The sequence below is a fragment of the Mustela erminea genome, chromosome 20, assembly GCF_009829155.1.
Source record: "Mustela erminea isolate mMusErm1 chromosome 20, mMusErm1.Pri, whole genome shotgun sequence".
Classification (NCBI taxonomy): Eukaryota; Metazoa; Chordata; class Mammalia; order Carnivora; family Mustelidae; genus Mustela; species Mustela erminea.
Window position 1 is genome coordinate 35,944,232 of NC_045633.1, and position 72,089 is coordinate 36,016,320.

A 72,089-nucleotide genomic window follows, 5' to 3' on the forward strand; every position below is an offset into this window, starting at 1 on the left:
TGGATGGGTCCTCATCCAGTGACTGCTGTCCTAGCAAGAAGGGAAATGGGGCTACACAGACACACCCCGAGGAAAGATGGTCCTGTGAAGCCAGAAAGAGAACCCTGGGATGACGGAGGCAGAGACAGGAGTGACGGCTGTAAGCCCAGGAGACACCAAAGCCTGATGGCCACCCCTGGAAGCTGGACAGAGGCAAGGGGGGATTCTGTCCCGCAGGTTTCAGAGCGGGCATGGCCCTGCCAACAGCTCGATCTTGGACTTCCAGAGACAAGACATTTCTGTTGTCGAAGCCCCCCAGTTTGTAGGGCTTTGCTCCGGCCGCCCCGAGAGGCTAACACCGGTAAAGAAGAGAAGACAAGAAACAGTCGCCCGGACGGGCACGTGGCTGTTGAACCCGGGGAGCGGCTAGCCTGCGAGGGATCCCTTGCTGGTGGGAAGGGCCCAGGAACTTCTAAGGAGCGTGTTTCTAATGCCCCCTTTGACAGGGTTGGCTGTGACTCCCCTGTTCACACAAATACCCCGGATTTACCCCTGGGGAAACAGGGCACGCGTTCCCCCGTTGGCTACTTAGGGCAGAGAGAAGGGAAGAGCCACTGCAGAGAGGTGAGCAGGGACCTGAAATCAGAAGTAGGGGGACGCCCTCAGGATCCCAGGGAAATTGCAGGAGGGGCGTTTTGCATTTTCCCTGCATCAGGGCGGGAAGACCTGGGGACCTTGCCAGGTGACTACAGCATGAGCTACATTCTTACCAATGCAAACCACAGGGTCCATGCAGGACGATGGTTGGTTCGCGTGGAGACGTCACCTGATTTCTTCTGGCGGCGCTGCCCCTAGCTCTAGCCCAGGGGGGGCCACGCACACCCCCATCCCATCTCCACAGGCCACCAACCCATCCTCCCCCTGGAGACCGCCGCGGCTCACGGGTGGCGCCTGCCTCCGGGGGCCTCCTCCGACTTCATCTTCCCCCTCTGCTCCAGCGCCCCTGCCTGACCTTGGCCTTGCGCGGAGAACCCGAGATCAAAGGCATCACAGCGCTCCCTTCTGCACTTCAATCAGGGAGAGGAGCAATTAAAATACGAATTAATCTAAGTGAGATGAAAATGCCGTTGTCTGAACGAGAGCATCTCTATCACCTTGAACCTGCACTGCGCACGGTTTAGCTCCTGTGATTAAAGACATTTTCATGCCATTAAAACCCTTCTCCTTTAATGCGGCAAACGCGATGTCAGTCAAACCTCCCCACGGCCTCGGCGGGGATGGCCTTCTCCTCGTTTCTGTCCCTTGATCTTTGCAGAGTGCTGGGAGCCTGGTGGGGGCTCGAGGAGGGGACATGAAGGGGGCTTGGGCGATGACACGGAAAGAGCCCTCGCCTGCGTCCCTTCCCAGATCGATCTCTGCTACTTCTGTGACTCTTGTGCGGCCTGAGTCCTGGCTGCCTGGTGACGCTGGGAGGGCAGAGCTGGGAGACAGCATTCTTGGTTCTCCCTGATCTCTTTGGCCCTTCTGGTTTCCCGGCTGTTTCTTTGAAACGAGCGGTAACTGTAGTATTTACTTCCAGAATTCCCCTTCTGCTTCTCTATTGTCTTCAGGATCCTCTGTTAACTCTCTGCCTGGAGGAGGAAGGCTGTGACCCCAAGAAGGAGGAATATTCGTACGGGGATGACATGACCCATTGAATCATTGGATTCATCCACTGAATCCAGAACATTCATCCTCGGGCCTTGGATTTGCTTCCTTCTGTTCATACCCTGCACCTGGTTTGGGCTTTCTTTCCTGTTCCCCGCCATATACTCTCTTCTTGCTTTTGTCCATAGTATTTGCCAGTCTTAGGGTCCGAAGCACGTCCCTTGAACGAACTCATCCTGAACCTCCCTCTGTTACTTTCCAAAGAAAACTGCCCTGCTCCATCCGGGCCCTGGGGACTGCTGACCCATCTTCATCTGGATCTGAGAAGGTTTCTCTCTCTTCCTTTCTCTGACCCTCCTTAAGGCCCTACCAGTCGAATGGGCCCCAGGGGAAATTAGAACGAGGAACAATGCCTGCTCTAAGAATAAGTCGGGGAAGGCCACCCATGGAGCTCGTGTGGTGCACTCTAGGTGGGATCGTGGCCCTCTGGAAACCGATGGCTAATCCAGCCTCTTCTCTTGCGCTGGGAGACCCCGCTTAGGCCATGCAAGACACAGGTTGCGAGGATCCTTATGGTTTAGCCAACAAGTTCTCTCTTACTCCAGGGCCTCTCAAGAGATGACCAGAAGCTTAATAGTCATACACACTTAAAATACAAAGGGCAGCACTAATGTCTACGAGACCCGTTTTTGCAAACAGTGTAAGGAGCCCCACTATTTTGTCACGTCTGACCCGGACGATGTAAGGCAGACCCTCACCCATGTTTGATCTTGGCCTCCCAAACACGCCAAGAAGCAGGAAGTGCGTTAACACGCCACAGTGGCACAGGTGGGGCTGCCTCTCGACGGCTGTTCTTCTCCCCAGGCTGTCACCCAAACCCATTCTCCTTCTATCCACGTGTGTCCTCTCACCGTAGACAATGTTGCAGGAATCTGGAAGGTTCTCTTTCCTTCTCTGCTTCTGCCCCAGACCCACCGTGCCTGGCCCCTGAGGTCTCCTTGGGGAGACTAGACTTTTAGGTAGAAGGCAGTGCCAGCCACCAGAAGTGGTCAACAAAGGAGCTTCCTCCTTAACCTGGAGACTTCAATAGAGCTTCCAAAATTCCTGAAGCGGAGGGCGACTGGGTGTCTCCGTCCGTTGAGCGTCTGCTACCTTCGGCTCAGGTCATGATCCCAGTGTCCTGGGATCGAGCCCATTGTTGGGCTCCTTGCTCAGTGGGGAGCCTGCTTCTCCCTCTCCTCCTGCCTGCCGCTTCCCCTGCGTGTGCTCTCTCTCTCCCCCTACCCTCTCTCACAAATAAATACAATCTTTTTAAAAAAATTCTTGACGTTGTTCTGACTTGAGAAAGGAGGGGAGTGTGGGGCTCTCCGGCGTCCTTTCTAACCTTGTGTCCCCTTGTCCCCTCTTGCCCCCTCAGGGCTACAGGACCTTATCAGGTGCAGGGGGCAGAGGGGCCTTCCTTGGTGCTCTGCTCCCAGCCACGGGGTTACAAACCCTCATTCTCCCAACCTCCAATATCACCTTCCACTTAATGCCTTTGAAGGCCACCACGTATAATCATGATTAATGAGCTTCGCTGTGATCCCGGCTTCGTTAGCTGCCGTAGCTACGTGTGCTCAGCTGGAGGATAATAATTGCGCCTACCTTCTATCTCGAAGGATTTTTTTTGGGTGCAAATTAAATGAGACACCACAGGCAATATACAGATGTAGATTACGTAATATACATAAATGTGCGTTACGGTTGCTAGGATTGTGTTATTAATAGTCACCCTCACTCCTACCCTCCTGGGAACTAATTTCTTTTATCAGTGTAGGTCCCTTTTGGCTTGGGTTCCGGTGCAGAGCGTCCCCTACCCCTTCACCTCTGCAAACAGCCCCTCCTGACCCTACCAGGTCTGTCTGCATGTCGCTACGAGTCTCCCTGTCCGGGGCCTGCTCACTGCTGCTCACAGACGCTGTGGCACCTACGTAGCAATCTTGCCAGTTTCCTGTCTGTTCACCGTGTGCTTTGGTCTTCTCAGCTGTCTGTCATGACTAGGCAGCCGCCGCACTCGGCCTTGGGAACTCAGTGCACGAGGAGCCCACCATTCTTTCCCACACTGAGCTTTGGGCGAGTGGGTGACATGCCTTTGACATGGAGACCTTTGACATCCGCGTTCACCCCCGCATGTTGGGCTGCCTTCTACCCAGGTCGCCGGAGGGCAGCAGACACAGAGGCACCTGGAATGGGAGAGCCAGCCAGGAAGAGCAGGCTGCACCCTGACTGGTGCCTGGAAGGATCTGGCCTTCTAGAAAGAGCGAGCGAAATGAGTCAAAATCACTGCGCTCGATAACTTGCTTGTCGCTCATCAAGAAACCATACCTGATCTACGCGGAAGCCCTGGAACACGAGAGTCCAGACACCGCACCCCAACTGTGCGAGCGCGAGTGTGCGTACGTGTGCACATGTACACGAGCATACGTGCTGTCCAAAAAGGAGGGCGCTCCCGTCATTGGTGAGAAGGATGGGGGGCCATAATTGCTTTCCCATAGACGACTGCTCTCCATTTTGGGAAACCCTTTGCAGCATCTTAGTCAAAGTAACCTGAGCCCTCTCAAGTCAGATTTATAGTCCATAGGATTCCACTTAACTGAGACAAGCAATCCAATTTAAGGGCAATTTAAAGGGGATTTCATTTGGAGACAGAACCAATCCTTGTCAAGGCCCCGGAGGTAACAAGAAATCTTCCTCCTCTCCTTTGCTGAGAAGCAGGTGCCGTCCAGTCCGTGGGGGCCGAGCAGCCCCTAGAGCATGGTGAGTGGCTCAGTGTAGTCGATTTGATGCCTGGGGTTCATCAAAGGGTCAAAAAGAGGAGAAAAAGAGGAGACAGAAGGAAGGCAGGGCCTATCCATGGCATTCAGAGTCCCCTAAGACAGGAAGGGATGTCCAGTCCAAGTGTGCAACTCATGCGAGGCACTTTTCCATCCCCAGCTGCAGCCCCTGTCAGAGCACAAGTCTCAGGACCTGAGCACTGGCTGGACTGCCAACCCTATTTGCTCCCTGGAATGGCACCCTTGAGCATGGCACAACCTATACAACTGTACATGGCGGCCCTGGGAGCATGACACAACCTGCACAACTGTACATGGCGGCCCTGGGAGCATGACATCAGGAAACTTACACACACGTGTTATGTTCCTGAATGCTCACTATGCTGTGAGGTTTTCATCACTGTCCCCATTTTACAAATAGAGCTGGCTGGGAGATAGTCAACACTATGTTCATATAAATGCCGATTCCACTGATTCTAATCCAGGACTCTGTGATTTCAAATTCCATCCTCTCTCCTAATTCGCCATGGAATGTGAGTTCAACCGAAGGGCTTGGTGATCGTTTTGCAGGGAAAAAGGAAGGACTGGCAGATCTGAGCTCTAAGCCTTTGAAGGTGCCTCTGCAAAGGGGGAGCAGATAATCTCAAGTGGCCGTCGGGCTTCAGCTACGAGGCATCGACAGTCACAGGAGCTCAGCTTTGTCTACAAAGGGCTGCCTCACATTGAGCTGAAACCACCGTCCCGATGACCCGGATGGAGGACAGGTTTAGCGCTGAAGGATCGCAGGTCCGGTTCCCAAGACCCATGCAAAGCTGGAGAGAGAGAACCAGCTGGAAGCAGCCACTGTCCCCCAGTCTCGGTTCTGCTCTGGAAAAATGCAGCTAAAGCCCCTTCCTGCCCATCTTGCAGGGTCGTGACAGCAGAGATAAAGCAAGTGCATGACCACACTTAGGAGTAGAATGAGGAAATAAAGAAAATACATTAAATGTTTACATTAAATGTTACACATTGTCATATATATAGCAGTGTATTGTTATATTTTTTATTAAAAACTCAACGGGCTCGAAGTTGCATATAAATATGTAACAGTATATGTTGGCTAACTGAACCTAATATTGTTACATATTTATATGCAACTTTGAGCACATTTTCATATGTTAGCTTTTAAGCCAAATGTATCCGATTTCAAGAACTTTGATGCTGAGATTAAAACCCTTTTACTATTTTTATATGTGCATTATTTATTTATTTTTAAGGAATTTATTTATTTGAGAGAGAGAGAATGAGAAGGGAGAGGGGCAGAGGGAGAAGGAGAAGTGGGCTCCCCACTGAGTGTGGAGCCCAGTGGGGTCTCAACCCCGGAACGCTGAGATCATGACCTGAGCCGAAGGCAGATGCCCAACCGACTGTGCCTCCCAGCCTCCCCATACTGTTTTGCTTTAAAATTACCTTAGGGGCACCTGGGTGGCTCAGTGGGTTGAGACTTTGACTTCGGCTCAGGTCATGATCCCAGGGTCCTGGGATCGAGTCCCGCATCGGGCTCTCTGCTCAGAGGGGAGCCTGCTTCCCCTCCCCACCCCCGCCTGCCTCTCTGCCTACTTGTGATCTCTGTCAAATAAATAAATAAAATCTTTAAAATAAAATAAAATAAAATTACCTTAATTGATAGTAATCGATAGCTGTTCATGTGCTTTTCTCCTAACTTTTTTGTGTTTTGTGAACCCTACACTTGGAAAAAAGTTAAAGTTTGCCGAGTTTGGTCAGTATCAGAAACACACGTGTGTGTGTGTGTGTGTGTGTGTGTGTGTGCACGCATGTATGTGTGTTTTATGCTGATGACCCATGATGCTAACATGATAGGAAGCATCGTCTTAGATATAGAGAATTAACATTCCCTGACGGCTGGCCCTGTTATTTACTGTATCACTGAATTCTACTCCAGAAACCAATATTGCACTGTGTTCATGAACTAAAATTTAAATTAAAAAGAGAAAATTAAAAAATGGGCACAACAGCCCTGTGAGATTAGCATCTCTGATTCCAGATAATGCCGTTTCTCAGAGAATTTGTGCCCCTTATCTAATCTCTCATGGCTATGGAGCGGAAGAGTCAGGGCGGGTTCCTCAAATCCCCAAATGCCAGCGTCTGTTTCTCGTCTGTTTGTTTTGTCATCGTTTTTCGCTGGACCACATGTCTCATACCTCCCTTTGTTCCTGTGGTTCCACAGTGGGGTGCTCAGAGGAAATTTGCTGGTGTCGAATATAATCAGTAAATTTCCATTAATCCTTTCCCTGGGTGTCCACTGTATTAAATATACAGGGCTGTGGAGAGCGGATCTGACCCAGTCAGACAGGTGTTTGGAGTCTATAATTCAATGCAACCCAAAAAAGGACTATTGGCAAATTAAAATCCCATTTCAGAGTCTTCTTGGTTAGCTTAGATCCATGATCCTTTCTTTTTTTTTTTAAGATTTTATTTATTTATTTATTTGACAACGACACAGCGAGAGAAGGAACACTGGCCAGGGGCAGAGGAAGAAGGAGAAGTAGGCTTCCCGCCAAGCAAGGAGCCTGATGGGTGGCTTAATCCCAGGACCCTGGGATCACGACCCAAGCTGAAGGCAGATGCTTAATGACTGAGCCACCCAGGCAGGCACCCCTAGATCAGTGATTCTTAAAAATGAGCAGGTCCGCTGGAAATTAGACTCCACAAGGCAGGCATTTTGTCCTGTTTTCTTTGCTGCTATACTCTCTACACCAAGACCATAATAAACACTCAAAAAGTAGTTGTTGAAGGAATGAATGAAAATACTCATTGGAGTATCCGATAAAAGCTATGGACAATCTTCCCAGAAAAATGTACAGAGCTCATGAGAAGCACCATGTACTTTCAGGTTCATTAAACCCCCCAAAGCCTTTCCACGAAACACAAAATCTTAAGACTATTTTCTCATGAAGAAATAGCCCTTGACACTTTCCGTGATGGAGAAGAGGGTGGCCCTTGGGCTCTGCACTTTTTCTTCCATGAGGAAGGGCACCTGGGGAGTGGGAGGCCACCCACGCTTTAGATCACTCTCTGCCTGACCTATTTGATCTGAACACCCAGGGCCCTTCTGAACCCAAGGGAGAGAGAGGGGGAGTAACAGCCACACTCATGAGGTTCTGTAATTTGCCAGATACTACGAGGTACATTTTACATACACTTGATCTAATAATCCTCATGTCAAGCTTACCATGTAGATATTGCTATCCCTATTTTTCATTGTTTAAAATTTTATTTTTGAGGTGTATTGAGATATTATTTTATTTTCAGATGTACAACACAAGGATCTGATATTTGTATGCACGGCAAAACGGTCACCAGGATGAGTCTATTTAACATGTCGCCAAACATTGTTGCAAAAAGGGTATTTTTCGTTTTTCATGTGATGAGGACTTTTAAGATAGACTCTCAGCGGGGCGCCTGGGTGGCACCGTCCGTTAAGTGCCAACTCTTGGTTTCAGCTCAGGTCACGATCTCAGGGTCGTGAGAGCGAGCCCCGCGTCTGCACTCTGTGGGGAGTCTGCTTGAAATTCTCTCTCGGACCCTCCTCTCCACTCCCTGCTCATGGGCGCTGTCTCTCAAATAAATAAATACATCTTAAAATAAATATATATATATATATATATATATATACTTGCAGCAACTTTTAAACCCGCAATACCATTATTATTAACTAGAATCATATCTAGCCATCAGGACGTCCCCATGACTTATCTATTTTATAACCGAAAGTTTGTAATTAAACCCCCTTATTTCCCTCATGTTGCCTCCCCTTCTCACCCACAAACCACCAATCTAGTCTCTGGTTTTAGTCATCTGCTTTGTTTTCTTATATTCTGCAGGTAAATGAGATCCCCCAGTATTTATGCTTCTCTGACTTACTTCGCTTAGCCTAATGCCGTCAAGGTCCATCCATGTTGTCTCAAAGAGCGGGATTCCGTTCTTTTTTTTAACAGCTGAATAATGTTCCTGTGTGTGTGTGTGTGTGTGTGTGTGTGTGCGTGCGCAAGTGTGTATTTTACCACATTTTCTTTATCCATTCATCCTTCACTGGAGACTTAATGTTGCTGTGTCTGAGCCTTGGTTATTGTGAACGTGGGGGAGGGGGTAGACATCATTTAAAGTTAGTGTTTTCATCTTCTTCAGATAAATACCCAGAAGTGGAACTCCTGAACCACAGGGTAGTTCTAGTTTTAAGCTTCTGAGGAGCCTCCATACAGTTTTCCATAGTGGCTGCACCAAATTATACTCCCATCAACAGCGTACAAGGGTTCCCTTTCCTCCACACCCTTGCCAACACTTATTAGTTACCCCTGTTCTTCAGGAGAAGAAACTGAAGCCCAGAGAGGTTAAGTAACCTGGTGAAGGTCACACAGCTAGAAAATTCTGGCAAAGGATTTAGACCCACATCTGCCCAAATCCAAAGCCTTTGCTTTGCCCAGTGTGACTGTGGCAGATGACCTCAGTACTTGCAAGCTGTCTAGAGTGTAAAAGCTCTGTGTCATCAAGTCTAGGAGACGCCCTCAGTACAAATGTGCCCCCTGTCTGAGACATACAAACCAAAGAAGCCAAAACAAAACAAAATAGGTAAGCAAATGAACTATTTTAGGGTCAAAAATTTGGACCTTAAATGTGTCACTCTTCTGTTTTTTAACATCATATTTCTTTTTTAGAGAGCTAGAGAGCATGAGCAAGGGGGGGAGGGGGAGAGGGGAGAGAATGTTATGCAGCCTCCATGATCAGCGTGGAGGCCGATGTGGGAATCAGTCCCATGGCCCCGAGATCATGACCTGAGCTGCAATCCAGAGTCAGACGCTTAGCTGATGGAGCCACCCAAGATGCCCCTGTTTTTTGAAGTTTAAACATATTTTCATTTGTGCTTTTCTTGAAAGTCCCATATGTAAACTGCATCCTGTTTCAGCTGTGCTCATGAGAACAAGGAAAAGGCATTGCCACCATCAGGAAACAGGCCATGGGACAAGTGAGGCCTGTGCAAAAGACTGAACCTACCTTAAGTCTGGCTCTTGAGGGTGTGGCCAAAATCCAAGTATGTTGTTCAAAGAGATGCAGTGAATTCAGACTTCACGGCCAAGGGGTTCCGATTCAATGGGTGGGACAAGGCAAGGCTGAGGAGTCCTGTTCTCTATAGGAGCATCTGGCCTCTAAATCCTGGTTCCTGGAGAGGGAGTTGACAAAAAGCAAATAAGGTGTCAGGACCCCCATAACGATGGCTGGGACTAAGACCACAGTTCCATTCTCCATCAGATCTAGTATGGAAGCCAGCTGACATGATCTGGGGACCCATTCTGAGGGTCGTGGTTGGATGACGCTTCACAGGCTCCCAACCCCCACCCACCCAGTTATACTAGATGCAAGACCCCTCCTGTGACTGGGATCCACTTCCTGACGTGCAACACGTCCCGCTCTGAACTGGGTCAAGAACGGGGTAGAGCCGTGGGCTCAGGTTCTGGGCCGCAGGAACTTCCTCCGAGGCCCAGCCTCAGCAGGCAAGGGTAGGTAGGTGTGGAAAGAAGGTAGAGCCTTCATTCTGCACAACCCAGGACACTGTTGCTATTGGAGTCCATCCATACCCAAGGCAAGGAGAGGAGATTATTGGAAGACAATAGGACAGAAGACTAAAAAGGCAAGAGCATTTCACGGGAGTGTATTGGAGCGTCAGACCTTGAAAATCCAGAGCCGGTTGTTTCCCTGGCTTGACCAAATCATGAAACCTGAACACCACCAGGGCTCAATGTGTTTGGTGAACTGGGGTCTCCAATCTCCATTTGCACATTTAAGAAGAAGAGTCCCATCTCTAGGAGACACAAAGCAAGCCCCAAAATAAGATTTGAGTTTAAATCAGACTTGATACGACCAGTCTTACACATTTCTCATTTTTATTATGAAAAATTTCAAGCACACACAGAAACAGAGGTGACAGCGTGGTGAAGCCCCGTGTTGCCTCAGCAACTAACAGATTTCTGCCAATCTTGTGCCATCCACTCTGCTGTATTTTTATTGCAAATTTTTAAGCATTTTTTTCCCTCGATGCCCTCAAATGTATCCCAGTGAAGACAACCCAACGGAGACAACTTACCTCGTCTTTGACATAGCCATCGTTTTTGATCGTTGAAAGGGCGAGGAATTTGTGGACAAAAGAATCCGCTCATTGAATTTCCAGATAGTGCGATTTTGAGTCACGCACCTGTGAAGAAGAGGAGGACCACCATCAGCGCACCAAGTAGACTTGAAAAAGTCTTTCTTTCAATCTGGCAATGCAGGCTCCCTGGGATGTGTCGAATCAAGCCGTATTCCCCAACGTACTCGGGTCTTTTATATTAGTTTCACTAGGGTAGTTCTGGTTCATAGTTGTAGCAGAGCTTGGTAAATGAGAGGCCACCTGAGAAGCAATTAAACTAAACCAGAAAATCTTTCCTGTTCATTTCATCTTGTCCTTAAATAGTTTACACATCAATTGAACTGGGAAGAGCTCATGGTGGTTTATGGTGATTACTCCAGTAGGGGTCAGTGCCTAATGAGTTGGGTACTTAGCTGTGACCCCGACAAGATGACTGTAAATGAACAGATAAGAGGACCACGGGGACTCGTTCTCCAAGCTGCCCACGGAATGGAGATAACAGAAGCTGATGGAATTAGGAGGACTGAATAGCAGAGCTTGCGATGTGAAGTTCGAACCACCGAGGGTTTTTTACTTAGAAAAAGAAGGTGCTTGATTTACTCTTGACAAATTACGAAAGGCCTACTCAACGCCCTCTTTCTTTGGGTACCACGCTTCCTTGTCTATCTGCACAGTTATCTGGTAGACTTGGGGTTCTCGTCAAGCGATTCCAAAGACATGGGTACAGAAGAAGGGTGTCAGCTTCATGCCGTACACAATAAAGCTGACTTGCAGGTACCATCAGAGCCAAGACTGAAAATGGGAAAACACAGCAACATCTTAGTGGGGCACCTGGAGGGTGCAGTTGGTTAGGCGTCCGACTCTTGGTTTCAGCTCAGGTCTTGATCCCGGGCAATGAAACTGAACCCCGTACCTGGCTTCATGCTCAGCGCGAAGTCTGCTTGAGATTCTCTTCCTCCCTCTTGTCCCTCTGTCCCTCCACCCCGGCTCACTCACACTCTCTCTCACTAAATAAATAAATCTTAAAAAAAAAATCTTAGTAAATAATAAAATTGTATCAACATACTGTATGGCATAATCAAAATTCTCAATAATCAGCAAAGTCGACAAGCAATCTCCTTTTTTCCTCCCTTGACTAGCTGTGTTATCCAGGTGTGTGTGTGTATGTGTGTGCATGTGTGTGTGTGTGTGTTTATTTTTTATTTTTGTCCCCATGAGATGTTGTGTAACAATCAACCAAACCTCACTGGTTGGCAGCAACTAACATCTCTTCCCAGTTCACGGCTGAAATTTGGCTGTCCTCGGTGGATCTTATTTGGGCTCAGCTGGGCTACATTACCACCAGGTTTTTTTCCCCGTATTTTCATCCCAAGACCCAAGCTTAAGGAGCAACAGCTTCCTGAGGCTTATTTTCCTCATTACAGAGGGCAGAGGCTCAATGGGGCGGGTGGGAATTTGCTGACTTCTTCAACCGTCAGCTAGTTATCAGCGTAAATTGCATGGTCAAGTCCAAGGACAGGTGGGGATGTATGCTCTACAGATTCTAGTGGAAGCTACTGCAAAGTCCTAGGAAAGGCGATAGAAATTCTCTTCTGAGAATGAGGAGTTGGGAACATGAGCTCAACCTCTCACAACAACCACATAAAACAGACAATTTCTGCCAAACTTGGCAGAAATGTGTGTTGGTGTCTCGACACAACTTAGCCGATCTGCTGACTTGTGGCCATTTTGTCAAGTCAGAGGGCTCCCCGGTTCTTGGCAGCCTTATCCCTCGGCTCCTTCGACAATGGCGCCCATGATTCTATTGACACACCATCAGCAAGGAATGGAGGGTGGGAGTCTCCTCTCCAACAGAACCTCGATTAGCGGGCTCCCAAAGAGGACTGAGTCCAGGAGAAGCACACCAAAGAAGAAAACACAGCACGGCTCGGGCTAAAGTACGTGACTGGGTTGGGGACTCCCGGCTCACAAGTAAGTGGTTTAATAGAAAGGTGTTATTTTATTTATTAATTAATTTATTTAGGTTTTATTTATTTGTCCAAGAGCAAGAGAGAGAGAGAGCATGAGTGTGGGGGAGGGGCAGAGGAAGAGGGGGAAGCAGGCTCCCCACTGAGCAGGGAGCCCGATGCGGGCCTGGATCCCAAGACCCTGAGATCATGACCTGAGCTGAAGGCCGATGCTTGACCAAGCCACTCAGGGGTCCCAGAAGGGTGTTATTTTAGTTGAAAGATTTGAGAATGGAAGGTCTGGACCCCTGGGGCAGTTCGTTTTCAAGATTAATATTTGCTTCTCCCTGGGTGGCTCGAGGGAAGCTGGCAAGTTCTCCAGGCTTGACACCAGGGCAGAGCCATTCCGTCTCCCGGGTCACTGACCAGTGCCGCATCAGAGAAAAGACACGAGGGAGGCTGTGGGGAGCGGCTGGAGCGACACCGCCTGGGCTCTTCTGCCCACCCCGGGGTCTCACACCGTCAGGATGGGGCTCACACAGCAGGTGCCTTCAGCACCAACGCTTTAGGACCGGGTGGCGCTGGCTGGGAGTGTGGGAAACAAATGTGTGGGATGCGGGTTGGCGGCAACGGACCCTCAGCCCTGGTGTCAGGGAGACGACACGGCGTGGTGAAGGCTGAGACCTTGGGGAGGGCACCGGCCCGTCTAGAAGAGGAGCCTTTCATTAACGACCTCCAGCTAGCCGCCAAGTACAAATGTGGGGCTTACGTTGCCAAATATTAGAATTTTTCAGAAGCCGGAGAGCTAAACAAAGATCTCCTAATTTTTTAAAAATCTTGACGAGGATGATAAATTCCAAGGAAAGGAAGAAAGAGAGAAAGAAAGAGACAGAGGAAAGGAGGTAGGAGAGAGAGGAAGGTAATCCCTTGGCAGACTGCCCCAGTGAGAAGTCCAACAGAAGCTCTTCACAAGCCGAGGATGGCCAGGATGGCCAATCTGTGACCTCAGTGCATGAGATGACCCCTGTTCCCCTGCGAGAGCTGCAAATAAGGGGACACTGAGGCAGGACAGATACAGCGACTCCAGGCTTCTCCTGAGCCAGACCATCACCCCATATCCTCATTATTTTTACAAGAAGTGACATGAATCCCATCAATGGCAAACCCATATTCAACCATCGATATACAAACGCATTTCGAAAGCCAAGCAGCCATGACTAAGGAACCACTCACCCCTTTGAACTACCCACGCGATTCCTCCCAGGAATGTGGACAACAGGTTTTAAATCAGGATTTAATTTGGGATCCGCTAGTGCCACAAAAAGAATGAGCACACGTTTATGGAATGTTGACTGTGGGTCCACACCGTACCAGGCAATGCATGGACTGTAGGCTAAGGGCAGGCTCTCCAGGTCCGTGGGGACAGCGGTACGAAGAACTCTGACTACGGGGACAGCTGGCCTGGGCTCCACTCGTGTTGTCCCGTCCCAGGCCGTGTGCTCAAGCAGGGACCTGACCTCCTCACCTTGCCTTTCTTTACGGAAAGCTGAGTACTTCTCAGACTTGCAGAACGAATTCGTGATAGATTACTTCAAGTCCTGGGTTTATACCTGGTGTAGCACCTCGGAGGGCTTTGTAACATTTCTGTGCCTCAGTTTCTCATCTGTGGAAAGGAATGATAATAGTTTCTGGCTCAGAAAATTGATATGAGAGGGGCCCAGTGGGTGGCTCAGTGGGTTGAGCCTCTGCTTTAGGCTCAGGTCATGATCTCAGGGTCCTGGGATCGAGCCCCGCATCCGGCTCTCTGCTCTGCGGGGAGCCTGCTTCCCCCTCTCTCCCTCTGCTCCACCCCCACACTCATGCTCTCTCTCTCTCTTAAAAAAAAATCTTACAAAAGATTGATATGAGAAATACATGGGATAATGTGTACACAGGGCTTAGAATGTAGCCCAACACCTAGTACTACTCCATATATATTAAAATAGTAACTATTTTTTCGACACTTATTACTATTATTACGTGGGCTCGTTCCAGAGGGAAAACAGTATCAACACTGCAATGGTCTTTCATGTCCCAAAAAAGATGTTTTTCAGCCACAGAATGCTCTTTTTAATCCCAGGACCTCGCCGGCCCTTTGGCTCACACCTTTTCCTGTCGGTGGAAGTAGTAATTAAGTGGTTTGGTTTACAAGAGGGAGGATGAGACCTCTTCTTTCTGGCTCTGTCGCTGTGCAGGTGGAGGTGGTCGCTGTGATAGCCCGTGAGCTGGGGCCCACTGCAGGGGCCAGAAGGCAGGTGCATGTCATCTTCTCTCACACCCGTAAGGATGAGACCCGTGGAAGGTGATCTCTGTGTCCGTTCATACAAGCACGCACGTGCGCGCACAGACACACAGACACACACACACACAATCAAGCTAAAGTAGGAAGAGTAGGGAGGAAGCCAGCCTGGCCTCCGCCTGTTCCAATGACCTTCCAGGCCCTGTTCTCCCTCGGAATCGCATGGGAGTGGGATCCTGGGTGCTCAGCGCGATGCAGACCCCTGGGAAGATGAGGAGGAGCTGGTCGGGGAAGAAGGGCCGTCAAGGACAGGAGAAGAAAATGAGCTCCGTGGTCCCGCGACAGCCTCGTTGTGTCCTTTGGGAAGGCTCGCAAAGGGGAAGAGCAGCTGGGCTGGGTTCTGGACGTCATCAGCCCCGTGTCTCGGAGGAAAAGGCTCAACTTCCTGGGGTCCTCAGTTTCCCCACTTACAACAGAAACACTTAATTGTCCGAGAGGTCCTTGGAGAGCCCAGAAAGAGAGGCAGTGCCTAAAAGCAAATGGTTCTCACTATCCTGCGGGCTCTTGGCTCCTGGCATCCAGGCGGCTTGTGCGGCCGACGCCGTGAATGTCTCGGACGGATGTCGCCGGGCAGAGCCGTTAAGGAGAAGGATGCAGGGAAGCCACGCGGGCTGCTGGGGAGCGGAACGGCGGTTTTCTGGCCGTGGCTTCACTGAGAGCCCCTCCTGCGCCTGCTTGGAAGGAAAAGCTGGCAGGAAGCTTTGTTTAATAGGAACAGAGTCCCCAGAACAGTGAGGGGAGCGAAGGAGCGGGCCTCGGCGCCGCTCCGTTTGGGGGAGGGTTTCCGCGGAGAAGCCGGGATGCCATCTGCTGCCTCCCTCCCGTCAGCTGGCTGGAAAAGAGCCCCCCTCGGCGCACGCCTGTCCTGGAGCATCACGAGAACAGCTGTGCTCTCACCCGCTCAGGCACCCGCTCAGCTCCCCGCCAGCCCCCAGGATCTGCGTAAGCTGCCTCTCCAGGGGACGGCTCAGGGTGTCCCGAGGGGTGGGCGGCGGGGGACGGGGGGAAGGTGGGGGGCTGCTGAGCTGCTAAAGGCTTGGCGAGTCTACCTCCAAAAGGTGTCTGGGTCAGTGGACCTAAAACGAACAACTAAAAGGGGGGAGTCTTTCCAAACAGGCACACACGTGCACACCCATTCTGGGGCACGTGGCTAGGCTACCAGGAACGCGTGTGTCCACACAGACTGGGAACACATCGTGTCCGGCGTTGTGGAGGTTGTGGAGAAGAAAGGGAGGGAGGAATTACTGAGCGGTTTCGTTCTTTGCAAGGTAGAGTGCGATTCAGCCCAGCACATTTTAGGAACAGAAAAATGGGCTGAAATTCAACAGATTTTCAAAACGGTGCCCCCTACCAGGGCACTTTGCACACCGTTGAAACTATTTTTTTAGAGGTGGCAGGGACAGAGGGAGAGGGGGAGAGAGAGAACTTTAAGCGGGCTCCACGCCCAGCACAGAGCCCAGCACGGGGCTCGATCCCACCACCCTGAGATCATGACCTCAGCCTCGACTGAGAGTCCAACGCTAAACAGACGGAGCCACGCAGGGGCCCTGAAACTCTATTTACTGTATGGACTGATGGGGGGCGAGAAAGCAAGAAACAGAGAAAGGGATGGGCGAAGTCTGGTTGATTTCTAAGCAGAGAAGATTCTAGAGGATGTGAGGATGGTCAGGACAGTCAAACGGCTCTTCGGCGTTTATTCTGACTAACCACAAACATAAGTCACATCTCTAGAAATATTTGAGAGGGCCAGATGGTAAGAGGGTAAGATGCAATCTTTTCTCTTACATCCTGCTCTATTCTAGAATGTTCTCTTCCTTCTTGGTGGGAAATGGGTGGACGTAGCAGAGTTAGAACCTTTCTTCTTGGCCTTTGCTTCAAGAAGCGACCGGGTAACCAGCTCCTTGTGCGGCGGTCACAGCAGAGGGAGGACGCCGGACTTTGGAAGGTAAAGGACCCACAGGAGGGGCCCACCCGGAGGGACTAGAACTCTGGGAGTAGAGCCTAGACACCTGTCCCAGCGTTCTGGGCTGTTTTCATGCCTCTGTTATTTTTGTTTCTCTTTTGCTTTTCCTTGCCATTTTGTGAGGTTCTTTTTAGTATCTTGGGCCGTCCTGGCTGTGGCAAGGAAAACCAGGGAACGTTATCGCTGTCCACCCCCCTCACCCTGACACACACACACGCACCCACGTATGGATGGATTAGAATGGCTGCGGCTCACTCCGCTCAAGGGGAAGTGTGGGGGGCGCTCTGGGGACCCACACAGACCCCTTCCACCCGCAGGGAGGACAGACTTTAGGAAACAGAGCGATTCGGACAGCGGTGGCCTCCTTCCTTGAGAGTTTCTTTTGCGGCAGACAGAGCCTTGAGGATTCTGGCTTTCTTTTAAATAAGGGAGGGCAGTGTTCAAAGGAGGAGTCCCAGAAAGTAAAAGGACATTGGCAAGGAGCTTCAAGAAAATGCAAGGCTTGGAAAATGAAATCATCCTCGAAGAGTCAGTGCCGCCTGCGACCCGGCCTGTGAGCACCAAGGCAGAGACCCAAACACAAGCCAGAAGACACACTCCTTGCAAGAGCCAGAAAGAAGAGGTGATGCTTGGGGTGGGGGTGGGGAATCCCCGCAGCATGTGCTCTCTTGGCCAGTGTCACCTGGGAATAACAGGCACAGGAAACACTGGACAATTATTTTCCAGGAGATGAAGAGTCAGGTCTCTGCCGGCGTTGTCCTGGTCCCCGAGGGGCACCTGTTTCCACGGCAACCACCACTTGGGGGAGAACACTGCCCTCGAGTTAACTTTCCCAGGAAGATACCGAGTCGTGACTCTCAAAAGAGGACAGATCAGGAGCCACAAACCTCGCAGGGGCTTCAGGAGGTTAAAAAAATTGGGTCTGTGGTTAGCGCATCAAGGTCACTGGTCAGCACCAACGTGAGACTCCAGTCGGGTGACTCCCTGCTGAGTTCCCGTGGGTCCTGCCCCCGTGAACCTGGGTCCTCCTCCTGGCAGTCTGACGGCGATGACAATCAGGACAGCGACAATGACAAGGATGACAGTGAAACTGACAGCGATCCTAACAGGAACAGACGCGAACTGCTAAGTCTTCATGTGCGTTTTCTTCTCTTGCCTCACAAACGCCCTGTGAAGTACACGCTGTCCTTGTCCTACTTTACTGATGGGGGAATAGAGCCCAGAGAGGTGAAGGGACCTGTCCAGAGTCACACAGCCAGGAAGAAGGACCCGGGAGCTGAATCTGGCTCTGGGTAATACCAAAGTCACTTTTTTTTTTTTTTTTTTTCATTCCTCAGGAGCTTCGGGTCTCAGATCTGCAACAGACGACCTCAATTCAATGCTGGCTCAGCCCTCACCAGCCCGGGCAGATCACTGAATCCCTCCGTGCCCAAACGCCATCATCTCTAAAGCGACTGGGAATAACCGCAGCTCCCTCCCAGGGCTTTCCGGGAGAAGACGAAGAGTTCATGCAAGAAAAGCAGTCCGTTGCAGACTTGTACCTGCTTCTAAAGGACCTGGAGATCTTGCTAAAATGCTCTTTCATTTGCTAGTCTGGGCTGAGGCCTCAGGCTGTGCGTTTCCGGGGAGCTCCCAGGTGCGGCCAGCGTCCCAGGTGGCAAAGTTGTAAAGCACTTAGAACGGGTCATGATCATCAATAACCAAGTGTTGGCGGTTACTATTACTATTTTAGCCTCCCCCGGCCACATCCCTGTGCCAGGCCATGCGCCTTGTCCTGAGGGTTCTATCCTGGCAGCCCCCTGGGCCCTTGGGAACCGTCAGCAAACCTACAAACAGAAGAGCCACACATTTGGAGTAAGCCAACAGCCTTCCTCTTCTGTTGCCTGCCAGGCTTCACTTCTTCTGGAACCTTCTACTGGAACCGTCATGAAATGCTATTGCCCTGAGAAAGAAAACCAGGAACATGTCTGCTTTCTGCTCCTTCTGACCTAAGCATGGGGGCCAGGGGGAAACAGGGTGACTGTGTGGATGTAATGACGTGCACACATTGGGACGTAATGCACAGGCGTCCCTTTAGGTAAATGGGGGACGCTGCTGGCAGGCAGCCCTCACTGGACGGGCGGCCACTTCCCCTTCGACTCCAGCACAGCACTGTCGGGCAGACGCAGGGCTGTGAAGGCCTGGCCATCTGGGCCCCGAAGCTCTGAAGGTTTCGCTCACTCTAGAGCTCCCTGGACCGTTGGTCAAGGCTGTCCTTGAGACACCAGCATCACTGCTAGACTCACCTGGACACTGTATTGGTTTCCAAGGACCCTTGTAACCCATGACCACACACTTGGTGGCTTCAAACAAACACAAAGGCATTGTCCTGTAGATCTGGAGGTCACATGCTTCCCCGGGCTAAAGTGAAGACATCGGTAGGGCTGCAGGCCCTCTGAGGGCTCTGTGAGAAAACATTTCTCTGGTTCTTCCCGCTTCTTAAGACGGGCTTTTTCCTTGGCTCGTGACCTCTTCCTCTGTGTTCAAAGCCAACATTGTCATAGGCATCTTCGAACCTCCCTCGAAGACCTCTCCTTTTACTGCTACATTTCCTCCTTCTTGTTCTGACCCCCTGACCTCTGACCTTTGCTACTCTATGAACCCTTTCGATGGTATTGGATTCACCCCGATAATCCAGGCTGACCTCCCCGTGTTAAGATCCGTAACTCATTCCCGGCTGCAAAGTCCCTTTTACCATGTAAGGGAATATAGTCGCAGGTTCCAGGGACAGAAGATGGTCATTTGTGGGGCTACCAGTCTGTCGCCCACAGGTGCCCCTCAACAAATATGGCGCACGAGTGACTCTGTCTCAGAAACTGCTCTCCAAAGGAGGACTGTTGCGACTCTACTATCTAGAGACGCTGCTCCCACAGGCCTGTGTTGTTTCGAGACTGGGTTGTTCTCACTGGCAAGGGATGAGGAAGGGGCACAGTCATGGGGAGTCCCTAAAGCATGGGATGGTCCAATAACACCTCATACCTGAGTTGGCTTTAGAGAATCTGAGTAGCGGAGCCCCAGACTATGGTCAAGCCATGTGGGGTGGTCACACCTGCTGACATGAGGAAGCTCCATCAAAGCTCTGGGCTTCAAGGCTTGGGTGAGCTTCCCCAGCTGGCAACACTGGACGCATATTGTCACACGTTGCTGGGAGAAGAGACTGTTGTCCATGATTCCACTGGGTGGTGACCACCAGAAGCTCCACATGTGGAACTTGCTGTCACTCTGGCCTACAGGGTGATTTTAGTCTTTATCCTTTTTCCATAATAAATTGTAGCATCGTATCTTGTGGCTGTCAGGGACTGCGAGTCCTTCTAGACAATTGCCAAACCTGAAGGTAGACTTGGGGACCTTGAACTTGCCTTCAATGTCTCAAGCACTGGTGGTCTTGGGGACCCCAGAACTCAGCACACCCCCATGCATCATAGTCAGAAGAATTCCTCCTGAAAACTCTTCCCCACAGAAATCCTATGCCGTCTTGATTTTCCCCATTCAGTTTGTCCTGTCAGCTTTTCTCAGCACCCACCTTCAAAGAAGGGACAAACATTTTTTTTTTTTCTCTCCAGCAGCCACAAAGCACCATTCAAGGCAACACGGAGTCTTCCTGGGACTCAGAAGGGCAGAGAAACGTCTTGACTCAACAGCTTACACGCAGGTATAGGAAATGTCAGAGAGAGCCAAGTTCAACCTGTTTTGATTGTGCCCCTCTCATAAACTGGACCAGAAACAGAGAGATAAGGACGCCTTCCAGAAAGGCAGGGTGGCGGTAAAAGACAGATCACAATATCGTGCCAAGTGACCTACGTCTGGTCAACGCTGATTACAAACAGAGAGCAGAGTCGGTGCCGGCCTTGCTTTGTTCCGCCTGCCAGCAGGCTCAGGGAAAAAACCTCCAATCGGCGCCGTTTACCGTACAGTCAGCAAAACTTCATTTCTCCTTTACTGTTTGTCCCCACATTTCTATATATCTTTATTTTTAAGAAATTCAGAATTTCTTTTTATCATTAAATCTGGACCTCAGCTGTCCAGAAGGAGATCAGTCAGATCTCACCTCGAGCCCTTCTCTCTGAAAACCATAATTCTTGCTTACTTTGCTACTGTACGAACTTATGTTTAACAATGTAATAAGCACCTATGAGCCCAGTTCCAAACTGAAGTCTAAAGTCATCACAACGACTTACATTGTGTATTTAAGCCTTATATCAAAACATCTAAAATAATTTGTACATTCTTTTTTTTTTTTTAAGATTTTATTTACCCACTTGGCAGAGAGAGAGAGAGAGAGAGAGAACACAGGCAGGGAAACAGCAGAGGGAGAGAGAGAAGCAGGCCCTCTGCCAAGCAGGGAGCCTAAGGTGGGGCTCGATCCCAAGACCCTGGGATCATGACCTGAGCTGAAGGCAGACGCCCAACCAACCGAGTCACCCAGGTGCCCCCATTCTTTTTTTTTTTTTTTTAATGAGACTTAAACTAATAAGCTGTTACTTAGAAGACTTTCCAAAAGGCCAACATTAAGAGAAAAATATTACCTGGAATGCATTCCCTCATCCGTACTCACTCATCAACAGCATTTAATATTCTATTCTGACATATTTACATTTAAATATTTTTCTACACTGCAAGTGAGCATGTCTGGAAACTTTCACATCTTGATTTTTTTTTTCCATCCGCTGTTACGTATAAAAACGCTTTACTTAAATATTTCACTTAACGTTATGTATTAAATACTGTATTGTTTTTGACACTGGACGTCGTAAGCCTTATTTGGATGGTACCCTAGTGATTTGGTAACTGATTTATTGTTAGACATGTCAGCTGTAGGGGTTTTTTTGGGGGAGGGGTTATGATATATAATGCTATCAAACAATGTTTTATATGTAAACATTAATTCACCTTTTGTTTTGTGTTTTGTATTGAGTTCTAATCAAAGACTGGGCGTCTGGGTCAAGGCATATTCATATTTTAACATTGTTGAGGCATATTGTTTAGTTGTTTCCTAGAAAGAGTGTACCTATTCCTACTGATCTTGGCAAGAAGAGCCCCCACCCTGGTCCCACACTTTCCCAGGCCCCTTTTTGGCCTTCCTTGAGCCACGGTATTTCCCATAACCTAAGGTTTCTAAGGGCTGACGGGATAACCCATGGGGAATCCATGACCCTTGACTCCCTAGATCATGGCGCAAGCACGTGGAGTCCTGGCATTGCCTGCCTCAGTTTCCCAGACCTGCCTCCAGGGTTATGGAGTCTCCTCCCTGGGGACCATTTTCTCAAAAGCAGACCTGAGCTGCAGTGTCCATACCCCTGATCTGCTGGTGGGGGAGTGGGGAGGCACCTGGAAAGATCCTGAACATACCCTCAGCGTGCCCACATATGTGTGCACAATGCCCCTTACAGTGGAGATAGAACGGGGGCAGGAAAAGGAGGAAGGCCAGGCACCAGGAGCCTACAGCTCACTCTCCCTCTACCGAGTTCTTGAAGGAAGTCTTGGAAATCCAGGAATGGTAGGTTCACCCAACTCATTAGGAAGCTGTATTTGTGAAGGCAGGAAGACTGAAAATATTTCCCAGTGTATTAGCTTCTTTGTGACTCTTACATATGTAGACGCATGACACATGGGCCTCCGATCGGACCCTTGTCCTGGGCCCTGAGCTTGTTCTGGGGGGGCCCTGATACCTGTATCTACTCCTACCAGCTCACCTGATCGTGAACAGGCATTCACCAACTTCTGAGTTATAGCAACTCCGTTGTTAAATGGGCACAAAACAGTATCTCATGCTTGTTTTAATCTGCATTTTAAACATTTATTTTTTGGCGCAGGGGTGGGGTGCTTGGGTGGCTCAGTTGGTTAAGCCTCTGCCTTCAGCTCAGGTCATGATCCCGGGGTCATGGGGTCGAGTCCCACGTCCCTCTCCCTCTGCCCCTCCCCCTCGGGGCACATGTGCCTGCGCTCTGCGTGACTCTCTCTCTCAGTGTGCTCTCTCTCTCAACCAAATAAAATCTTTAAATTTTTAAAATTTCAACCATAATTAAATGTATATGTTATATGAGTTTCAGGTATACAGTATAATAATATGATGAATATTTAACAATTTAACAATTCTGCACATTACTCAGGGGGCCATTATTAAAGGCCATTACTCAGTTCTATAAATTACATCGATCCCCGCCACGTCTCCTCTAGCAACTCCCAGCTTGTTCTCTATATTTGCATCTGGTTTGTTTGTTTTTGGTTTTGGTCTCTTTTTTCCCTCTGTTCATTTGCTTGGTTTCTGGGTCACTCATATTTTGTGAATGATTTTTGCCTTTGTTTATCTACCGGGACCTCCGTGTTTTTCTTGTAAGTTTGTAAAGGCTGCCTCTCTCTAGTAAGGAGGATACTCTCGAGCTGCATATATGGTGTCCTGGGTACCTGGTGTCTGTCCAGTTCCTACGCCCCAGGAATTACTACCTGTGTCTAGGCGGAGAGAAGGTGGGAAGCTGGGAAGGTCAAGCAGGACGTGAGCAACAAGGAAACTCTGAGAGAACTCTGGGGGTCCCCAGTCGAGGACAGTCATTAAGGGGGTGTCGCTCATACGAGGAGGGGATTGGAACCGATCTAGACCAGGAGGACGAGAGCAAGGAACACAAGACCACAGCAGGGCACCCTGAGAAAGTCCTAAGTGTGCCGGTCCTCCCCTGAGCCTTGGGCTTGGCATTAATGAATTCTTGGAGTGGCGATTCACGTTAAGGGTCCTGCTCCTGGGAGTGCATCCACACGAAGAACTGAATTCTCGAAACAAGCTGGAATCCAGCTAACTGAATGTCCCAAAGCAGAGCCAACTTCTCCCCTATAATCCTCTCCGGTCAACAAGGCGTTGGTCTTGCTCAACAGCAAACAAGCAAGTCACCGCCCCTGGGGATCCTCCTCACATTCTCTTCTTTGAACACCTAAGCGGATTCTCTTCCCTTCTTTCGGAGAGCTGGCCAGTAAATGCTTTAATTACAAGTTGAAAGGAATGAAATAAAATCATCTGGTGGGATGGTTTTAATTAGAATTTAGTGAGTCGGGCAAGCAATTAGTGCATCTCTGAATGGAGACTCTATACACATATTTGTCTCCATTGAGCTTCACTGATTTCAATGAACATTTGACTCCAGGTCCTCAAGTTAAACAAAGACCATTAGAATGGTGCCACTGCTCATCGTGTAGCCTGAGCCAACAGAAGATGGCACAAGCTATGCCTCTAGGTCTTCCCTGGTCTCAGTGATGGGTCCTCAGGGCAATGGCACCAGCTTCAGTTTTAAGACAGCCATGAAATTCTTAAGATTCTTCATTCATTTTATATTAAGCAAAAGGAGAAGAGGAAACAGTGAAGGAAGAGAAAAGAACTGTTGTGTTTGAACACCGGCTGTATGCCAAGAACCAAACGAGGCAGGTATGCTGACCTTCCCCCTGCCCCTTCCTCCATGTAGCAGCCTACACAGAGGTCATTATTATAGATGCAATAAAAACAAAACAAGACAAAACAAAACAAAACAAAAAAACACTGCAGACCAGAGATGAAGCCATTCCCCAGCTTGGATGGCAGCAAGCACAGAACCCTGGGTAGTCCGGATCCAAAGTTCTAGCACCTTCCAAGGGATTTGGAATCCCTCAAATATACATATATAGGTGTAGATACAGATATAGATGTTAAAGAAAAGAAAACGGAATTCCTCTTGGAACAGACCGATTTTTACATCTCAGGTAGGATCTCTCTCCAACTTGTTTCTTTTTGTTTTTTTAAGATTTTATTTATTTATTGGACAGAGAGAGACACAGCGAGAGAGGGAACACAAGCAGGGGGAATGGGAGAGGGAGAAGCAGGCTTCCCACTGAGCAAGGAGCCCCATGCAGGACTCCATCCCAGGACCCTGCTGAAGGCAGATGCTTAACAACTGAGCCACCCAGGCACCCCTCCAACTTGAAGTTTCTAAGAGCAAATCTGGTTCATCGCACAGGCCAAGCAAGTGCCACACCACCAGTTCCCCGACTGGACTCCACATTGGAATCCCTGGGAGGCTTCGAAAAATCCTCACACTGGGCCCCTGCCCATGGAGGTTCTGATCTCCCCGAGATGGGGTACAGAGCAGACATGGGCCCTTTGAGAGGTTCCTGGGGTGTTGCCGTTACATGGTCAAGGTTTGGCACCACTGAGCTCCATGCACACTCTGCGTTCAGAGAAGGTTGGGGAAGTCCCACTTATGAGAGAAGGTGTTTCCCCCTGAGCTTTGCAAGCTGGTGCCTACTGCTCCTCTCAGCTCTAGTCCTGTCCCTGCAGGAGACCTGGCAGAGAGTAGCCAAGCCGGAGGGTGACAGACCCCAGACGGGAAGCCTGTCTCGTACTGGCATCGTGATCTTGACCAGGCAGGTTAATCTGACTCTGAGTCATCTACAAAACGAAGACGAGAACTATCTGGTTAGCCAGACCAAAGATTTTTAAATTGCTTTCCTACCATGAGAGCAAATGATCTTTGCTGAGAGCTGACCATGGGCCGTTTAAATGATGGAGTCCTTGAAGGTAGAGACGGTACCGGTGAGTGTCTCTATCCGCAGGAATATAGTGCAGAATCGGTGTGTGATAGAATTAATACCACCGTGCCCGAATTTTCCTATGGCAGAGTCACTACAGGAGAGAAGTTTTATGCTCTGGACCTCTAAAAAGGCAGTAGGCCTCACTATCCCTCATTCACACCTTGGCCCAGTGTTTTCCTTGTTCATAGATCTTCCGGAAGACTAAAGCAAATAGGTTTAAGATACATTGTATACTATCGTGTGATAAACTCTCCCTTCCGGAGAAACCCAAGGCGGGGTAGCAAATTCAATCCTTGATTGCAACACTTTTTAGTATCCAATGCAGCGGACATTCTATGGGGCCCTTGTCTGGGGAAGCTCATCCCAGCTTAAGCTGTGCAGTGAGAAGATATACACAGGAAAGAGGCCAGTGAAGTGGCCAGCCCCGTGGGCAAGACCTTTGCAAGGGACCTGTCATTGGACAGAGCTTGGCAACCAGTTTTTAACTTCAGACGATCGTTTTGTCAGTTTCCCTACAGATCAGCTTTTTCTAGGAAACACGGTCACATGCACTAAAAGCAAAAGAAACCGCAGTAAGGCACAAAACCCTTTTTGATTTTGATTGAGTTCATCAAGTTGTCCTAGCTCTAGAAGCCTCATCTGTAGAATGAGAATAACACCTCCAGCTCCGCGAGCTGGGGTTACTGTAGAAACTGTGGGTGCTACTGGTGTTCACTGATGGCCCTTGAGCCGGTGTTTTCCACTCTCTCTGCCTTCGGGGTGGAGTTAGGATTGTGTGTCCTGGTCCTGAGAAGCAGAGACCCACCCGCTGACCTGCAGTGAACACATGATGTGAGCAAGACATTAACTCGCCATGTTGAAGCCTGCCTGCCTTCCTCCTCTTCTCGTTCAGCGCACAGCGCTCCTAGAAAATCTTCAGTCAACCAAACCGAATTTCATACCTTGGGCATCAGCCGATCGTGCTTTTTCGCAGAACGAGGTGAAAAAAGAACCCGGAACGGAGCCCGAGGGCCCCGGATTTCAGAGAGCCTCCCCCAACCCTCTCCATCTTCCTTTCTTCCCCCTTAAAGGGCTCTGGGTGGCGCGCGCCCTCCCATTCTACATCACCAGCTGCATCTTTACCTCTGACTCGGGAAGACAGCCCAGCCCTTGTTTGCAGGAGCTTGTAAACACAAACTGGAAATGCTCCTCATTCGCATGCACGCAGGAGTTTCCGGGAGGTGAGCTCGTCGGAGTGTGTTCAGCAACGCTGCCGGCTCATCGGAGCAGACACTTGACCCGCGTGCTTCTCCCACTGGGGACTGAAAGCAAACCCGTGTTGTCTTAACATACAACAGCAGCGGCTTCCGCGGGAGCCCTGGCTGGTAGGCGTGCCTCCCTGCCTGGCGCCTTCCTCTCCCTGCAGCTGGGGCTGCCGCAGCCGTCCACCTGCAGAATCAGCCCACCTGCGGTTCCCTCTCTGCCCTACGGGAGACCGAGGAACAGGGGAGACTGTGGGCATCCTGGCTCTGGGGTCGGGGCCTGCCCTCAATGTCCAGAGTTCTAGCCTCATTACCTGCCTCGGCTTCCGTTCTAGAAACGGAGTCCCCGCACCCCCCCCCCACCTTATTCTGTGTGACCAACCTCACTCAGCGAGGGTGCCCCCGCTCTGCTCTGGACAGTCCCTCCGGGAGACTGGAAAGCCTGCATTCAAGGTCACAGCGGAGGGTGTCAGTTCTGATAGGTTACTTACTTCCCAGCCTGCAGGACACCCACAGAATCCCCTCCGGCCGAAGCTTCGACCATCTTTCACTCACCCTTCAAGGAGGTCCGCTGCCTTCTCCTGCACCCTGTTGGATTCTCACTGCTGTTCGGGGATTTTCCTGCTAAACCCTACTACCTACCTGGCTTAGCCAAGCAGGAGGGAACCTGGTCCAGTGCCTGGCTCCCCCTGGGCTGCGCCCCTCTTCTCTGCTGCCATTTAACTAAGCTCATCACGGGCAAGCTGGGCAGCTTGAGTCAAAGTCCTCGGATGGGGCAAAAACCATAAAGATGATCCCAAAGGACCAAATTTTAGTAAGCAGCATTTCATGGGACGATGGTATCCGAATTGCTTGTGCATTAAAAGCACAAGCTCCTCTTTCTTTCTCTGCAGAAGGAGGCTGAGACCTGAGGAGGTCCTGACAAGGGCCAAAGAAAAGTTACGTGGAACACGAGCCCGTTACCCGGTATACAAATTTCCTCCGATATTATTGTATTCTTTCCGCCCCATGAGCAGGACACGCAGCTTGGCTTCCATAGGTCTCTCAGCCTAAAGCTTTCACAGCTGCACTGTAGGGGACACAGGAGAGAGGCTCTTGCCTGGGGTCCCTTCCTGGGCTGTCATGGGGTTCAGTGATCCCACAAATGGTGCAGGAGGCAGAGCCTAGCAGTATCTCCCAGGTGCCCCCCCTTCTGCTGAACACAATCTAGCTTCAAGCACCACAACGGCTCATGGAGACCGTTCCCTTGAGGTCAGAGCTCCTGGTGGGCAGGTGTATCCCGGCGGGCAGGTGTACCCTCTGCCTTCAAGTGCGGTTCGGTCCGGGCTCGGATGCCAAGTGCCGAAATCCGCAGGGCCTTCCTCTAACCCTCGTCTCCTCTGCCGCAATCATCGTCTGAGCTAGCTAATGGCAGGGTACGGGGACCTCCCACTGAGATTCCATTACCTTGTAATTTTCAGCTTGTTCACTGTTGCGATAAAGCCCCTCTGTCTTCTAATTCCCCAGCACTCACGTCTCATCTTCTCGAGAACTGGAGTACAGAATATGCTTTCTGCCGGGGATTCACTGAGATAAGTTATTGAAGTCAAGCAGAGAGGCAGGCTTCCAGCACTCGACTATTCATCTCAGAATTGATGTTCGTGCTTCCTTTGGAAGGTCTAAAGTAATCACAAACAATGTGCTTCCTGGATGTTTAAGGATTCAGACGTTTCCTGTACAACGAAGGTGGAGGGGGCCAGGCACACCCCCCACCCCCCGCACACACACACCGGGAGCTCATTAGCACTAGAGGCTTGGGACAGCCGACTTGTATTTGGTGTAATTTCTATGGGACCGAGATGCTGCTGTTCTCAAAGCCACTCGTTGGGGAGGAGTAACCGTGTCCACACATACGCGTTAACCCGGCCCCAGACGGTGGCCATGTGACCCGTCTATGAGATGATTTTCTTGAAAACTGCTGCTCCCTCCCGAATCTCGTTCTTTGGTCTCTGAGACACGGCCGCTTCTCTCCCCTCTGTGGATGCAAGTCCCAGCTGCTCCGAGCCTCTGCCAGGTCACCTTGGTGGTCTCCCTGCCACGAGGCCCCTCTCCTTTCCACCCAGCTCCGCGCCATCCTTCGGGCCCTCCCGGAACAGTGTTCTCCTCAAAGCTGCCATTGTCAGAGGCCCTTGCGGTTGCCAAGGAGAGAAGCAAAGTGGAACGTCTCCGGGTGGGATTTCCACAAATATGTGGCATAGGATGACTTAAGGGAGGGGGCATCCCTAAGGCACAAGCCGTTCTAATACAGGATATATGACACTCCTCCTACTGACCAAGGGCTTCCATGCCCCCACATTTTGAACCTACGAGAGCTTATGACTGCTTTGATTCATAGTGTATACCCAAGGTGAACTTATGTGTCTTCGGATGCTCTCGATTTGCTCTCAGGACCCTCAAGCCTCCGTGTAAAGAAGCCTGGGCACTGTAAGGAAGATCACGCCCCACAGAGAGGCCATACGGAGGCTAGTCCCACTTCTGAGGCATCCTATCCAAGCACCAGGGTAGCAAGGATAGAAGCTTCTGTATGACTCCAGGCCCCCACCACTGGAGTCATCCTCAGCCGTGTACAACCTCTCTGCTGGCAGTCCTAGGCCTCGGGGGATTGGGGGTCAGAGGGACAAGCTGCCCTCACTGATCCGTCCAAATTTCCGCCTTACAGAATTGTCAGCACAGGAAAAGGCTTTGATTTTCAGCCACTGAATTTGGGGCAGTTACCTGCACAATAGTGGTTCATGGAGAGGAGGAAGGTGGTTTTCTACCCGTATTCTGGTTTCCTGAAAGGGTGCTTCCCACCCCTGAGGAGGCACGAAGAGAAAAGCCCTGAGACCTTATCGCTCAGACTGTTTTCTCAGGCGTCAGGGGAGCACGGTGTTGGGGAGGCTCGGGGCAGGTACGGACGGGGTGGAGAGAAGTCTCCCCGCACAGAGCAGCTCCAGGGCGGGGAGGCCCCTGGCCACTGAGGGCGTCAGTAGCAGAAGGCCTGGCCATGAGCTGTGGGAGCGTGGGGAGGAAGCGGGGCGGGCAGCCAGTGCTGGGAGGGCGCAGGTCAGGATCATCTGGCTCCATTCAGCCTGAGTACGAAATACCCCAACCTTCCAGAGCTTTCGATGTCAACCTGGCTCGACTCACCTAGCTGGTACCCAGCCTCTACGGAACAGAAGCCCGGTGTGGAAGGAAGTCTACAGAGGAAGAGGTGACGACAGCCTCGAGTCTGGGGCAATCCTTCTCCGTGCTCTCCCCTTTTGAAAAATGAGCAAGCTCTTTAGAATTCTAGATAGGAAAGTCTTTCCAGGAATTGCAGCCACAGGAAGGCCGAGACACTCTCTGCTTTAGGGTTCTGCCAAGAGCAGGGATCTCTTATTTTGGGGGTGGGGATCCGGGAAGGGCTTGGCTGTCCCCTCCCTGGGGATCATGCTCACAGGAGAACAGGGGGGGCTCTGGGCATAAATGCTATCCTCAGAAGGGGACCTTGGCAGCCCCCCGTTGGCTGCTGGCACGTCTTTGCCAGTTGGCTACAGAGGAGAGCCTGGAAAAGCCTCATTAAACCACACAAAGCCGGCCTAAGGAGCAGCGCCCGATGGCCCAGGATCCCTACTCAGCTGAAGCCAGGCGCCTGCGGACACAGCTTGTCGTGTCTGAGACCTCACGGCTGCAAATTCCCTCCCCGCCCCATCGAATCCTCGGGGATCGCAAACACGCCTGGGTCCTCGGCCGGCCAGCCCGGGGAGGTCACTGCAGCAGCCACCCGGCTCCACCGCGCTGGCCTCCTTCAGGCATGCACAGACCTCAGATCCTCAGGGTCAGGACAGTCCCCTGCTGCCCCGTGATACTGGCCAGACCCAGGCTGGGGCCCTGTCCCGAGGCCGGCAAAGCTTCATCCCCACAAAGCAGCCCCTCTTGGGCTTCCCCAGGGATTCTGATTCTGCAGATGTGGCGTGAGACCCGGGAGGCAGGATGCTGAAAAGCTCCCCAGTGGGGAGGATGCACGGCGGGCTTGAGAATCAGAGCCAAGAGAAGCAGGCTGATGTTTAATGAGCACCTACTGTACGCCAGGCCCTGGATACCGTACCCTTTCCCGTTTCCAAGGTAAAACAGCCTTTGTGAGGTGATGTCCTTTCTCAAGGAATGAGGGACGGCCACTGCAAAGAAGCTGGAAGCCACCTGCTCACAGCTCCACACCCACGAGAGCGCAGACCTGAAGAAGACCGATAAGACCACGTGCGGCGCAGGAGACCAAGCGACTGGAACTTTCCCTCCCCTTCTTCAGTACAAAACCAAACTGGTGGTTGCCAGAGGGGAGGAGGAGGGGAGGGCAGGGAGAAGAGTAAAAGGGACCAAGAGGGCGCCTGGGTGGCTCAGTGCGTGAAGCCGCTGCCTTCGGCTCAGGTCATGATCCCAGGGTCCTGGGATCGAGCCCCGCATCGGGCTCTCTGCTCAGCGGGGAGCCTGCTTCTCTCTCTGCCTCTGGTTCTCTCTCTCTCTCTGTTTCTCATGAATGAATAAATAAAGTCTAAAAAAAAAAATAAAACGAATGAAGAGGACCATTACCGCGATGAACCCCGAGTGAGTACAGACTTGCTGAGTCACTACATTATACAGCTGAACTAATATAACACTGTATGTTCATTATACTTGAATTAAAATAATTTTTTTTTAAAGAAGCAAGAGGGCCTGGGCTCCGGGAGGAGCGGAGCACAGGACAGCAGAGGGCACGCGGGAAAGGCGTCCCTGAACTTCTCAGTTCCGGGGAGCCCTCTGAGTTTCTCCACATGTCCTGGGGCCTCCGGACATCCCCTTCCTCTAGCAGGAAGAATAGGAGAGTTTCCATCCTGGAAGGGGAAATAGTTAGCATCAGGGATGGCAGAAAAGTTCCCGAATTGAATCCCATGAGGGAGCCTGTGAAAAATGGCCATTCACCGGCCTCACTCCTAATCCGCACAAACAGAGCCATGGAAGTGAGACGGACCCACTGCGGTCCTTGAAGGCTTTCAGGAGATTCTGAGAGCGCAGGGGAAGCGCCCTGATGCCATGTCCTCTCCCGGCTCAGCCGCCTTTCACACAAAGGTACGTCGCCTCCAGGATATTCCCGGTTTTCTCACCAACAGCGGTCAGGGTCCCATTCGAGCCTGGAGAGCGTTCTGTGGTCAACTTCAAAACAAATCCTGGTACTAAGCCAACCCCCAGTCTCGCTGTGAGCCCCTGCACCGCTGATCCAGTGGGATTTCCCGTGGGGAAACTGCCAGGGTCGCGTCTCTGTTGTGTTTCTTATTCCTTTAAAAAAAAAAAAAAATTCCGAGTAGATTATTATATCAAGCCAAGTACCATGGAATGGGACTCGTAGATTGTTAATACATAAAAGTACAGAACTGCGTGTTCTCAGGACCTCTGTCAATTTCTGGAAGGATCAGAGGAGGGGCTGTGTGGTTACAGAGCTGGAGGACGGCTGCTGAGTGACGGTCCAGGCGCGGGTTCATCAGGCCATTTTAGGAAGACGGCATTGGGACCGTTCTTTTTTTGTGCAAAGCCGTGTTTCAGCAAAGCAGCAGGAATCCTGGAGCAGCAGGCCAGGGAAAGGAGCACAGACGTGTCAGCCCTAAGGTCTGCCAACCCCACCCACCTGTGGCCTGGAACTCACCCATAAATTTATAAACTGTCCTCAGATCCCACACCCCTAAGAGAGCATTGCAAATTAAACTGCTCCGAAGGCTCTCAAGATCTGAAGAAAAGAGGAGAGAAAAAAAGCAGCATAAACAGACCTAACCTCCATCTAACGAAACCAGTGTCAAAGGAACATGATTCAAATATATGTTGATGTTCATTGCTCTTGCTCTCAGGGTAAAGATAGACTCCTGCAGATGGCCTGTCTGAACGGGCCCCACCTACCCTCTACAACCTCATCAGATACCCTGATCTCCCCATATCTCCTTTATAGAAAGATGGGCCTTTTACAGTTTCCTGCCCCAGGGCCTTTGCCCAAGCCCTTCTAGCTCATGGGATTTTCCTCTTTTCCTTCTTCACCTGGCTAACTGTGGCTCATCCTTGAGATATCGATGTAAGCCTGCCTTCCCCCTGATGTTTCTCTGTCCAAAGCTCTATTATAATGGTTCATACATTATATAATCCCCTTCGTAGTAAGAATCATAACTGTGATCTTAGAATCGTTTGCCTGCTTATTTGATGACGCTCCACCAGGTCAGAAACGGCAATCATTTCTTGTTCACCTCTAGAATTTCATATAGTTCAGCGCCTGGCACATAGACACACAACAAGATCTGTTCTAGGAAAATAAAGGAAAGCATGAATGGTCACCTAGTACAAATTCTTTATCCTCAAGACAAGAGAACCCAGGCCCGGGGATCATTCTTGCTTTAGGGAACCCATCACAAATTAGAGACAGAGCTAAACCAGCACTAAGGATCATGCAACCCTGAGCCCAGACCTCCTACTCTGTTGCCACCACTCTCTCCAAAGAAAATGACTCAGCTGAAGCGAGAACAAGAGAAAAGCAAAGTTTTCCACTCAATGGCTCATTTTTGTGCTCAAAGAGAAAGGACAGTGCAGGAAAGAAATCGTGAAAAGAAGCAGGGGATATTCTAAGCAAAGTACTTGATATGAATAATAATGAACAAAAACATTCCTGCTTATTGTTTATCTAATTTTGAATTTTAATGAATAGCAGGGATGATAATTACTCAATTCCTATGTTTATATAAAACCAACACACAAAACCTCACAGTTTGATATTTATGAAGTGTCAGGTTCCCTTAAATACTCAGCTTTGCAATTAGAAGGGGAGCTATTCATTAACATTTTAAACTAGATAAATAAAGGAAGAGTTGTTATTTATTCATTAAAATTTTAAAAACTGTAAATTATCCACTCATCTTTTGGGTATATCCATATCATTTAATTAACGGCGAGTCAAAGTGCTACAAAGAAGCATGTACCTACACACCCAGAAATAGATACAATACCTATTAGCAAATGGAATGATTGCATCAGGTTAACAATTCAGATGCATCTACGCCTGGCGATTTTGAAAGAACGCTGGCTTTGGAGTCAGCTGGAGCTGGGTTTCAATTATTTTTCTTCTGCGTGACCTTTGGCTACCTGCTCAACCATTCTGGAATCAATTCCTACATCCACAAAATGGGATTATCATCTTACTTCATGTGGGGGTTGGGAGGCATGAAAGGGCATGAAAACTAGTGACTGGGGTAGGTATGTTGGGAGTCATGAAGAGTCTTGAACTCTGCTATGGAATGAACATCTGGCTTCTTACAGAGGGTCCTCCGAGACCCAGTGAGACAGTCAGGATACAAAGAGTGGTCACTTGCCAGCTGGTGGTATTTGAGGATGTTAGGAGGCTCTGTGCCAGAGGGTTAAAGGGTTAAAGACCAGGGCTCTGCCGTGAAAGCAGTCTAAACACCAGGCAGGGACCATGTGCTTCGGCTCATCACTACAATCCCAGGGTCTAGTACCCAGGACGTAGTAAGTGTTCACTGATATTTATGAATGGACAACTGCATGATCACCACTGTATCATTATCACCTCTGGATGCTTCCTGTGGTGTTCAGGATACTTCTCGTTCCCTTAGGTCACTGTGTTCCCAACTCTCTCCATCCACCTGGGGTACTGCATCAGAGGAGGGCTGCCTAGGGACCATGTGAGCTGGGACCTTTTCCAGACAGCTCCATGCCCTGGGTTTCCAGACTCCATGTGGCCCTACACTTGCTTTGTCTAGTCTTCAGATGACACTGGGCATTGACAGCATCAGATGGTGTATGTCCAGCTGCCACTGTACTCTACCCTCAAGAAGGGCGGTCCTCTTAAACCCCTACCCAGAGTCTGGGGCTTGGAGTTTCAATGTCACCATGCCTGTACCAGGATCTGGAATGGGATAGCTTCCACCCCCTGCCTAGTGTGCCGTCTACCCATTTCCTTGCCCTCTGTCCAGCTTTGACGATGATTTCATTGCCCCATGTCTGTGCCAAGTTTAGAGCTTCTCTCTGGAAGTGTTGGCTCCCTCCCCCTTCTGGCCCACACACCATCGTCTGCCAAACAAATGTGGGGCTCCCCAGGAATGGGAAGTGAGCAAGGGGGTCAAGGGAACATAGTCACCTGTCTCAAAAGGGACCCAACATCCCCTAAGAACTTTGACAGAGTCTCCTGTTTCCGACCTGGCAAACTAACTTGGATGGATCTATTTCACACTGCCAGAGCCCTAATGGCCTATCTCCCCTGTTCTCTGGACACAGGGTCTCAAACCACTCAGAGGAGAGAGGTTACAAGTATCTTAGTCTTGTCTGGGACATGAACCAATGATTGGCAGAGTGGGACAATCATAGGTGCCACGTCCTTAAAGCCCATCTTTGTATCCTGATGTCCGGCATCTTGGTCCTCAATGACCCCAAGGAGCTGCCCCTTTCAGGGCTAGCCAGTTCTTCGAGACAGTCAATGACTGTCCTACGAGCCTATGTTTCACATGAAAACCCACAAGTCCAGAGCTGGCACCTACCACATCTACTGGGCCTTCACACTCCAGACCAATAGTCCCCCTTTAATCACCCCAGAATCAAGCACCAAACACCTTAAAAACAGTCCTCACACCCCAGAGACTACCGCTATTACTCAAACTTGCCCATCCAAAGCCTGTTGACCTTCCCACGGAAACCACAGTGAAGGTTCTTGCCCATACGTTCTCCCCTGCCCCCCGACCAACCATGATTGCTTCCCCGTGTAGCCCTGCACAACATGCCCCCTTTTGAGACCCTTAAGAAACAAACCATTTTCATGGACAATCATCTCCTAATCTGTCAGCTTCATCACACCTGAATAATAATAAAACTGACATTTTAAAAATGGACACTCAACATTGGCCTGTGGTCGAAGCCCTCGACAATCTATTCTGACCTTCTCTGGAGAGAGTGAACTCTCAGAAGCTGACAGCCTGAGCTGAGTAATGTGCTAGAACATTAGATGCACGGCAAGGAAACAGGGTGAGAAAATACTTTTTAGGTGCCGATGGGGGGTTCCTGGGCTGGGGGGACAGCAATCCCCCTCCACAGCAATATGGTAAAGTCTCATCAGGAGAATGCATGGCAAGGAAAGGAGAGGAACCTTAGAGGATATCCAGTGGCACTAAGATGACCCCGTATGGGCTTACTTTATGGTGGACCCAAGGCGTGGTTGTAGCGGGTGTCATCTGGGAGTCCCCTGAAGGGGAAGGAGGAACTGGACCAGAACCGGGCAAGCTGAGGGTCACCACGGAGGACCCGCAGTCGTGTCGAGTGTTACTGGTTGATTGCATGTTTGTAACAAGGACGCGGTCACGGGCTGAGCTGTGTCCCCCAAAAATTCACTTTGCTGTCCTCATCCCCAGCACCAACGAAGGGGACTGTAGTTGGAGAGAGGGTGTTTCCAGAGTTCAGTTAAAATGAGGTCATTAGGGTGTGTTCTGATCGTACGGTGGGTGTCCTTATAAGATATATGTACGGGGGCTCTTGGCTCGCTCTCTGTAAGTCAAGGAGAGACGCCTCAGGAGGAAACAAGAAACAAAGCCTGCTGGTAGCCTGGTCTCAATTTCCAGCCTTTGAGATGGTGACAAAATAGGTGTCTTCTTGGTTAAGTCACCTCAAAGTCTACGGTAGCCCCAGCTGGCTATATTCCATCGCGCAGGGTTGCTTTGGGAAAGGGAAGAACGGGGCTTTGTAGCACAGTAGAATGTGTGCTTTTGGGTTTGTTTGTTTGTTTTTTTCCCACCCAGACTGCCAATGCCCTTGCTTACAGCCCCCTAAATTAGATGCGGTTACTGACACGTGAAGTTACCACATCAAAACCCGGGCATGAACAGCGGGTGTTTTAGCTCCAGCCCACGGAAACTTATCGCTCCCAGGGCCCACCTCCCTTGCTCAAAATTCTGCCGTCATCAAAGCTGCTTTTGAAATTTAGAAATGCTGAATCATCCATAAATTCAAACCTCGAATCGACCCTGTCCTGCTGTGGCTATGTTGGATGATTGGATCAAGCTGAAAGCGTGAGCCTGCGGTTTTTTTTAGGTATATGCAAATGAGTCTGTCAGAGTTGGAGAACTTTGGGGAGTTCTTTAAAACGTAGCATCAGAATACGAAAAGGCTTAAACCCAGACCCTTTCTGAATACTGAAAAGTTATTAGGAAGAGAAACTCTGTAGATGGGTGTAGCGGGACCTGCAGCATCCCTAAACAAGGCTAACGCCAGATACCCTGGTATTTATTTAGAGAATAAAGAGTTATCAGCCAGATTTCAAATCCAAAATGGTAATGCCTTCATGGCTACAAAGAAGAGACAAATAGGGATGTTACTGGCAGGGTGCCCGGCCAGAGCACTGATCTTAAAATCGGCAGACCTGGACTCCCCACCCACTGGTTATTTATTGGAGTTGTTTATTCTCCCTAAACATCTATTTTCTGATCCAAAAAAAGAAAAGGAACATTACTCCATACTTATCACGCACATTGCCGAGGGCTCAAATGGGAAAACCACTGTGACAACATCCCAGAACTCTTAAGTGCTAAGCCGAGGCAGGGACTCCTCACCCTGGAAGAGGTTGTGCCTTCCTGCATAGGACAATGGCAACGTAAGCATTTGGAATCACGCAGAAAAGCTGCCAGCACTACCTTCTGCTCTGTGTCAGCTTTGACTGTTTTTTATCTTAAGATAGTTTCAGACTTAGGGGACAGAGTTCCGGCATATCCTTCCAGCAGCACCTCCCCTCCACGTTAACATTCTGCATAACCTTAGTGAAACCGGCTAAATGGAGACACTAACAGGAGCACCATGTTATTAACAAAGCTACAAACTTGACTCAGCCGTCCCCAGTCTTTGCACAAATGTCCTGTTTCGGTTCTAGCATCAAGACCAAAATCCCACACGGCATTTGGTTTTCATGTCTCCTCCAATCTGCGACAAGCCTCCCTTTGCCTTCCTGACCTTGAGACTCTTGTTACTTTGTGGACAGACCTCCAGTTTGGTTCTGTTTTCCCATGCCTGGACCGAGGCTATGAATTATCAGGAGGGACATCACCAAGTGATGAGTTCTCCTCGGGAGTACCTGATGTTGCTACATTTTATGGTAATCAGTTCTTAACCTTGGTCACTTGCCTAAGGGGGTGCCTGGAGGATTTCTCCACCGTGAAGTCACCATTTCTCCCTTCTAACTCATAAGCATTCCTTTTGGGAGAGAATGTGCAAATCCCACGCATAACTTCGAGACTCTACAAATAGTTCGTCTCTCCTTAAACTTCCACCTGCTGATTCCGCCCATTCTTGAGTAAACTTTTTTTTAATGGACAAGTAATTGACATAGAACATTGTACTGATATTAGGTGGATGACATAATGATTTGATAGATGTCTATACGGTGAATTGATCACCACAGCACGTCTAGTTAGCATCCATCACCGCACCCAGTCACATTCTTTCCCTATGGTGAGAACTTCTCCGACCTACTCCCTTCACAGCTTCCAGATATGCAGTACGGTATCACACACAAGAGTGCTTGTTGCATACGACGTCCCCAGGGCTTAGTTACCTTATAACTGGGTGTTTCGACCTTGTGATCACGTCCACCCATTTTGGCAAACCACCCCAAAGCTCTGCTTTTGGCAACCGTTGATCTGGTCTCTGGATCTCTGTGTTCTTGGTTTGCTTTTTCTTATTCAGACTCTACATATAAGAGAGATCAACAGTATTTCTCTCTCCCTGCCTGACCTAATGTCCTCAAAGTGGTTATAGATGGCAGGATTTCTTTTCTTTTCTTTTCTTTTTTAAGATTTTATTTATTTATTTGACAGACAGAGATCACAAGTAGGCAGAGTCAGGCAGAGAGAGAGGAGGAAGCAGGGTCCCAGCTGAGCAGAGAGCCCGACGCGGGGCTCGATCCCAGGACCCTGAGATCATGACCTGAGCCAAAGGCAGAGGCTCAACCCACTGAGCCACCCAGGTGCCCCAGAATTTCTTTCTGTGATGACTGACTATTATTCCAACATACGTACACGCACACAGGTTGAAGCGACATATACCACATTTTCTTCATCCATTCATCTGTCCAAGGCCACTCAGGTTGTTTCCATCTCTTGGCTAATGTAAATAACGCTTCAGTGAGCATGGGGCATTTTGTTGTTATTGTTATACAGGTATGTTATATATACACGGATGCTATCAGAGGGAAAGAATATAAATACAGCTATAATTCATAGCAGTTTTGCTAGCAGTAATTATTGCTGAGAGGTTCTGATGATGACTTTCTATTTTCCTCATTCTATTTCCTTCTACATTTATTATTCGGAATTCTTCCGCAATGAAGGGGTATTTCTCATTCTTTCCTCCCCCCCCCCCTTTCCTCCGTCTAGTTTTGATTCAACAGCCTCTGTGGTTCCTGGGAGCTCCCTCAGCACGGCTGGTTCTCTTGTTTCTTTCTGTGTGGTTGGTTGGTTATTTGGTTGGCTGGACTGATCTTGCATTTTGCCTGCTTTGTCCCTATAAATAAATCATTTCCCCCCATCATCTGCATTTCCTCAAGGAGCACTCAAATACCAAAAACCCATTGCCAAAAATAGAAAGCAAGGGGCGCCTGGGTGGCTCAGTGGGTTAAAGCCTCTGCCTTCGGCTCAGGTCATGCTCTCAGGGTCCTGGGATCGAGCCCCGAATTGGGTTCTCTGCTCAGTGGGGAGCCTGCTTCCCTCCCCCACCTGCCTGCCTCTTTGACTGCTTGTGATCTCTGTCTGTCAAATAAATAAATAAAATCTTTAAAAAAATAGAAAGTAATATATGTTGTGAAAGATCAAATGTGGGTTTAATTTATCCCTGAGATTTCTACCAGGTTCCCTCACCATCTGCACATTCTCGTATACAAAGGACCATGGAGTCTCATTCGAAAACCATTATTGGACACAGCCTGTGGCAGGTCCATAAGCCACCAACACAAATGTCATCTAAATGCACTCCCTTTCCTCAAGGACTTCTCAGTCCATCAGGGGAAACGGTTTTAGTACCTGTGCTACAATTAAATGGTTTCTACTACCCAGTATTGAAAAGTGTGTCAAGCATTTATACTTCACTCTACTTGGCCCATTCAGAAGACAAGCTTGATTTTAGATTCTGCACTCCAAGACGGGGACTTGGCACACACGCTAGGCTAAATAAAGATGTCCTCCAAAGATGTCCGTGGCCCGATCCTGGAAAATCCTTAGGTATGTTACCTCACGTAGTAAAAAGGGACTTTGTAGATGTCGTGAAGGGTCTTGAGATGGGGAGAGAACTCTGGATTAAACTGGTGGGCCCAATGGAAGAATGGAAGTCCTTATAGAGGAAAGCAGGAGGGCAGAGCGAGAGGAGAAGTCGTGATGAAGGCGGTGCTGGGTGGCCACTGGCCAAGGAACGTGGGAAGCTTTTAGAAGCTGAGCGAGGCAAAGAAATGGATTCCCCTCTAGAGTCTGCAGAAGGAACCCGCCCTGCTGACCTATTTTAACTTTCTGGCTTCCAGAACTGGAAGAGAATAAATCTGTATTAAGATGCTTGAGGATAATCTATGAGAATTTGTTACAGCAGCTGATAGGAAACAGATTCTGCCTGTAAGCCCCATGACTGCCAACAGCCACAATGTTTTGGTCACCTGTTTTTGCTGTAAATCATCAGAGGGTTTGGAATTATGATTTCATGTGACAGGAAGACAATTGCCTTGATGAGAGCAGGAGGAAGCCAGCTCCACACTCCACGGTGTCCAAGGGGAAGGAACCCAGATTTCTCAACTTGTAGTGGGGGCATAACAAGAATATCTCAGTGTTTTTGAAAACAGGAAGTCTGTGCTGCCCATGCCGTTTCATTCCTAGCACCTTGTCCTCCCGCAGCATGTACAAAGAGAAACTTTCAACTGAACACCAGCCAAGAGCAGGAGGTGGGACATCTATTCTATTCTTTTCCCCCACCGCCATGCCTGCCTCATTGAACCCTTCACAGAGCAAAGACTAAAGCCCTGCGTGTGGCTAAGCCAACCGAGGAAGGCTTTGGAGGGTCTCTGGATTTTCATTCAGCCTAACAGCCAGGGAGGCAAAAGGAAAAAGGCCTTTCCCAAGCTTTCCCAAGTCCAGACTTGCCTCATCCGAGGTCTGCTGTCTCTGAGCTCTGTGTTTGCATTTGCTTGAAGATCTGTTTGTATATATTGATAGATACATGAATTCCCAAACCCCATCACCAAAGGTATACCGCGAGCAAATAAAAGTAGACCAATCCAGGAGGGTGCGGGCAAGAAATTCTGCAGAGATGGGACTGGCTTACCTTCATTTCTGCCTTCGTGTTACAGGACTTTTTTCTTTTTTTTTTTTTCTGCCTTTAAAAAGACCAGGGGCTGTTTGCTGTTAAGGATCAGATCATTGGTTTGATGTGGTTCAACAGCACTCATGTCATCCAGGCTGGTTCCCTTTGCCTGTTTCAAAGACAAAGAGAGTCACTCTAATTCCCATTCGTGCACAGAGAGATCAACTATGAATACTTCCTGAGGAAGTGAGAATCAAAGAGGCAGCCCAGAGATGCTTCTGCGCTCCAATTATATTCCATTTTCAGGTTGGGTTCTACTCCTTAAAATGATAGAAAATTGTGGAGTGTTTCTAATCTTGGCAGCGTGGATGGAATCCATCGTTCCAGAATTGTGTTAAAGTGGTCTTGCCTGAAGCAGGGCTTTTGGAATTGGCAGTTAGCTGGTTGCTTTGGTTGGAGACTTGGTCAATTGGAAAATGTTTTATTTCACCAAAAAAAAAAAAAAAAAAGTCACCAAGTCCTATCAGAAGCTGAACAGATTAGTTCTGAATTTGACGGATTTCTTTCTATTTCTTTTGAAATTTCCTTGCAGACGAGGGAGGGAAGGAGCATTGGTTAAACGCCTAAGGTGTACCATGTGCCTGTTGGTATACTACATATTTATCTCACAAGTGTAAGACAGACCTACTCTTTTTCCTTTTCGATGTAAGAAAACAGAGATGCGGGTTTTTTGTTGTTGTTGTTGTTGTTGTTGTTTTTAATAAACTTGCTGTTCTCCAGGATCGCCAAGATCTAAGTCCAGGCATGACTAAGAAGGAACGAAAATATCCCGGTGGTTTGGGACCGGATTAGAATGTTTGCACAATCGTCTACTAGATCTATGGCTTGAGAAGCTTCTTTACAAAATGGAAATAACAGTAGTTATCTTGTGAGGTCATTGTATGGTGCGTGCTTGTTTTTCCTTTTGGCAGGGGAGGGGCAGAGAGAGAGAGAATCTCATTATAGAGTCTGATGCGGGGCTCATTTTCACAATCCAGAGAGCACGTCCTAATAGAAATCATGAGTTCGATGCTCCGTGTGTTTTGGTGGCTCAGTTGGTTGCTGTCTGCCTTTGGCTCAGATCATGATCCCAGGGTCCTGGGTTCAAGCCCCACATCCAGCTCCCTGCTCATCGGGGAGCCTGCTTCCCCCTCCTCCCTACTCATGCTCTCTGTCCCTATGTCTATCTCCCTCTCTCTCTCTCTCTCAAATAAATAAATAAAATTTAAAAAAACAGTTGGATGCTTAACCAACTGAGCCTCCCAGGTGCCCCCATACGCACATGGATGCTCAATGCCAGGCCCCTATAGGTATTCCATAAAAGAGAAATAATATTATCAATCAATAATTCTGGGCCATCTCTTAAGGGGCAGGAACGACATCAAATATTTGTACTGCCGTTTATGATGTGTTTTCTTACCTAAAACAGTACAATGGACACTTCTGCTCTAGTTAATATCGGCAAAGACCCTCCCACATGCAGAGACAGTGTTTTAGGCGCTATGGGAGATTTGAGAGCAACATTGCTAGACAATAAAATGGTCACGGGCCATCATGATCCTATTATACTGGCGCAGCAGACCTCCCCTGGAAAGCAACCTACAGATCGCTTGGGGAAGCTTCGAAGTAAAGCACAGGTCGTCCTGACGATGCCAACAGACTTTCCAAGGGGTATTCAGTGTGTAGAGCTTTAGAGAATTAATATCCAGATTCTCATCATACATATATATTCTTTGCTGAAACTGTTTTAACAGAATTCACCTGCCCTTGAGGTGACATGGAGTCAGTCCTCACTTTCCCTTAAAAAGTCACCTCTCTGGGGCACCTGGGGTGCCTCAGATGGTTAAGCATCTGCCTTCTGCTCAGGTTGTGATCTTGGGGTCCCAGAATTGAGTCTGGCATCTGGCTTCCTGCTCAGCGGGGAGTCTGCTTCTCCCAGACTCCTCCCCACCACTCAAGCTCTTTCTCAAATAAATAAATAGCCTCTTTTTTTTTAAGTCACCTTTCTGGCTTTGTACAAAAGACAGACAGGCTTCTCACCCATCCCCCTTCCTACTAAAGTGCATTCCTTTATGCAGGGTGGGGAACCTTCTGGGCTTTTGAACAAAGGGGAATTTAAAATGCTGGTCTTCAGGTTGGAAAAACAGAGCTCTAACAAGTACAAGACAAGACCTTTGCAAGTTACATAGTTTCTGATTTCTCTGCTTCCAAGTTTCTGATTTCTCTGCTTTCAATTTGAGGATTCAATTACATTGCGAACTGGCAGATGATTAGAATTAGTTTTTATGGTATATCAAAATGAGCATTTTGCAGATAACCTTGAATAAATTGTTGTCATTGGTTTTTGTTTCTGTTTTTGTTGGTGGTGGTTTTTTTTTAATTCCACTCCCATTGACTCATTTAAGGATATGAGTTTTCTCAGCACCAAAAATAAATAAAAATTGAAAATGGGAATAAAATATATACCAGCTCTTTTCATATAAGGAATAAGTAAGATTTATTCATAAATGCATGAACCACATGTAAACTTTCCTTTCTGTCTCATCAAGATTGATTTCTAATCATACGTTTCTGTTTGGTAATGATCACAATATGTTATATATTTTTATTGTCTGGGTATATATTGGATATAATAATAATTACACTGTTTGTAGCTCAGTCCACATTTAAAAAAATAAATCTTGGGCCATAAAAAACTAAAAACAATTTCAGTTTATATACAAAGGAAGAGGAGAACAACTTCGGACATCTACGAACTGACCTTGAAGTTGTCAGAGAACCGGTCCAAGAGCTGGTCTGGAGCTCGCAGCCAGACCATGGGGTCCTCCTGGGGGAGATCAGCAACCACAGACATCAACCAGCGTCCAAGGGGTGTCAGATGCTCTGTGTTTTGTAACGATGATACAGGGAAACAGGAAAATAAGAACAAGCGAACAAACAAACAAACAAAACACAATTTCAGAATCTTATCTAAGCACAGACAAAACCAAAATGTCTTAGTCGGTTCAGGCTGGGTGGCATAAACAGCAAACATCGATTTCTCACAATTCTGGATTCTGGTCAGTTCAAGATCAGGGCACTGGCAAGATCCAGGGTCTGGCAAGGACCCACTTCCTGGTTCAAGATGGCCGTCTTCTCCGTGTCCTCACATGGCCGAAGGGGTGAGACAGCTCCCTGGGGTCTCTTCATTAAGGGCACAGATCCCATTAAGGAGGGCTCCGCCCTCATGCCCTAACCTCCTTCCAGAGACCTCCCCCCACTTCCAATATCATCACAGCAAGAATTAAGACTTTTGGGGACACGATCTATAGCACAAAATAACTACAGAAACAAAAGTACCACACCACCCTACCCCAGCTAATATGAGTGACTGTTGCTTCTTTGCCAGTTACTGTTTTAACCATGCTCTTGTCTTCTAGATGAAGTTCCCAGATAAGGAGACTGCCAGATGAGATTTATTTAGACAACCCATCCTAGACTTGGCCCCGTTTCCTGCAAGCATTCCATTCACAGTAAAGGTTGCCTCGTTTAGCTCTCCCCAATTACCTACCCAAGGTCCAAATCCTATAATAAGTCTTTTCTACCATCTTCTTACTGAGATTCCCAGTGCTTCAGCAGCGGGTACATTTTCCCTTGCTACAATGAGCAAGAAGCTCGATGTGTCCAGCTGGAAGTGGGTGCCCCTGTAGTATATGGCTGGAGGGCACTGACAGCATGGGATATGCCACCAAGATCCAGCTGAAGTCCTCCCTGCCCTGGGTGGTAAGCCTGAACCCAGTGCTGTTGTTCCCATCTGAGACCCACTGTGTCTCTCCCTTTTGGAGACGCCCCCCTGTACACATGCCTGAGAGATAAGTTTGTGCTATGTTGAGCTCCAATATTGTGTTAAATATGCCAGCATTGGGTTTATCATGTTTATTTGATCATATTTACATTGTTCTTTGCTGAAATTGTTTTCCAGTCTTCTAACACCTGCTCCTGGCCTGTCTGCTTGTCTAATGGCTTAGAGGGGGTTCTTTGTCTATAACGGGAAATGTCTACAGGGAGAATGTGCTAGTGAGGGTCCAACCGGAAAAACAGAGCCAGGAGGAGCTATCTGTATTAAGAGATTTATTGCAATGAGTTGGCTTATATGATTGTGAGGGCCTGAGTAGGCAAGTCCAAAATCCAGAGTGCAGGCCATCAGGAAGGCAGGCTGGAACTCTCCGGAGCCTGCCAAAGCTTCTAGCCACAGGCAAGTTTCTTCCTCAGGGGAGCCTCAGCTCTGCTTTCCAGACTTTCCAACCCCTCCAATCAGGCCTACTCAGATCATGTGGAATAATCTCTTTCACTTAAAGCAGCTGATTATGAACTTCAATCGTATCTACAAAACGTCTTCACGGCAGTACCTAGTTCAACGTTCGACTGACGGGGGAACTGGATGGTGGCCTGGCCAGAGTGACACGTGATGTCAACCGTCGCAGCAGAAATTGGGAAGTGGGCTGATAAATTGGTGCCCAAGCTGGGTCCAGGGGCTGAGGGATGTCCCCTGAGACGCGGCGTCTTCCGTAAACTGACTTGGACTTGGATCGCCATTTTAGAACCATATAAGGACATTCCCTCAGTCCTGTCTTGGTGTTTCTGAGAACTTTGTTTATTTTTGTCTGCCTAAAATCAGGAGTTTTGTGTCTGCTCCCCGATGACAGCTCGGTGATGACTGCCTTGCCAGGACCCAGAGCCATGAAATTATACAAACACCCATGGATGGATCCCAGCAGCTCCGAGGCACTCCTCTGTCTACACTGTGCCTCTCCCTCGTCTACACTGTGCCTCTCCCCCCCTACCCTGTGTCTCCTCCATTTACACCGTGTGCCGCCCAGGCCAAACCCACTTCCTCTTGTCTCCTCACCATCATGCTAACTTGCATGCTTACCTCATTCACTGCACCATTTCCCCAGGAACCACTCAAAATTGCAGCCGCCATGATGGGAAGCTTTTGAAAGGCGCGAGAGTATTCATTTGAAAGGTACCTTCAAACAAAAAGCAAAGAAATCCTCAAGAGGAGGTCACTTGTCTTGTTTCTCCGCCAGAGAGAGCATCTCGTTTAACCCAGAACTCATGCCTTCTCCCTTTCAGTACTTGGGGATTAGTGACTGCTGAACTTTTAATTATTTGGGCTGACAAAACTGTCAAATGCACAGAAGTTCTACCGAGCCCAGTTGTGTGCCACTCTCTTTGAACAAATATGTCAAAATCCTCATCTACATCTAGACTTACTGTCTTCTTTCTGGAGGGAAAATACAATCAACATCTTGTAGTGATGATTTCGTATTTGCCTGGAGTTGGCTGCTTTTCTCTGTCTTTCTCTGTCTTTCTCTGTCTCTCTGTCTCTGTTCCTCTGTATCTCTGTCTCCCTGCCTGTCTCTTTCTCTGTCTCTGTCTCTGTCTCTCTCTCAGGAAAAAAGAGGTTAAAAATTTTAAACAAACAAAAAAAAAACCGTTCAGTTGCTGTGTCAGCACTCTGGGAATATCTACCCCAGATAAACACTCAACAACATCTTAAAAGAAAAAAATGTTATTACACAGTGTTTTTCTTTGTGGACCCCCAAAAGTGTATTTATATAACAGCCTTTGATATTCTGGCTATGGCTGGGAAAAAAATGGCTTTAGCTCTAGGATAAAACAAGAGTTTAGAGCATGATCTAGTCCTTAAAAATTAGTTGACCCTATAAAAATACTTAGAGCACAAAATTTTACTTGTGTCAGTACAGAATCAAATGTCTCATATTTCAACTTTCTAAGCTGCCTGCATTGGTTTTACGAGTTCATTAGGTTACTGCTGGCTCCATAGCTTATTTAAAATTAAGCATTTACACACATCAAATTACGTTCATGAAAATAAACTGATGATAATGGATATGTCTTCAGAGTATTTAACTGTATGCACATTTCACAATACTACAAATTATAAGGATTTAGCGTATTAGCCAAATTGTATTTTTTAGGACCATAACTAGTTTTAAGACATTAGACAAAACTTTAAATTAATTAATAAACAATTTTTGGATGCCTGGATAGTTTTTAATTAAGGAACAACTATGAAACATTGGTCATCAAACATAATTTATCCTGATTTCTTAAAACAGCAATAGGTTAACAAATTGTTTTTGTCACAATTGTAGTGATTGTAACAATTTTATGCTTATTATTTCTGGATGGTTTTATATATTAACATTTTTTATTTATTTATTGTTTTGCTATCAAAATTATTAAAATGATGTGATACATTTTTTTAAAGGGCATAAACAGCTCTTGATGTTCTATAATCTAGTTTTCTCTTTTGTATGGAGAAAAGTAACCTCTCTGGGGAAGTATTCACACCTTTTTCAAATCTTCTAGAGTCTTTTTTTGGATATCTCTGTTTAATTCTATGTTTTGGAGCATCCGGCTTAAAAAAAAAAAAAAAACACAACAACAACAACTAAAACTTGCCAAGAGATTCTGCAATACAGAGCTGAATTTACCATTGACATTTGGGCTTCTCACAGATATTAAATCAGTTGAGATGCCTAAGTTAATTCCCCTTAGCAAAACCTACTAACTCACAAATGACAGAAGAGCAAATATATATATATACCATAAGAGGCAAATGGTCTGGGTTAATCCATGGCTTAAATGATTGAAAAACAACAAGGATTTCTGGAGCACAGCAGGAACCCCTAGGAAATGGACAGAGAATTGATTCCCTCCTGTTGTGATAAATGATACTTATATTCCCAATACAGCCTGTGCCCTTGGGACTCTACTTCCAAAGTGATTATCAGGCTCATAGCTGCCCGTTTTCCTCTAACTACCTGTGTGCTTGGGTGTGATTCCTCAAGAATACGAGCTATTGAACACCAGCCCTCTCAGGAACTTCCAGCATGAAGCCAGCATAGGATATTCCAAGAGGGGAAAACTGATGCCCTTACCCCTGCAAACTCTTCTGACTGCAGTCTCCACGGTGACCTGAAACTTGTCGTGGACCCCAGTAGATGTCATAAATAATGCACTGTCTACCTTGGACACCTAGTAAACGTGTCTCAATTCATTAGCCAGCATTGCCGTGAAAGATCATGTAATGCTTGATTTCCTCCAAGCTTGAGGTCTCTAAGTAAACACTACAGGGCAAGTTTCAAGACAAGGCGAGAAGAAACCACCTGGGGCTCTAAAACAGGCCCTGCTGGATTCTGGGATATGTTTTCCTTGCCTGGGGTTTATGGTCTAGACCTCTTGCTTGGAGACCTACAAGGACTAATAACCACGCAGTTTCTGGTAATTGGCTGTGTTACAGTTGGCTGACGTATCTGGTCCAGAGTCTTAAAGTCTCCTGGGCAGCCACTGTCCTATCAGATGGCTCAACAACTCATTTTACAACGGAGAAGAGGGATTGACCCTAGTCTATCTATTGGAGAGGTGCAGGAGACACCTTCTTGATGACGGGAAGCAAAATCTCTCATCATGAATTAATATCCTGTGGTCTGACTTCATCTGTCCTTGCCTAAAAGAAGGGGCCCAGAAAGTGAAAAGCATTCCCTGATGCACAGGGAAACTGTGGTTATTAGGCACTGACATGTGTTCACACCTAGACATGCTGTTCTCCTATTGGATATGAACAGTTTCACCAAGCATCAACATCAGACAAAGTTAGGGGTGATCATAGCTAAGTAAAACAATAACCAAAATCAGCTCATGATTTCACTGAAGCAAAGGGAAAAAGTCACTGTGCGAACTAGAGAAATGCAAACCCATCCCCTCCCAGCTAATAGGAGTGACTTACCTTTATAAGCCTTCACCTTACTCACCCCCATCCACATTACATTAAGATAAAACCCATCATGGAATTGTCCCTGCTTCCTGAAAGCATCCAATCCAGAGAGAAGCCAAGCTTCCATGAACTCTCCCCCAACGACTTAAAATCCAAATCATATAATAAATCCTTTCTAGAATCCTTGTACTCAGATGCCCAGTGGTTCCCCATGGTGTGTGCTCTCCCTTGTCCCAGTGAATGATAAACCTGATTTGTTCAATGCCAAGTGCATTCTGGTTGGCTTTTGTCTAGAGGCCATTTAAAGTACAAATTTTTATTGCAGAAAAAGATAATAGCTCTGTATACCTAAGGAAACAGTTGACAAAACAAAGAGGCAATTCACAGAATGGGAGAAAATATTTGCAAATGACACTACAGATAAAAGGCTAGTTTCCAAGATCTAGAGAGAACTTCTCAAAATCAATACCCAAAAAACACATAATCATGTCAAAAAATGGGCAAAAGACATGAACAGACACTTCTCCAAAGAAGACATATGAATGGCTAACAGACACATGAAAAATGTTCAACATCATTAGCCATCAGGGAAATTTAAATCAAAACCACATTGAGATACTGCCTTACACCAGTTAGAATGGCCAAAATTGACAAGAAAAGAAACAACAAATGTTGGAGAGGTTTTGGAGAAAAGGAAACCCTCTTACACTGTTGGTGGGCATGCAAGCTGGTATAGTCCCTTTGGAAAAAGTGAGGATGTTCCTCAAAAAGTTAAAAATAGAGCTACCTTATGATCCAGCAATTACACTACTGGGTATTTAATCTAAAGATACAGATCTAGTGAAAAGAAGGGGTACATGCACCCCAATGCTAATAGCAGCAATGTCCACAATAGCCAAACTGTGGAAGGAGTTGAGATGCCCTTCAATAAATGAACGGATTAAGAAGATATGGTCCATATATACAATGGAATATTACTCAGTCATCAGAAAGGATGAATACTCAACTTTTGAATCAACATGGACGGGACTGGAGGAGATTGTGCTGAGTGAAATAAGTCAAACAGAGAAAGACAATTATTTTAAGGTTTCACTTATTTGTGGAACATAAGGAATAGCATGGGGGACATTAGGAGAAGGAAGAGAAAAATGAAGGAAAATCAGAGTGGGAGATGAACCTTGAGAGACTATGGACTCCAGGAAAGAAACCGAGGGCTTCAGAGGGGTGTTATAAGCAAACAACGAATCATGGAAAACTATATAAAAAACTAATGAAGTACTGTAGGGTGACAAACATAACATAACATTAAAAATAATAATAAAAATAAAGGCACACACAAAAAATAAGAGACCTAATAAAAGTCTTTCAAGCTCAAACTATGAGGATAAAATCCGGTGTGTGGGATCAAGAACAGAATGGAAATACAGGCTCAGTAAAGGAAACCTTCAGCGTTCTTACCACAAAAGGAAAGCTTACTTGTGCATTTTAAAAATGGATGATGTTATGTATCACAGTGTTATGATATGTAGATGTCCTTGGATGCTTTTAAAAGAAGGTAGTCATTGGGGTGCCTGGGTGGATCAGTCACTAAACATCTACCTTCAGCTTAGGTCATGATCCCAGGGTCCTGGATTGGAGTCCTGCATTGAGCTTCCTGCTCAGCAGAAATTCTGTTCTCTTTCTCCCTCTGCTTCACTCTCTCCTTCTCAAATAAATAAAATTTAAAAATAATTTTTAAAGGTAGGCATTTTTAACATTTTTTATTTTATTAAAAAAAATTTTTCAAGTAAACTCCACGCCCAGTGTGGGGCTTGAACCCACAACCTTGAGATCAAGAGATGTATGCTCTACCTACTAAGCCAACTAGACACCCTTTAATTATTTTATTTTTTCAATAATAATGTTTATAGTTCAGTGGTAATTATATCCTTTGCAATTATGTATACTCATGATGAAAATATTTAGATATTAATTTAAACATGTATACATTGATTGATTTGCAAATGTCAAACCACACTTGCATCCCAGGGATAAATCCCACCTGGTCATGGTGGATAATCATTTTTAATGTACTGTTGGAGCTCATTCACTAGGATCTTGTTGAAAACCTTGGCATCCATATTCATCAGGAATATTGGTCTGAAATTCTCTTTTTTGGTGGGGTCTTTGCCTGCTTTGGGGATCAGGGTAATGCTGGCTTCATAGAAAGAGTGGAAGTTTTCCTTGTTTCTATTTTTTGAAACAACTTCAGGAGAATAGGTATTATTTCTTCTTTGAATGTTTGGTAGAATTCTCCAGGGAATCCATCAGGTCCTGGACTCTTGTTTTTTGGGGAGGTTTTTGATCACCACTTCGATCTCGTTACTACATATTGGTCTATTCAGGTTGTCAATTTCTTCCTGATTCAGTTTTGGAAGTTTATAGGTTTCCAGGAATGTATCTATTTCTTCTAGGTTGCTTAACTTATTGGCATATAACTGTTGATAGTAATTTCTGATGATTGTTTCTATTTCCTTGGTGTTAGTCATGATCTCCCCCCTTTCATTCATAATTTTATTAATTTGGGTCCTCTCTCTCTTCTTTTTGGATTCGTTTGGCCAGTGGCTTATCAATCTTATTGATTCTTTCAAAAAACCAGTTTCTAGTTTTGTTGATGTGTTCTACTGTGTCTCTAGTTTCTATCTCATTGATCTCTGCTCTAATCTTGATTATTTTCCTTCTTGTGTGTGGGATTGGCTTAATTTGTTGTTGATTTTCCAATTCTTTAAGGTGTAAATAGAGCCAGTGTATTTGGGATTTTTCAAACTTTTTGAGTGACACTTGGATAGCTATGTATTTTCCCCTTAGGACCGGCTTTGCCATATCCCATAGGTTTTGGACCAATGTGTCTTCATTCTTATTGGTTTCCATGAATTGTTTAAGTTCTTCTTTGATTTCCTGGTTGACCCAAACATTCTTAAGCAGGATGGTCTTTAGCTTCCAAGTGTTTGAGTTCCTTCCGAGCTTTTCCTTGTGATTGAGCTCCAGTTTCAAAGCATTATGGTCTGAGAATATACAGAGAATAATCTCAATCTTTTGGTATCCGTTGAGCCCTGATTTGTGACCCAGTATGTGGTCTATTCTGGAGAAATTTCCTTGTGTGCTTGAGAATAATGAGTATTCTGTTGTTTTAGGGTGGAATGTTTTGTTTATATCTATGAGGTCCATCTGGTCCAATGTGTCATTCAAAGCTCTTGTTTCTTTATTGATTTTCTGCTTGGATGATCTATTACTGAGAGTGGCATGTCAAGATCCCCTACAATTAATGTATTCATATCAATATGACTCTTTATCTTGATTAACAGTTGGCTTTTGTAGGTGGCTGCTCCCATGTTGGGGGCATACATATTTATAATTGCTAGATCTTCTTGGTGGATAGACCCTTTAAGAAAGATGTAGCGTCCTTCTGTATCTCTGGCTACAGTCTTTAGCTTAAAATCGAATTTATCTGATATGTGAATTGCTACCCCAGTTTTCTTTTGAGGCCTGTTGTCATGAAAGATGCTTCTCCATCCCTTCACTTTCAGTCTAAATGTATCTCTAGGTTCCAAATGGGTCTCTTGTAGATAGCATATGGACGGGTCCTGTCATTTTATCCACTCTGCAACCCTGTGCCATTTTATGGGAGCATTTAGGCCATTCACATTGAGAGTGATTATTGGAAGGTACATTTTTTTGACACCATAAAAATGCATCTTTCAATTATCACTCTCAATGTGAACAGCCTCTAAGTATAGGAATAGCGGGAACATTCCTCAACTTCATAAAATCCATCTATGAAAAACCCACAGCAAATGTCATTCTCAATGGGGAAAAACTGACAGCCTTCCCTTTGAGATCAGGAACACGACAAGGATGTCCACTATTGCCACTGTTGTTCAACATAGTACTAGAAGTCCTAGCAACAGCAATTGGACAACAAAAGGAAATAAAAGGTGTTCAAATTGACAAAGAAGAAGTCAAACTCTCTCTCTTCACAGACGACATGATACTTTATATGGAAAACCCAAAAGGCTCCACCCCCAAACTACTGGAACTCATACAGCAATTCAGTAATGTGGCAGGATAAAAAATCAATGCACAGAAATCAGTTGCTTTCTTATACACTAACAATGAAAATATAGAAATAAAAATTAGAGAATCAATTCCATTTACTATAGCACCAAGAACCATAAGATGTCTGGGAATAAACCTAACCAAAGAGGTAAAGGATCTGTACTCAAGGAACTACAGAACACTCATGAAAGAAACTGAAGAAGAAACAAAAAGAAGGAAGAGCTTTCCATGCTCATGGATCAGAAGAGTAAACATTGTCAAAATGTCTATACTGCCTAGAGCAATCTATAACTTCAATGCCATCCTGATCAAAATTTCACCAGCATTTTTCAAAGAGCTTTAAGAAACAATCCTAAAATTTGTATGGAACCAGAAGAGACCCTGAATTGCTAAGGAAATGTTGAAAAAGAAAAACAAAACTGGAGGCATCATGTTGCCTGATTTCAAGCTTTGCTACAAAGCTGTGATCACCAAGACAGCATGGTACTGGCACAAAAACAGACACATAGACCAGTGGAACAGAGTAGAGAGCCCAGATATGGACCCTCAACTCTATGGTCAACTAATCTTCGACAGAGCAGGAAAATATATACAGTGGAAAAAAGACTGTCTCTTCAATAAATGGCGCTGGCAAAATTGGACAGCTATGTGTAGAAGAATGAAACTTGGCCATTCTCTTACACCATACACAAAGATAAACTCGAAATGAATAAAAGATCTCCAACGTACAGCAGGAATCTATCAAAATCCTAGAGGAGAACATAGGCATAATCTCTTCAACATCGGCCACAGCAAATTCTTTCAAGACATGTCCCCGAAAGAAAAGGAAATATGTATACAAGAAGATAAAGAAACAGCCTATCCACAAGAAGTTAGTAGGGCATGTCAATACTTGAAAAAAACTTGAGGAAGAAAGTTAAAGTATTCTCATAGTGACTGACCCTAACTGGATCTCACTGGGAATATTTTCAAATCCACATTCATTTCAATTGGTCTTTTTGAAGTTGGTGGAATTAAGACCCCAAGGGATTGTCCATACCCACTAGACTGACTGCTGGAAAGTCTCCTTTCCCTTGCTTTGGTCCCACAAGCTCTTTCCTCCCTGATGACCATGAAAAACACCTTTTGTGTCACAAAAAGCCTGGAATTTTAATGTATTCAGAAATGAGGTATTGTGTAACTCCCAGTGTCTACTGAGCCTCTCTCTCCTTCCTTCCTACAAAAGCCTTTTTTTTTTTTAAAGATTTTATTTATTTATTTGAAAGTGAGCAAGAGAGAAAAGAATGAGTAGAGAGGTGGAGGGGGCACTGGCAGAGGGAGAAGGAGAACCAGGGTCCCTGCTGAGCAGGAAGCCCAATGTGGGGCTTCATCCCAGAACCCTGAGATCATGACCTGAGCCGAAGGCAGACCCTCAACCAACTGAGCCACCGAGGTACTCCCTACAAAAGACTTTTAAAACTTAAAATCTCATTTTAAAACTGAAGTCTGGGTGAAAGAGACATCACAGTTTTTCCAAAATTGTCTTGGGGGAGTCATAAACAGAAAGGTTTAAAGACCCCGTTCTAGTCTGTAAGCTGTTTTATTGGCCACCATGGGCCCCAGCAGCACTGTGCGTGACAGGTAAGAGGCCCTCTGCAGGCACTTGGTGTTGGGCCGAATGGATTCATTCATGAATGATTAGCATGGGGGCTACAGTAGATGCTGTGCTTGGCTGGGGAAGGGGTCAAAGAGGAGACACAAGGGGAGTGACTGGGGCCAGGGTGCGGGGAGATGTCGATCTAAAGAGATGCAAGAGAGATGCAGAAAAGGATGTGTATAGCAAGAGAGAGTATTTTCCTTTTCCCACCAAATAAAACCAGGGGGGTACTTTATTGGCTAGGGGACCCCTTGAAACAGTTGACAGGATTCATTCTTTCTGAACTCTCTCCCCTCCTTGAACCTTCTCTCTTTAATATTGTCAAAAAAAGCCTTTTTTACGGAGCACCTGGGTGTCTCAGTGGGTTGCACTTCTGCCTTCGGCTGGGGTCATGATCTCAGGATCATGGGATCGAGCCCCATACCGGGCTCTCTGCTCGGCGGGGAGCCTGCTTCCCCCTCTCTCTCTGCCTGCCTCTCTGCCTGCTTGTGATCTTTCTCTTTCTCTGTCAAATAAATACATAAATAAAATCTTAAAAAAAAAAAAGGGGGCTTTTGTTCCCCACCCCACCCCTTGCCTCTGTCACCGGAACAGTTCTTGTCTGGGACATTATTGGTCTCCTCATTGCTGGATTCATGGTCAGTGATCATTTCCTTTCTCACTTGACCCATCAGCAGCCTCTGACATGAATCTTTACTCTTTCCTTCTTGCTTCCGGAACATTCTCTCACGAGTCTTCTTCTACACGCTTTAGCTTCAACTTCTAAGTGGCTTGTGCTTCTTGCTCTTCACGTTCTCCTTCTGAAGATGTCAAATGTCAGGGTTCTTACTGAATACTGGCTTTCCTTCTCCACGTATGATCATTGCCTTGGTGATCTCTTCTGTTCTTGGGGCTGAACATACCTTCAAACATAGCCAACTCCTAAATGCCTATCTCCGGCCCAGACAGCTCTGAACTCCAGATGCATGTCCGTCTGTCTCCTTGACATCCCTACGTCAGAACCCAGTTGAATCCATCATAAACACTTACGTCAGAAACACAACTCCTGGTTTCTTTCTTTCCTTCATCCCTTGGCTCTGTTTCCCCAGTCTTCTCCAGTTAATTAAATGTCAACTCCATCCCTACAATTGCTCAGGCCAACAATTTTGAGGTCATCACTGAGGCTTCCCTTTCCCTTTACTCCCCCTATTGAATCCTCCCTCAAATCCTTTGGCTCTATCTTCATAATATATTCAAAATCCAAACATTCTTCTGTTCCCTTCTACTGGTACCATCTTGTTCTGAGCCACCTTTCCCCTCAGTCTGCATTATTGGAAAAGCCCCTCCAATGTGCCTCCCTGCTTCTGCCTTTATGCTTCAGATTATTGAAGAAGAACTAAGGCTAGCTGCTGGTTCCAATAATCCCCAAACTCTCCACGGCTGAACACAAACACGTTTTATTTCTCACTTAAATCTCAGTCTCATGAAAATAATACAGCACTCTTCAAAGCACCAATTTAGAGACCTGGTTGTTTCCACCTGGTGGCTCTATTTTATGACTCCAGGCTCTCCCTGGAATCCTATAATAGGCAGGTAGAGATAAGTTAGAGAAGTGAGCACAGAGGGGACCCACCAATTATTGAACCGTCTGGGCCTCAGAACAACATACTTCCTTCTGCTCATATTCTGTTGGCCAAAATGAGTCACATGACCAATCCAATCACAAGGAAGTCTGGGAGAGGCGGATGTGCCCAGAGGTTGTTTGTGGGCACTCGTGGTTCCTTCTGGGCCCTATTACAATTTAGTTCCCACGCAAGCACTGGAAACGATGCCTGTCACATTCTCCAAAACTTGAAAATGTTTTGACACACAAAGAGATCACTTTTCACCCACCCTTCACCCCATTCATTCGGTTGCCCTTCAGCTCTGAAACTCTTGAATTAAATCTATCTTCTGGGGTGCCTGGGTGGTTCAGTCATTAGGCTTTTGACTCAGGTCATTATCCCCAGGGTCCTGGGATCGAGTCCCACGTTGGGCTCCCTTCTTGGCGGGAAGCCTGCTTCTCTCTCTCCCGCTCTCCCTGCTTATGTTCCCTCTCTCGGTGTCTCTCTGTCAAATAAATAAATAAAATCTTAAAAAAAAAAATCTACCTTCTGTCCTAATGATGTTCTCTGGGGAAGACTGTTGGTTTTGCTTCACCCTCTTCTTTCTCCTTTCTATGGCAACAGCATCGTAACATTCCTTTAGGGCACCATCCCCTCCAGTATATATGCAAAAGGAAGTGAAGCCCAAGGACCCCATGCCACCAGATAGTGTATCAGTCTCTGAAAAATCCACATGGGACACTACTGTTGGCCACAGTGAAGTGGGCATCAATTGTGTTTGCCAGTTCAGCATTCATATCCCTGTATTTCCGAGCAACCGTTCCTGGGGGAAACATACTCTCTCATTGTCTTAGTCTCTTTGGCTAAAGGCTGCTATGACTAAATGCCACAGACTGGGTGGCATAGAAACAATAGAGATGTATTTCTCACAGTTCTGGAGGCTGGGAAGTCCAAGATCAAGGTGCTGGCAGATTCCATGTCCGGTGAGGACCTGCTTCCTGGTCTATAGATGGCCATCTTGTCATGGCTATCTTCCCTCACATGGTGGAAGGGAGCTCTCTGAGGCCCCTTTTATAAGGACACTCATCCCATTCATAAGATAATTCCTGAGACTAATCGCCTCCCAAAGACTGGACCTCTGGACCATCACAACGTGTTGGTATGTTTCAATACATGAATTTGGGGGAGACACAATTGTTCACTTTATAACATCCGTTACTTAGCCACATGCATTAGCTGGACCCGATTCCAACCCCAGGCTCGAAGACTGTGCCCGAGAGCTAAACAGAACCTTTTTCATTCATTCAATAACTATTACTGAGCATCTACTATGTGCCAGGCATGGCCCTAAGTTCTGGAGAGTTGACAAAACCATCGAAGGCAAAAACCCCAGCTTATGGGTGATCCAGGCAATGTTCCAGGTGGGATGACCTCCCCCAAATGAGGTCAACACACGGGAAGGTGCAGCTGAGATTTTCAGGGAGGCAAATGCCTTTGAGCACCTGATCCCAGCAAGTATAAAGCCAGATCTGCCTCCAGACTTTCCTACGCCAGAAGCCATAAATGCCTTTTTACTCAAATCACTTTGCATTGGTTTTTTTGTCCCTTTCAGCAGAAAGGAATCGTGCTCACTAGCCATTAGGGATGATGGGGAATTACATGATGTAATGTCTATCAAGCAGGCCCCCGATGCCGGCAGCCGGGACAGCGCTTCTCTGCACATCAGCACAAACACGCAGAAATTAAGTGAAAAATATCCTCCCTGGGTACAATCAGGAGGAAGCGAGACGAGCACCTTCCTCGAATTTTAACAATATACCTCCACATTCTGCCAGCCCTGCCGTGTTCCCGGATGCTGAGGGAGACCTTCCTTACCTTAGCACAGAACAAAGAACGTGGGATCTGAATTCCACAAAAGAGGGATGGCCTCTTTGCTTTCAGACACTGCCGAGAAGGTGATACCGCAGAGCAGCCCTGAGGTCCAGGTCTGCAGCACACCTGGAAATAGGAGTAGAGTGCTTTAAAATACTTTGCCGTGAATATTAATTTGTAATCCGAAGGTGACAATGGACTCATTGGAGCCAGAAATGAGAAGCAATTAAAAATTTCATCTACACGTTCAATTATTTACCAACCCGCCTTGACTTTGGGATTTAAAACATCTGAGGAGGCATCAGCCAAGGAAGGTCCTGCATACAGAAACTCACAGGGACCGTGGCTGTGCTTACGATGCTCTTGCTAATGTTAATTGATAAGCCAGTCCTTAAATCTTAACTAAAGTACTCAGTTGATTGAAATATGTACTGGGTGGCTCAGTCGGTTAAGCGTCTGCCTTTGGCGCACGTCATGATCCCAGGGTTCTGGGATCGAGCCCCACGTCAGGCTCCCTGCTCAGTGGGGAGCCTGCTTCTCCCTCTCCCTTTCCCCCTCACTCATTGATCTCTCATTCTCATCCCAAAGAAGTAAATAAAATCTTCAATAAAATAAAATAAAATACATTCCGCCTTCACAAGCATTGATATTATTTCTCAGAATCACTCTCAGCAAACACAGGTCTGTTTGTCAACTGCTTGCCAACCACTCTCAGCAAGAAAGTTGCGTTTATCGAGAGACCACAAAGAAACACAATTTAAATATGGAGCCGAAGCAGACATCAGTCTTCCCTGTTCCCCTTTCCCAGGACAAATTCGGCTGCGTTTACCCCAAGCCATGCAGTTAGCACGACGAGTACACACAGATGGATAATATCCAATTACAGGCCACACGCGGCATGACCGATAGTGTCTTAGCATCGAAGAATCCAGTCATGACTTCTGGTAGCCAAAGAGGTCTGAGAGCCATCAGTGGGACTGGGGGTGGCAGGGACAAGCTCAGGAAGACGGGGAAAGATAAAGCAGTTATTTGGAACTGCCCTGCTGACACGGGTTGAGAAATTGTTCCCTAAAAAAGGCGCAACCAGGAGCCTGAAAAGCCTGATGCTTCTCCCAAGTGTAGTTATAAGCATGCTAATATAAGCATGCTAACATGCAAGGTTAGGGGCCAGTGGGCTGGGCCATCAGACCTCATCACCAAGGAAAATGAGTTTTGCCATGCTGGCATCCACCCAGCCAAGGATGGCCACAGTGGCACCTTCCGTGGTTCGTGCAGGCCCCCATAATTAAAAGGTTTGAATTAGTCTTGTAAACAAATTATCTTCAACAAAAGGGTTTACAAACGCAGGCTAATTAGTTTAAATTCCCTGAAGCCTTCCACTGTTTTTAATTCAATAACACAGTGTAAATTTTCCAGTTAGAAAAAGTCTAATAGGAATTGGCAGAAAACTAAATAACTGATACCGTCAGCAGTTGGGGCAGGAAAGCACTCTGGCATCATTGTTCTGCCGGTAAGCGCGATGGCGGTGATTTCCAGAGAGGTCAAAGCATGAAGTTGAATGAATTAGCAATACAGACCTTAGACAGCTGGTGCTCAACAGCCTCTCCACGGGCTCAGCCTCGAGCTGAGAAAAAATTTTAAGGGACATATAAATAGACATACCTCTCTCCTCCTTGGATGTGAGCAAAAGCATCATAGCAACCACACTTTCGTGACCAGCTTGGAAACCATAATGAACACGCTTGGAACATCGGTGAATCGTGGACCATGCCTGGCCTTGCTTTCGTGATCAGTGCAAACAAGGGTCCTAGAACCAACCCTGGGGCCACACATGGAATCATTAAGCGAGGGGACTGAGACCATCTTAGTACTGAGGGGCAGGGGGTCCCAGAGGGCAAGAGTCGAATGGGAAATGTACCTTTTCCCATCATGACAGAGCCCAGTCCAAAGTTTCTTCAGCCGTGGTATGTAGATCCCCAGTGTCTCTCGTCCCGGGCCAGGAGGACAAAGCCACAGAAGAAATATGGTGAGTGTTCTTGGAGCCCCAATTGGGTCGGATGGGTTAGATAGGCCCTCCTGTACTAGTATTCATTTTCAGTTTTTAAAAATATCCTCAAGGAATAATTCATGGCCTGAAAATCGTATAAAACTAGAAGACCTTCCTCAGAGATATCAGATCCCTGCCCAACCCCAACCCTCTCCCATTCCAAGGAAGCAACACTTTTCTAGCACTTTTACTGATATGTTCATTAATTCCACTTTCTAAGTAAGACACGTCTACCGCTCTCTGATCATTCATTTTATTTATTTTTTGTTAGCATACAATGTGTTATCTATTTCAGGGGTGCAGGTCTGTGATTCATCAGTCTCACACAATTCACAGCGCTCCCCATAGCACATGCCCTCCCCTATGTCCATCCCCCGGCCACCCAATCCCTCCCGCCCCTCCCCTCCAGCAACCCTCAGTTTGTTTCCTGAGATTAAGAGTCCCTTACCGGGTTTTTTTTCCCCCCTCCCTGGTCCCATCTTGGTTCATTTTCCCTCCCTCCCCACCTTGACCTCCCCGCCCTGCCCCTCAAATTCCTCATATCAGAGTGATCATTCATTTTACAACATAATGTACTTACTTAAAATTTGGATAGGCAAGGATCTAGTTCTTTCCCTCAGTTGATCTCTTCTGGAGATTTCTTGCAGATTTCCAATATATCACAAACTTCATTAAACCCATGTTCAGTGGCTTTATTACTATAATTATTTATTTATAATGATCACTGCTGAGCTCAAGGGTATACAGTGACCACTTTTTTCCCCTCCCATGTAATAACAACGTCCTATTTCCCCATATTTAATCATTGCTTAATCATGGGCTTGGTTTTCCCTGAGCTTAACTCTGCCATGCCCCTCAGGTATGTCTCTCAAAACAATCTGACAATCTCTCCATTTTCATTCGTCTTCCGGGGATGGCCCTTCTGGAGACCCCTCAGGCTCCAGTCGGAATGGATTTCTCTACAGACTTTCCACAGGGCTGTCCTTAGGGACTTAACCTTGGCCGTGCTGGAAATCCTTCAGCTTTCTCTCGTGTTAAAGACCTTCTTATCCATAGTCGAACGGCAAGAATCTGGCTGCCTGTCGAATTCTAGGTTAGATATACTTTTCTACGCTGCTTCTGAAGGCGCAATTCCATTGTCCTCAAGTCACCGATGTTCACGTTTGAAGCTGGATGCCTTTGTTTATTCTTGGTCCTTTGATTTGCTTTCTGGAAGCTTTTAACAATATTCCTTTTATTCCCTTTGTGCTGAATTCTCATGATGATTTGCCTCACATGTCCTTCCAGTCTGGAAATGTTGCTACATTGTTTCTTTGATCATTTCCTCTGCACTTTTTCCTTTGCTCTGTCTTTCTTGACCTTGAATATTCTGTCTGGTTCCAACTGATTATCTCGTTTTCTTATATTTCGCTTCTTATTTTCCAACTCTTCATCTATATTTTTAATTTCCAAGAGCTCATTCTTGATTCTCTAAAGATTTCTTTTCAGATCATCGTTACATCGTTTCAAGGGTACCTTATCTTGTCATCTCAGGGATGATATCAAGTATAGTCATTTTGGAGTTCACTTCTGCTTCCTGCATTTTCTCCCCAATTCTTTATTTTTCAAGTTTTCTCTTTTGTGTATAGGAAACCTTCCCTACAAGTCTATTGATCCTTGACCATCTGTTCATATTTTAGGAGACACTGAAGAGCAAATTGGAATTTCTGCAAGCACAAATGAGGCTTTTCCACTGATTGACTTTACTATTGAGTGCCCAGCTGATACTTTTGTTAGAAACTTCCCTTACCTCCAACTTGGTATTTGTATAATCTTTTCTCCAAGGAAATTCAATTTCTCTGGAGAAAGTGCTTCTATTCTGCTGTGTGGAGCATGTATGCCTAGCTACTAGCATCCTGAAGATCGTGGAGAGATAATGATTGGATTTATTTAGAGAGGTTTACTTAATTCTCCAGATGCTCTCCTCTGTAACAGACACTTCCAGTCCTGGAGCATCTCCAACTCAGTTTCTCCTGAGAATATGGTTCTCCTGTCCTGCCGTGTGGGGCGCGCGATTCTCTCCCAGCATGGGGTAGGGAGGGGGGTGCTCTTAAGGCACCTGATGGCTTCAAATTACAAGTCTTCCTGAGGTTCATTAGAAAGAATTGGCTTTGCCTCTGTAGGTCTTTCTCTCTTGACCCTCACAGGTGTCCCCTTCTCTAAGAATAGAGACTTCATGTCTACCTCCTTCACACCGCTGTCTGTTGTGATCATAGAACTGTGTATCTTTATGCTTCCTGTAGCATTCCCCACTGCCGCACACATACCCACAATTGTGTAGGGACAAGTTATTTAAGCATTTGGCTGAGATACGAGTTACATCGTCAATACCCACAGTTTTAATTAGTTCATAAACAAGGCAAGATTTGAGCGGGGAAGAGAAATTTGAGTTTGGAGACATTTTGCAAAGATGTGTGTCCATAAAGTTTAATAGGTTTGTGAATGCTGTGTAATCATTAAGCCCCATCAGAAATACTGAGGGGAGAAATCCAAGTTGGGAATCTCTCCCCATGTTTATGTCACTTTTCTTGAGTAGAGCAAAATTAAAAGGAAGGATGGCTGGCTATCAAATCTGTAAGTCCCCTGATGACTTAAGACATTTACTGGATGGATGAAAAGGATGGAGGCTTTTATGTGGGCCATGGGGTCTGTTGTGTCTTTACAATGGTGCTTGGACCATCTTTAAGGGCATCTTAAGTGGGCGATGGCTGCAGAAACAGATGGAAAAGAGTGACGGTTGGTTGATGGGTCAACAAAATGGAAACCTGCTCAATCAGCCATCAGGCACTAATAATCGATGTAATTTATCTGAATTCGATCAGTGGTTTTATTATGAAACACGGATGGAGAGAGGGAAATTCCCCCACCCTCCAGCTCCTGTCCCAAAGGCTTTTTGTGTTGACTCAGGCAGGAAATGGCATGCCCACGTTTTATAGGAAAAAAAAAAAATTATGAGAGAGTTAAAGAAAGCCTCAGTATTTAAACACTCATTTTAGCTTAAATGTCTAATTAAGATTGTGCTGTCTTGATGATTTAACAGATCCAAAAGCAGTGTTTTCTTACTGCCGCTGATCACAGTTCAAGGCCTGCTAGCCAAGCGTGAAGTTTTGTTAATGAGAAGTATAAGCTTATAGTCAGGCCTCTGGATACTGCTATTAAAATGTACCTAATCATGTTCTTTAAGCAGAATTAGATAATCACAATGAACTGACTTTTTCACTCAGACGATGAACCTTTCCATTTGATAGATTGTTCCTAAGTAATTTAACTCGGGAGTTAATTGATACAAAATATCACTGTCACCAAACTTTACAATAAAAAATAAACTCTAAGCATTAAATATTTTTCCCTTTGGAATTGACTCTTTGCAAATTGAGGGTTTTTCCCATTCCGCAGTAGACTTTTATGGCCTCTGAGGCACTAAATGTATAGTCTTCCAGTGAAATGCGGCCCAGGCAGCTCTGTAGCTTACAAAGCTGACTGGGCAGTTTGCCATTTTTGGTCCTCTTTCCAGTCTGTCCTGGTTCTCATGGGGGAGTTCACCTGCCCCCTCCTTTACTGTATGAACGATGCCCTCATGTTATACTTGAGTCAGAAGTGAGGACGTGTGAAGAGATGAGAGAAAACATTGCCAGCCATGGATAACAGAGAGATATGGAAAGAGACGCCAGGCCACACACAGCCATGCATCCCCAGCCCCTCAGCAGGACAAGAGCCTGTAGGAATCTGGAAAACAACCCAGACCCCATATGAGGGTCAGAGTATGGGAATACAGTGGAGAGAGGAAGGCAGTAATTCTGGTTCTGCCTTCAGGATCGCAGGCTGGGGTTCCGTTAAAGATACTCCCCAACTCAGAGGGTATTTACTGACAGCTGATAAGCAAAGTGAGATTATAGGACCTACGATGAGATAGATGTTCAAAACATAGATACTGAGCAATATCGATGACCAGTTGGAACTGTATAACAATTAGGGGGTGGCGGACAAGTACACAAAGTTACTTTGAGAGTATCTATCTCTTTGCAAGAAAAGAATAAAATTTTGTCTTACGTTCCTTTCCTCAATAATCTGTGGTTTCACTGATTCACTCCACAAGCATTGATCAAAAATCTATCCCGTGTCAGCTTCTGGGCACAAATTGGGACTAGAGATGTACAAGACACAGACCCTACCTTAAAGAAATTACTGTGAGATCTGGGCAGGGAGGCATCGAACCAGATACGGTGTCAAACATTACAAAGCCAACCAACATTTTCTATAGCGCTCATTCTCTTTCAGGTCCTGTTTTGAGCACCTTATATATACACGTCATTTAATCCTCCCCATAGTTTGGGAAGGAAGACATATTGAATATCCCCATTTTACAGATGAAAAAAAAAATTGAGGCCAAAAGAAAAAAAATGGAAGTGAAGTAGTTTACCCAAAAGTACAGGGTTTGGGCAGAATTTGGACTCGAGCCATCTGGCATGAGACTTTTTCATCTCACACTCACTCATGTGTTAGCAACACAGTCTGCTCAGGGGCTGTAGGAACTCAGAAGTGGGGCATCTAAGTCAGAGAGGAGACGTCAAGATGAGTGGGGGGACAGCGACAGTTAACCGGCACAATGTCATAGATCTAATTATAATTCACTGTCTCCTTTGTGGAGTTGGGAAGACATGCTCACTGAGACATGAAGAATCCACTAGGGGTGAGGAAGAGATGGAAGGTTACAAGGAGGGTAATGCTCATGTCTGCAAAGTGGTTGGTGAGAGAGAAGAGAGACAAAGCAAGGTAGACCTGAGCCTTAGACCCACTTGGCACAACTTTTCCAACTGAGGCTGGGGGCAGAGTATGGAGTGGCTTCCAGAGAGGCTCATTTGGCTGAACCACCAGAGTTCTAGCATCATCTGATCCGTTTCCGAAGGACCTCAGTGGGAGAGAACTATGGGTCAATAGCACCACAGGATAAAAGGGACAATGAGTGTAGACTAACTCCTGAGCACCTCTGGGAAGCCTCTCTCAGTGACCCACACTCCGATCAAGGTGTGGATGTTGAAGCTGGATTCCCGCATCACATAGCTTCTCAGAGGTCATAGGGAGCCTCCAAGATCACCGACACCCACAGGCCCTACAGGGAGAATTACTGTCATGCCAGGCTGAGCTGTGGCTTACCAGGAGGTAAGTATGGACAATCCTGGTGCGAACTGTGTGCTTTCGAGGGTGGGGGGTGGCTCTGTGAGAGAGTTCTGGATGGACACGGAGAAGGAGGAAAAGGCTACGGCAGAGAAGGGGGTACCCAGGGCATGCCTTGTGTACTAAACGCACGTCTAGTCCCATGGTTTGGAAATGTACGAGCATATAAGACTTACCTCTGGGATCATCCACCATATTTATTTATACCGTGAACCCCACTCTTGGGGGCCAGAAAGGGATTTGGGTCCTTACACCCTGGCCTCGTATCTTCAGCAGCCCAATCAAATGCTCCTGCTTCCACTCTTGGGTCGGACCTTGTCCTGGGAGGCTTTCCAATTCATCCACCAAGGACGTGAGCGCCTGAAAGGGTTAAATGTGTAATTTCAGTAACAAAGTAAAATGAAAGAAGAGACCTCTTTGTACCTACAAAAGACCATTAAACTCAGGCTTCAAATTGCCTGATGCTAAATAAAGCGTTTTAATTTTCAGCCAGAGTGTACTGGGGGTGAGTCTTGAATTATCCTCTAGGGCCCTGCATTCCTCCAGTCTGAGTCTCAGGACCCAGTCACTAGCCCTCAGAGGAGAAGACACTTTATATCAAGCCTCAGAGATTTCCTGGGTTGGGTTTTAGGTCACCCCGTATAATTTTTGGCTCTGTCTCCAGAGGAACCTAAAACCCCAGGACCTGGATATCCTCTGCTTACCTGGACCTATTTTTCCTCTCATTTATTTCATCTGATTCATACTCACCTGAGTACCGTTAAAGTGCGTACCAGTGATTTTAGTGACTTACTGTTCTAGCCCAGGATCTCTGGGGGTGAGTGTGTACCCCTCACCCCAGAGCCTACGAGACATTCCACTGTTGGGTGCTAATAAAATGTGAGCTCTTTGACTGCTTTTAGTTTTAGATCAGCCTTGTTTAATGTATTTCTATGTTCATTTTAGCATGTACTTAAGACACAAATACAAGAGGTATGTATACGTATATGTAGATGACACTTGTCCCATTGTTGAGAAGGGAGATACAGTTCTAAAGATCCAAAGGGTTTGCAAGATTTACTATTAGAGCCGAAAAAATGTGGCCTGATGTCTGCTGCTGCCTTGTTCACTCTGGGCCCAATCATTTTCCTTTTATCCCTCACCCTACAAATATTTATCCAGTACCTTGAATGGGGCGAGCCCTCGCTGGGTGCTAGGGACACAGAACACCACATGAGCCCTTGCCTAGCTCACCATCTGGTGGGAGAGGCAGAAATTCAAACAAAGAAGCACAAAATGTTAAGTGTGAAAAACGAGGGTCTGTGCCTGGCCTTGGATGAGCACAGAGGGAGAGACAGCTGACGCTGAACGAAGCAAGGTCAGGAAAGCACTTACGGTAGTGACACCCCGAGGCTGAGACCCTTTCCAGCAGAAGGAGCAGGGTAAAGACGACGATGCTGGAGAGCAGGCAGCACGATGGGACAAAGCACAACCAGACAGCACACTTAAGTATGTGCGAATTACAGCGCTCCTGGGCGTGGGGTGGCGCGGGCTGAGGCTAGACTGGCAGGGGTGGAGCCTGGAGCCCGTCTAGATTGCCCGGGTCCACGTAAACAAGTAGGAGTGGGAGTTTACCCTCTAGGTCCCTTCTACATCCACAGGCCGGCCCCATCCAGAGCACCCTGAAGCCGGTTAGAAACGCAGCATCTGAGCACGCGTGCCCGCATGTGCCGGCACCGATAACCGTTTTTAACCCTGACCCAAATCAAAATCTGCACAGGATCCCCAGGTCATTCCTTCATGTTAAGGTGGAGAAGCAGAGCACAGAGACAGTGAATGACAGCCACAGGCTCGGGAGTGCAAGCTGATCCACAGACAGACACCTGCACCACCCGCCGCGGGATCTCAGAGGAGTTTCCTAACCTTTTCCTGCCTCACCCTCCTCCCTATCACATCACTCTCTTAGGGTTTCCGACCTCAGCGCTGGTGGCAAAGATGAAATGAATGATCCACTTGAAAACAAACAAGCAAACAAAAACCCCACAGGTACAACGATCAGTGAGGGGTAAATACTTTTCTTCCTCGCTCAGATATCCCGAGGTCTTCTCTCTGCTTGGTGCCTGAAGGACACCTGCACTGTTCTGCCTCTTCAAAGCACAGAGACCAGTGGAAGATTCCGAGCTTGGTAAGTGGTCGAAGGAAAGCGGTTCAGCGCCTAGCCCGCACTGAGAGGAGGTATGACTCGTTGCTAAGAGCAATTTGCAAATTTTTGCACAGCTGTGGTGAAATGGTGCATGAGGGAATTCACAAGCTTTTGGATCGGCACCATGGGAATATTATTAGCCCCATTTTCCTGATGAGGAAATTGAGTCTCTAGAGAGGAAATGCACTGCCTGCGGTTATGTGCTTTATCAACAACAGACCTAGGATTCTGACACGTGGGTCTTACCTCAATGCCTACAGTCTTTGCAACAAGCTGATCCGTCTGTCTTAGGAGAGAAGAGGACACCCCGCTCCCCCCCCCAAAAAATCTAGTTACTAATTGCTGATAATATCATCATAGGACATATGTTTTTTAAGATTTATTTATGTATTTTAGAGCAAGTGAGAGTGTGAGTGGGGGAGAGCCAGACGGGAGGAGAGAGAGAATCCCAAGCAGAGTCCCCACTCAGCCCTGAGCCCCACACCAGGCTCCATCCCAGGATGCCGACATCATGACCTGAGTGGGAAATCAAGAGTCTGCCGCCCAACTGACTGAGCCACCCAGGCACCCCAGGACGCATGTTTTTAATAAAAAAAAAAAAAAATTTCTGGGGTGCGTGGGTGGCTCAGTGGGTTATAGTGTCTGCCTTCGGCTCGGGTCATGATCTCAGGGTCCTGGGATCGAGCCCCACATCCGGCTCTCTGCTTGGCAGGGAGCCTGCTTCCCTCTCTCTCTCTGCCTGCCTCTCTGCCTACTTGTGATCTCCGTCTGCCAAATAAATAATAAAATCTTAAAAAAATAAAAAAAATAAAAAAATAATTTAAAATTAAAGAAAAGTTGGAAGCCTAGTAGAATGAACGCTTGCATCTTTTTCACACAGATTTGCCACTTTTAACACTTTACCACATTTTCTTTACTTCTCTTCCTCCCTCCTCCCCACCCCCTCTCATTTAAAAATAAGTAGTAGGATATCCTGTCCCTTTGCCCCCAAATACAACAGTGTCTGTATTTCCTAGGAGCAAGGACATTGGCTTGCATACGCCCAGTAGAGTAATCAAAATCAGGGAATTTAACCTTGATGCAATACTACTGTATAATCAATAAGATTACTCAAATGTTGCTTTTGCCCATTAATATCTCACGCAACAATTATGTTCTATTCTGCCATTAATAACTACAATAAATGTCATATATCATACTTATCTCATTGTAGATATTACACATGCCTTTGTAGAGCTCTTCAACAATACAAAAAATTGATTAAAAAATAGTCAGGCACCTGGCTGGCTCAGTTGGGAGAGCATGTGACCCTTGATCTCAGGGTCATGAGTTCAAGCCCCACTTTGGGTGTGGAGCCTACTTAAAAAATACATACATACCTACCTACATACATAAACATAAAAATAAAAATAAAATAGCGGTCGCAATCATGTATGGCCTTCCAGAAATTTTTATGGGCACGTACTCATAAATGTATTTGCAGATTTGAAATCACATTTTTACAACTTTATCTTTCTCAACCCACATTATATATCCTGAGTATTGGGATCACAAGTACTTTACTAAGTTACTGAAATCTCTGTGAGTAAGATGGTTGGTGAATTTGTAATATTTCACCTCATATTTCTTGTGTTCCTTCTATTGTTTGACATGAATTTCTATCAATTTTTCCCAGCCACGTAGCACCGTAATGGACATCTTTGTACACATTATATGCTGTATATTACCATAAATTCCATAAGACTCAGTCACGGTTAAAAAGGAGCCTCTCTTTCAACTCCTTTAAGTCCAAAAAAAATTTTTCATGTCTTAAAGCTTAGATGTCACATCAAACCTGTTGAAATAAACTCCATACACTACCATCCAGTTAGGACTTAAATAAAAATACACACAATGGCTAACAGCTAATTTGACTGTTTTTCCCTTTCTTCCAAACATTGTCCCAGGAACTCAAGAATAAAGCCACCACGGAGGAACTAGGGTTGCAAATTCAACTCCGTGTATAACTTTCAATTGGCCTCACTTCCTATCACAATCTGTGAGAGGCCTCCTGTCCCTTACCAATGAGACCAGCTCTGTTTCCTCCTGACTGCATACCCGGTATCGCCTTGCACAGACTTGGAGTTGCCTGATTCCTTCCCGGGGTTCTCGGTTACAAGCAGCAGACACCAACACTGCGTGACTTCAACACCGCGTGACTTCAGCAGCAAAGAGAGTGACTTGGGGCATCAAGCTTGGAAGACAGGAGGTGAGAACACACATTGTCAAGATCACGACACAACCCGGCAGTCTGATTAGAGTGACGTTGTGTCTCCACTGCTGGACATCTGCCACTGGCGCCCAGAGAAATCTGTCCTTTTCCTGTGTATTTATACACACCACGCCTTCAAGATTTAAAGTACTGGGCTGTATATCATCTGATTGTCCTAGTTTGAAGCATGTCCCATACTCTACCTTCTGGAATGTGAGAGAAGGAATACCTGCCTCCTTTCATTTTCAGAGCAAGGAAAACCCTAACAGGAGGAACTTTGGAACTGAATAGCCAGACATGAAGCAGAGGCTTCTTCATATAATACCTAGATAGCCTTTATCCTTCTACTTCTTATTATGCCTCCATTAAAAATGGTTCCACTTAGTAATTGTAACTGTGTCTCACGTGTTCAACATATAGCCACACCTGCCCTGTGACCCCACAAGAGGAGAGGAGCCAGGGTCTCACCGGTTACAACAGCCAGCTTCGATGTGGGAGAGCTGACGTCGAATGGTTCTCTCCAGGCAAGACCGTCACCGTTGGTCACTGAAACACTCGGGATGTTCATCACTTTCAGAAAACAAATGAAGTTGGAAGATGATAATTTACTTCATTTTGGGTGGATCTAAAGCCTCATCAGTCCTAAGATCCCAGAGTCCTAGATGATCTTGTATAGGCAAGAGGGGTGAAGAGCCCACAAGATTTTGGCCATCCTTCTCCCTCTGTGCAGCAACAATCCTCTTTGTCTTGGATAACTGGGGTCGGTCATCTTACTACAGCAAAGACTTGTGGCCCTGATTGTGTCATAATTGAGTCTTTGATGGCTGCTCCACTGGTCCATCTGGCTTCTACCTCAGAGTACATGATTGGAACAAAGAATGCCACTGGTATCCTCCATGACCATGCTTCTTTCACTGGAAAGTCAGTTGCTTGTCCAGGAGCCAATGTCGACTGAGCTACCATGTCCCAGTGGAGAATACATTTAGGAGGCCCACAGATGTACTGGCCAAAGCACGATAGACAAGGGGAAAAAAAAATCAAAATCCAAAATAAGGGTCTATTTAGTGAACAGAGATTGTGTCCCACTCTAGGATCAACAGAAGTCTGATAAAACCACCAGACCTGCATGATATTGGCTGCTGTTGCTAGCTATATTGCTATATGGGACTCAGTGTTGGTCACTGATTAACGGGGCACAGTCATGGCAGAAGCCAGGTCAAACTGGAAGACCTCAAATCCAAGGTCTTAAGCAAGGTTCACCTGCCTGGCTACCTTTGTAAACATTTTGTTCCTAAACTCATTAAGGAAACACCAAGAAATGTGATGACTGGTATATTCCTAATTATAGAGAGCTTTTCAGTAAAGGTCTTTTGTGGGCTTTCACCGGGGATAACACCTTTTTTTTTTTCTTTTTTTTTTTCCACATTCTGGGTCCATTCCGGGAAAGCCATTCACTTGACTTCCCCTAAACTCCTAGACATCAATATTCTAATCTTCCCCTTGTGGGGTCCTAAATCACCTTGACAAATCATTTTCCAAATTGAATAATAAGAAATACTGCTTCATACTCTAGTCCCTAGGGAGATTTTTCTTCTCCACAGGATGTGGTATGAGGATGCATAGACCAGGCACCAGTTCGGGTCCTAGGGAACTTGTGAGCCCACTGAAGTTCATCTCTGTGGGGGCAGCTACAGCAAAGCATCAGCTCAGCCATGTAATAGGAAGAGAGTTTTAAGAGGCAATTCAGATGAACCAGAGCTGGTTCTCAGCTCTGAAAGTCATGGTCTTTTCCTAGAACTAGGAAACTCTTCCTAGAATGGGTCTGTGCCAAAACTTCCCTTTGGGGACTTTCCAGGGGCTCCTCTCAAGATCCTTATGTATGCCAAATATCTCAACCACCATTGGATCTGTTGGCTCAAAATCGTCCAGGGGCATGTCAGCTGCCTCCAAAATCCAGCAGCTCACCGAGCTGCATGTCTCTCTCTTAGTGATAGGAAGAACGAGTTGCAGTACCTTCTCTTCTATCTTAGAAGAAATCTATCCTCTACACCACTGACCATCTACAAGTATAGCAGTGTCTCAGACAGTCAGTCTTCACAGGGATTATTTCTTCATTCTGCATGCATACACCTGTCCACGTATTCTAATACTTGCCACTAACAACTAAGTCGGTTAATATCCTGCCGTGTCAAAAATAGACTGGGCCAGGGTGATAGCTTTTGGAATCTCAAGATGATTTGGATCTCTAGATTGCATTATGGCAGGAAACAGGCAGGTTTTTATAGCCCCAAGATACCCAGAAATGGTAAAAGGCTGTCTTTGCTATGTAAATACATACTGCTTTTTGTGTCTC

At 46.8% G+C, this 72,089-nt stretch overlaps 1 long non-coding RNA gene across 1 annotated transcript; it reads right to left on the reverse strand.

Annotated features, from left to right (window-relative positions):
* Positions 1-9,506: 9,506 nt before the first annotated feature.
* Positions 9,507-46,078, reverse strand: LOC116581102. The gene is made up of 6 exons (XR_004281891.1): positions 45,983-46,078; positions 43,832-43,953; positions 41,053-41,200; positions 10,579-10,686; positions 10,164-10,296; positions 9,507-9,657 (listed from the first exon to the last, which is right to left on the reverse strand). It is a non-coding gene; the product is annotated as an uncharacterized LOC116581102 (long non-coding RNA).
* Between the last annotated feature and the right edge of the window lie 26,011 nt (positions 46,079-72,089).